The sequence below is a fragment of the Prunus avium genome, chromosome 7 (assembly GCF_965620075.1).
Source record: "Prunus avium chromosome 7, drPruAviu1.hap1.1, whole genome shotgun sequence".
In the NCBI taxonomy this organism is placed as follows: Eukaryota; Viridiplantae; Streptophyta; class Magnoliopsida; order Rosales; family Rosaceae; genus Prunus; species Prunus avium.
The window spans coordinates 3,931,696-4,003,784 of NC_142290.1; the positions used below are offsets into that span (position 1 = coordinate 3,931,696).

The 72,089-nt window shown below is 36.2% G+C and overlaps 4 protein-coding genes, 1 non-coding gene and 1 pseudogene across 5 annotated transcripts in view; 4 read left to right on the forward strand and 2 right to left on the reverse strand.

Annotated features, from left to right (window-relative positions):
- Positions 1-1,712: 1,712 nt before the first annotated feature.
- LOC148292852 (small nucleolar RNA R71) lies at positions 1,713-1,819 on the reverse strand. The gene has a single exon (XR_015825934.1). It is a non-coding gene; the product is annotated as a small nucleolar RNA R71 (small nucleolar RNA).
- A 17,489-nt stretch (positions 1,820-19,308) lies between these two features.
- LOC110757922 (guanosine-3',5'-bis (diphosphate) 3'-pyrophosphohydrolase, putative (DUF2215)) lies at positions 19,309-26,626 on the forward strand. Its single transcript, XM_021959672.2, has 10 exons — positions 19,309-19,528; positions 20,221-20,431; positions 20,615-20,772; positions 20,865-21,010; positions 22,182-22,244; positions 22,347-22,439; positions 23,909-24,070; positions 24,787-24,866; positions 25,273-25,430; positions 25,987-26,626. Exons 1-10 carry the CDS (start codon positions 19,432-19,434, stop codon positions 26,286-26,288), a joined length of 1,470 nt encoding a protein of 489 aa, XP_021815364.1. The 5' UTR covers positions 19,309-19,431; the 3' UTR covers positions 26,289-26,626.
- Positions 26,627-26,869: 243 nt separating this feature from the next.
- Positions 26,870-29,715, forward strand: LOC110757898 (disease resistance protein RPV1). Its single transcript, XM_021959645.2, has 2 exons — positions 26,870-27,495; positions 28,469-29,715. The coding sequence occupies exons 1-2, from the start codon at positions 27,038-27,040 to the stop codon at positions 29,250-29,252; spliced, it is 1,242 nt and encodes a 413-aa protein (XP_021815337.1). The 5' UTR covers positions 26,870-27,037; the 3' UTR covers positions 29,253-29,715.
- Positions 29,716-40,576: 10,861 nt separating this feature from the next.
- On the reverse strand, positions 40,577-42,005 carry LOC110757913 (uncharacterized; annotated as a pseudogene).
- Positions 42,006-56,774: 14,769 nt separating this feature from the next.
- BPM4 (BTB-POZ and MATH domain 4) lies at positions 56,775-67,380 on the forward strand. Its single transcript, XM_021959623.2, has 4 exons — positions 56,775-57,384; positions 61,955-62,300; positions 62,438-62,717; positions 66,934-67,380. The coding sequence occupies exons 1-4, from the start codon at positions 56,996-56,998 to the stop codon at positions 67,200-67,202; spliced, it is 1,284 nt and encodes a 427-aa protein (XP_021815315.1). The 5' UTR covers positions 56,775-56,995; the 3' UTR covers positions 67,203-67,380.
- Positions 67,381-68,724: 1,344 nt separating this feature from the next.
- LOC110757890 (cationic amino acid transporter 4, vacuolar-like) overlaps positions 68,725-72,089 on the forward strand; it is an 11,065-nt gene continuing 7,700 nt past the window's right edge. Inside the window, exons 1-3 of the mRNA XM_021959633.2 lie at positions 68,725-69,291; positions 70,984-71,185; positions 71,524-71,608. Coding sequence (XP_021815325.1) covers positions 69,138-69,291; positions 70,984-71,185; positions 71,524-71,608 — 441 coding nt within the window. The 5' untranslated portion in view covers positions 68,725-69,137. The remainder of the gene's footprint in view (positions 69,292-70,983; positions 71,186-71,523; positions 71,609-72,089) is intronic.

The following is a 72,089-nucleotide window of genomic DNA, read 5'->3' on the forward strand; positions in this document are numbered from 1 at the left end:
CTGTCCAAAAGCTGAGAGCCAGCCATCTCCAAGACTCCAGACCTTTTGCAGAAGCAAGTGGAATGGAAGAACAGGCAGGGCACTCCATCAAAAATACAGAAGTGGTCACCTCAGGAACTGATCGTTGAGTGCTTACTCGCCAGAAAATGGATAGAACCCCTGTTTATTTCATTTTAAAATTAAAAAGATCTTTTGATTACTTGCCGCCCATTCTCGGAGGAACACTTCCTATATATATAGGAGAGGGTGAACAGAGCAAAAAAATCAATCAACCAACCAACCAAAACTCAGTCAAAAGACAAACACTCAAATGATCACTTGATCACAAAAATCCCAAACAAGTTCCAACAGACTTCGAGCCTGAAATATTCAAAAGCTTGCCAACAAGCTTGCAGAATCATCTTGTCTTCTCCCAGCAAAGACAAGTCTAAATCGCTACCTCTGGTTTGAATCCCAGTTCACTAGTCAACAATAACGAGATTTCCCTCGTTACAAATTTGGTTCAGTAAAAGCCAAGCTAAGCAGAGTTTTGAGTTTTCTCAAAAATGAAAAACTCAACAAATTTGTGAAGAGCCCTGACTAAGCAGCACATGTATTACAGCTCATTTCTAGCTCGAGTCCAGCCACTTCTACCCCTTTCAGACTGGAGAAGTCCCAGTTCTGCCCATCCAAAAAACCTTCCAGGGTTCGAAACAGATTAAAGCTCTGCCAAACTCAAGCTTTGGTATCGATTTGCAGCTGAAGCCTAGCATTTGAAGTTGTTAAAAGTCCAGTCCAGCACAGGCGTACCCAGTCCAGCCCAGAACAGAGGCAACTATCCAGACATAAATGGAAGCGCAGCCCTCTTCTTGTCCTTGTATAGTCAGTTTTTTTCCCTTTTTGAGTCTTGTAAAAGGGAGTTCTGCCTGAAATCGGTTCAATCTGTCATCTTTCATTCTGGCCAGAACTACCGGTTTTCGCACTGAGATAAATTGTAAAAGTCCTTACCAGTCTAAGGCATAGAAAAGAACTTACTTGAGAGATATTCCTCACCCAAATTCACAATCGTTTGGTCAAAGTTAGTAGCTTGGGGCGCAAGTTATTTTTACCATAAGTCTGTTAGGGTTGAAAAATTGCTAACAGTGGCACGCTCAACACATAAAGAAAGTTAATTCGCTGACCAAAACATGGTCTTTGATTTAATGGGGAACTTTGCCCTGTCATCTCAGGAAGTAAATCAGAACGGGTGAACAATATCCAACAAATCTGAAAGCATGGCAGCAATTGTGAATGATGAACAAGAAATTGCGAATAATGAACGAGAGATTAATGCTCAGATTGTGAATCATGAAATGAGAGAAGAAGTAGTTGAACCTAGGACTTTAGAGACATTTTTGCATCCTATTCGTGCACCAAATCCTTCATGCATCATGTTTCCACCTAACATGCCAAATTATGATTTCAAACCTGGAATGATTCAATTACTACCTATTTTTCATGGCATGGAAAGTGAAAATCCTTATGTGCATGTTAGGGAATTTGAAGAAGCAATTGGCACCTTTTACAATGTTCAACTTGATAGGATTAATTTCATAAGGTTGAAATTTTTTCCTTTTTCCTTAAAAGAAAAGGCTAAAGGTTGGTTGTATTCATTAAGGGCTAGATCCATAGGTTCTTGGGGGGAAATGACTCAAGCATTTTTCAACAAGTATTTTCCTAATCACAAGACGATTGCTCTTAAAAAAAGAATCTCAAATTTCTCTCAAAAGGAAAATGAAACTTTGTATCAAACTTGGGAAAAATTTAAAGAGCTTTTGAATTTGTGTCCGCACCATGGCTTTGAAAACTGGCGTCTTGCTAGTTATATCTATGAGGGACTTCTCCCCCGTGATCGCCAATTTGTTGAGTCTATGTGTAATGGAAATTTTATGCAAAAAGACCCTGATGATGCCTTAGAATTTTTGGATGAAATTGCTGAAAAAGCTCATCAATGGACTGTCCCCAGTCTAGTTGAGACCACTGATCGTTCAAGAATTGCCACATCTTCTACTAATAAAGGAATTTATCAATTAAAAGAAGAAGATGATTGGAAATTAAAATTTGAGGTTTTGACTAAAGAGATAGCTGCTTTAAAAACGGAAAAATCAAATTTGCCTCAACCTGTTTTTCAAGCTGATGTTAATCAAGTATGTGATTCTTGTTATGAGATTGGTCATACTGTTAAAAATTGTCCAATTTTTCAGGAAATGAAAGGAGCTTATGAGGAGCGTTGTGCTGCTGTTGGAAACTTCAAACAACAATATTCTCCTTTTTCCAACACTTACAATCCAGCAACAAGGAATCATCCAAACTTTCGTTGGAGCAATGAGTCACATCCTCAGGTAAGTGACATGAATTCTTCCAATAATCAGTTTCAAGCACCTAATGCATTCAATGCTAGGCCATCTTTGAGCGATACTCTTCACACATTTATGCATGAACAACAGAAGCAAAATCAAAGGTATGATACCTTGTTTGGTCAAATGGTTGAAGAAAATAAAGAAATTAAGAGTCAAATTTCCAAGTTGACTAACTTTTTGGCTGTTAATGAAAAGGGGGTTTCACTAAAACACCCAATCCTAGGCATGTATTTATAAAAAAACCCACACACTATTTAAACATAGAAACACACCCAAAACCCATCATTACACACACTCAAAACCCATTTATAAACACACCCAAAAAATATACAATTGTTGATTTTGGGGTTGATTTTGGGTGTGTTTCTATGTTTAAATAGTGTGTGGGTTTTTTTATAAATACATGCCTAGGATTGGGTTTATTTATAATAATCTATAATGAAAAAGGAAAATTTCCTGCCAACACTCAACCAAATCCAAAAGGGGCCAATTCTTGTGAATCTTCACTTGAGCATGTAAAGTCTGTCATTACTCTTAGAAGTGGTAAAATAATTAACAACACACCTTCACATAAGGAAGTTGAAAAACCTAAGAATAATGATGAACTTAACATGTCCAACTTGAATGAATCAACTGAATATCATTTTCCTGCTCCTTTTCCTCAAGCTTTAAATCCTCCAAAGAAATTGAGTCAAAATTCTGAAATTTTAGATGTCTTTAAAGAGGTCAAAGTGAATATTCCTTTGTTAGCTGCTATTAAACAGATTCCATCATATGCTAAATTTTTGAAAGATTTGTGCACAATCAAAAGAAAGCATCAAGTGAAGAAAAAAGCCTTTTTAACTGAACATGTGAGTGCATTGTTACAATATAAAATTCCTCCAAAATATAAAGACCCTGGAAGTCCTACTCTTTCGTGTGTAATTGGAAATAATTTTATTGATCGTGCATTACTTGATTTGGGCTCCAGTGTAAATTTATTGCCTTATTCAGTGTACTTGCAGCTAGGTCTTGGTGAGCTTAAACCTACAAAGGTAAATTTGCAATTGGCTGATCAATCAGTAAGGACACCGCGGGGGATTATTGAAGATGTGTTGGTCCAAGTGGACAAATTTTATTATCCTGTTGATTTTATTGTTTTGGACACTGCACATGTTTCAAATTCTGATAATCAAATTCCTGTGATTTTAGGACGTCCTTTCTTGGATACTTGTGATGCTAACATTAATTGCAGAAGTGGAGTCATGAAACTTTGTTTTGGAAATATGACTATAGAAGTTAATGTTTTTAATGTTTATAAACAGTCATCTGGGGAGGAAGATGAACCTGAATCTGTGAATTCTATCTCAACTTTATCGCATGATCAATTTGCGAAAAGTAGTGTTGTTTCTTGTGAAGAAAAATTTCAAATTAATTCTAATGGTTCTGATTTAACAAGAAATTCACAAATTACTGAAATTGGTTCATTATTTGATGCTTTACAGGTACAGGAAGGGATTGGCTGGAAACCCAAAATTGACAAACTTCCACCTTTATATGATGAACCTATGGTGTCAAGTGTAAATGAGGCTCCTAAAGTGAAAGTGAAATTGTTCCCTAAGTCTTTGCCGAACACTAAAGTTGACACTTCTCCTGTGGTATCCATTTCTAAACCTAATTATTTTCAGGGAGAAAATTATTCAAAGACTTTTCAGCATTTAGGTGACTTCTATCCCACTCGTTATAATTTCGTTCCAACATGTCTCTCATATTTTTCTTTTATAACACATTGAGGACAATGTTTCATTCAAGTTGGGGGGAAGTGGAATTATTTCTGGCAATTTGTGTGTTTGTAAATTTATTTTCTACACAAAAAAAAAAAAAAAAAAAAAAAAAAAAAAAACCTTCATGCTTGTTGTCATCAAAATATATTTGCATTAAACTGAGATTTGATATTCATGCATGAATTTAAAATTGAGAACACTTGAGCGATACAATAACTAATCCAGTCTTTAGTCTTTTTCATTTATTTCTACTTAATGAATGATTTATGAGCTAGGCTTTGAAAAATTCACACTCACACTAATGCGCTTGAGAAGATAGAGTTTGAGATTGATTATATTTATCTTTGTTGTCTTAAAAAAATAATAATAAAAATAAAAAAAGAATAAAAAGAGAACTTTCACTTAGTAACCGGGCCTCTTGCCTAATCAGTAGTGAGTGTTCGCGTCAAACCGTGAAGTTCTTAAAAAAATTAAAAATTGCATGTGTGACTTGTTTAGCTTTGTAGCCTTTTTAACTCGAGTTATTAAGCTCATCGGGGTGTTTCAACACCTAATGCCTTAAAGCCTTTGTGTTTGAGAGTCATTGGCCTAACACTCGCTACATGGGTTAATTAGAAAGCTTAAGGGAGCTAAACATTGCACAGTCCACATAATAGCATGTATATATTTATTAAAAAAAAAAAAAAATCTAAGATAGCAAGGATGGTGTGATTATGATTGAATTTTTGTCTTCTCAACTGTGTTAGTTCACTTTACACCAAAGCAAGCAAATGAAAAGTTTATTAATGGTGATAAATGACTTTGACTTTAGACTGGGAGAACTTAAAGTTTTGGATTTGTGTTCGCTCTTTTAAATTTGTTCATGAATTGAGAATCTTGGTTTTTGAGCTTTGACATTCTTGATGATGATTTGGCAGGAGAGTTACTTAAAATTTCAGATGTTTGTGGGTATCATCCCTGTAAACCCTCACGAGACTACAACTCGTCCACTAGGGCAACCTAGGGGTTTAAAGGCTTATTGCATGCGCTAAATGCAATCGAGATCCCTACGAAAGTGGCTTAGTTAGTTTTCATTTATGCTTAGTTTTTAATTTTAGTTTGCTCGAGGACTAGCAAATTATAGGTTTGGGGGTATTTGATGAGTACATAATTATCACATTTATTATCCCTACATTATATTTGTTAGTAACTAATTTTATTTAATTTGATATTATTCTGTGTGTTTATCTCTTTGTAGCTAGACTTTGAGGTTCATTGGCTATGTTCATACCCACCACACATAAAAGAGTAAGAAAGAAAAACATGAAGTGGATGAAGCAACAAACAAGACTTAATGGAAGTAAACAATTGTTGTTTGGATGGTGGCTTGAGAAGATTTGGAATCATGGAATAATAAATTTATGAGTGCAGCAAATGAAATGAAGAATGAAGATAGAAGGTGCCGCACTTAGCCAAAATAAAAGAGATTGAATAACAAAAGCAAGAGGAAGTGGAGTCATCAACACAATGAATTAAGCAAAAGGAAGCATTTGATGGCAATTGACGGGTGAAAAACTTGGTAGTAGCAAGGTGGAATAATAGTTTAATCAAAGCAAGTTGCAACATGAGCAATTCCCATTCTCTATAAATAGAGTGTTGCCATAGAAGGAAAATACACCAAGCTCACAATCTTCTCTTGAGCTCTCTCTCCTTCCTCCAATTCTTCTAGTTCTAAATTTCTGTTTTAGTTTTATTTTATGGGGAACTAACTCCCTAGCTAAGGCTAGGGAGAAAGCTTTTAATATAAGTGTGTAATTTTTATTAGTTTGATCCAAACTTAAGCTTTAATGTGAATTTGTAGTTTTTGTTCAAATGGAATTTGTAGTTTTCTTTTTAATTAATTGATGAATGTTTGATAATCTATTTCATGGGTTCAATCATGTTTTTCCCATTGTGTAGTAAAAACTTTCATGCTTTTAAAAGAAAAGAGAATTACTAAAGATTAATAGAATTTCGATGAAGTTTATTTTTTGATAGTTTGTTGCCAATGGTACAAGTTATGCTTAGAATACTTCTAAAGGAAATTAAAAAGAGCTTTAATTATTTTGAACAACTACAATGGAAAATATTTTGTAGATCAAATTATTAAGAGTTGCATGCTTATGTTAAAAGTGGAACCCCAATGCCTTAGTGTTTTAATCAATTAAATTTTCTCTAAATCAAATCTTGCATAAATCAACCTCTCAATCACACTTGTTCTTTTTCATCTCTGTTATTTTCTTTACACTGCTCTCTGTGGATACGACACTCGGACTTCCGAGCTACACTGCTATACGACACCTCCCTTGGGTTTTGCAAAGTGGTGCGAACAAGTAGTAATATCCCAACAAGACAAAATAATTTAATTATCCAATTAATTTTAAATCTAGTTGAAAAAGTAGACCAATTGGAAGAACAAATAGTAGAAATCAATCAAGTAGTGCACAATACTACTTCCACATTACCCAAAGAATTAATTGATAAATTAGAAAATTTAACCTTAGGCAATAATCCTCATAAAAGAAAAAGTATAATAAATCCATTTGATAATAGTGAATGGAACTCTTTAGGGCACCTCCACCCAAAGGGTTTGGCAAGGCAAGGTTTGTCACCATTCACATGAATAGTGGCAGCTCTTGCCTTTTTTGTTTCCACCCCAAAGGGAAATTACTATTCACATGAGATATGAGGAAATGAATTTGTACAGAGTTTTTGGTGTGGGAAGTAAAGAATATGGCTAGGTATTTTAAATAAAAAAATTCTGAAATTTTTGGTATTTTTTTCAAATTTTTTTGGTTGCTGACGTCATTATGACGTTAGCATTACATCATTTTGCCTGGGCTCTTGGGACCCAACCCTTGCCCAGGCTGCATTTGCACACTGAAACCTCTGGCTGGGGCTTGGGCCCCCTCCTACCCAAGCCACAACCTTCCACTGGAAGTGCTCTTAAGAGAAAAGGAAAAGAAATAGGTAGAACATAATATATATACCTTAGTGAACAAGAAGCACAAGAATTTCTTAGAAAATATTTTGAAAAATCTCATAAAAATAAATATAATTTATATCGATTAGGAATATTTGAAAATAAACATAGTATTGTAAGTAACATTAGTCAACATGAAGTAAGCTATATAGATAAAGAAGTAATTCTTAATTTACATAGTGCCCGTTTGACATTGCTTATTTGGGGTGAAAAGTGATTTTTTAAAAAATTTTGGAAGCCCAGCCCATTTGGTAAACTATGAGAAAATCACTTATTATTAAAATTTGTTGTGAGAGAAAGCTATAAGGGAAAGCAGCTAATAAGGTGCTTTCATTTTCTGATTATGCGGGAATCAGTTTCGAAGAGGCGCTGGGTTTAATGATTATGCAGGAATAATGTTTTGATTACGCGGAAATCAGTACCAACAACACTTTTAACCAAAAGTTTACCAAACGCAAAACTGCTTTCTCTCACAGCAAATCTGACAATGATTATTTTCACAGCACAGCAATGCCAAACTAGCCCTTAGTGCCCGTTTGGCATTGCTTATTTGGGGTGATATGTGATTTTTTAAAAATTTTGGGAAGCCCAGCCTGTTTGGTAAACTATGAGAAAATCACTTATTGTTAAAAATTGTTGTGAGAAAAAGCTATAAGGGAAAGCAGCTAATGATGTGCTTTCATTTTCTGATTATGCAAGAATCAGTTTCGAAAAGGCACTAGGTTTAATGATTATGCGAGAATCATTTTTTGATTATGTGGGAATCAGTACCAACAACACTTTTAACAAAAAGTTTACCAAACGCCAAACTGCTTTCTCTCACAGCAAATCTGACTGCGATTATTTTCATAGCACAACAATGCCAAACTTGCCCATAGTAACACAGCAATAGAACATCTTAAAAAGTCACAGTATCAACAAATTCATTTCAGAACAATTATGATAGGAATAGCTGGACTCACAAGAGCACAAGTAGTGTCACGACCTAATTCGAAAATAAGGAATATTCCCGTATCATTGTATGAGTCTTACCATAGTTATAAGAATAAAATCATACAACCATGATATGATGAGAAATAGAGCCACCAATAATACAAATTTACTTAACATCACAAAATCAGAGTCATAGTAGCTCGTAATTAAATACACACTAAGATCTTTATTAAGCAGTTGACTACTTACAATAATTAATTACTCAAATCAAGAACAAAAGCCTAACAACTTAGTTGAAACCCGCTTCCTCAAACTTTGTCTTGAATCCTGCACAATCTATTAGGATATGAGCATTCTAATGCCAAGTAGAGTACTGTCAAGCCCCTCAAGGTCAGTTATCACAGTTAATCAAAGTGTCATGCATCAAACAACACAAGATATATAATTATGCAATCAGACTAGATAAATAAATTTGCATCAGCGGTGATGCCATGAACTCACTCCCTTCTAATCCCACTAATTCATACCTTAGGGCAACAAGCTTGCATGTCCCATACCATGCGTTTTACCACTGTGCATCCGAATACTCTAAAATATGAACTAGTGTCCATCCGTCCCTTAACCCTTTTTTCTTTTGTTTACGAATTTCTCAACTTTCACTTTTCATTAGAGGCCCTGCTCCCATCACCTCACTATATTCAAGCCCTGCTCCTGTCACCTGAATATATTCAACATTTTTTTTTACTCAGATATATCTAAGGCCTTCTCCCATCCCTTAGATATACCTCAAACGAAACACACACCCTAAACACCACTGTATTTATGATGCATATGTAATGCAACGCAAACATCAATTATCTTTGCTAAATAATAATGCAGATAATCACAATAATATTTCATATTTAATTATATGAATAATAATATTCACCCAACGTCAAATAATATCCACGAAGAAATATCAATAATAATTTTCACATAACATCAAATAATATTCACCGAGCAACACAACAAGAATATTCATATTTATAGTACTATATATAAGCACCAAGATTAAAAGTGACATAGCCCAATCATCGAGAAATCAGGAAACCCTACCTCATGTCCCAAAAAGCTAAAATGATGAAAATACCCTTAGGAGGTTGCCGGGTTCACTCCCGTTCCTAGATTTGAAAAATATAACATAAAAGAGGTTAGAAATTCTAATTTTTTTAAAAAAACTTTTTTTCTCTTAACATAGAGAGTGTGGTACCCTCTCTAAGCTACAACTCTCAAAACGATCCAAAACCTATATCATCGGACTCGGATTGAGAAATTGAGTGGAATGGACTAAAAATATGGCGTTGGAGGCTGCCGCAATAGCCGCCACACGCTGCCACTTGCCAGAGCCGCGAGTGGGCTTGTTTTCCGGTTACCTGTTCATCATCTTCCCCAAAAAATCTCCATATTTCCGCTGTTTTTCCATATTAAAATCCAGACTTTGTGAGACGTTTTGACCAACCTAAAGTTAACGAAATTGGGCAAACTTGCAGTGGTTTTGAAGCTTAATACCTCTAGTTTCTAATCCAACAAACCACACTCAAAACGGAGCTACAATGACGAAGAAAACTAGCTCCAAAGTTGGACTCATGGCTGGTTTTTCTGCAGAAAACAGAATATATTTTTTTCCAAACTTTGCACATGTGTTTGACGTATCAAAACTCAACCAAATTCGACAAAACCAATTCGTTTTTGTTCCTTGCCAAGTCTAGTTTAAAACCCAACAAATGGATTCCTCAAAAACGCAAAGGATTGGGAGGAAAAGAGAGCCAAAGTGAGGTTCGCGGACTGCAAATTTCCAGAAAATGCAAATTTCCAGATTTGGTTCTAAGTGAGGCCCCCAAGTTGTTCCTAAGGCTTCTAAAACTCTTCTAAACTTCATACTATCATTAGAACTCATCAAAAACTCAAAATGGAACCAAAATCTTAAACACCCACACTTGAAAAATTGCTCTATCCACCCAACCCGAAAATGGAAGTTCAAACTCTTCCAATTCAATTTCCCCATCACTCAAGTGACTCAAAATACTCTTTAAAGGACTAGAAACACACAAATACAAAGTAAAAAATCACAAATTCAAAATTTGACTCACCCTTGGAGATTTCTCATTTCTTCCTCCTATTCTTCCTTCTCTTCCTCACCCAACTTCCATCTCCTTCATCCTACAATCTTATCTTAGCTTAAGAAATCATTACACTTAGTCTAGACTAGGTGATTCATCTCTAATAAGTGAACAACTCACCCCTAATTGAGATCAAGATTAGATTTTGAAGGGAATGTATACGGGAAGGGGGAAATAATCAAGCGAAGAGCATGGGTTTTGCTTACACGATACATATTCCTCTTGCCTACAAGGGTATTTTGGTAATTTCCACACATAGGGGTATTTTGGTCATTTTGGCCCAAAATTCAGAAACGATTTCCTAGGTGTTGGTTGAGTCGACTAGTATCGTACTACCTAAGAATCATAATGGTCTCACCTTAATTTCTTAAATGTCCTTTGAAAAATTCACAAAATGTTACGTAAGGGCATTTTTGTCCAACTTGAAATTAAACACACTTAATTCAATAGTCTCAATCCAAAATCACTTGATAAAATACCCATAATCATTCTTCACCATAATATTATTTTTCACTGAAATATGAAAATCCACTTTGAATTTTTGGGGATATTACAACTAAAGCATTAGTATACATATATGATGATAGATGAGATAACCATCAACAAGCAGCTATATCTACAATAGAAGTAGATCTTAGCACAAACCTAGCAATCATAGGTTGTATTCATAATTATGTCATGAATATTAGAGAATTTAGTAAACATATTAAAATTAGTATAAGAACAAAAAATTATAATATGCAAGGTGAATACAAAAATTTAAGTATTAGTCTTATGTATGTAGGAAAAGTTTCAGACAACTATAATTATAAATTTAATGTAGAATTTCAAAATTTAGTACAAACTTTTGGTAGTAAACATGTTAATATGATAGAGGCAAAATCAGTAGATAATAGTTTTTTAGAAGGAACATAATGGATATTACCCAATTTACAAGTAGCAAAAAATAGATAACCTGATAAAGCACAAATTTTTTGAAAATCGTATAGGTGAAGCAATAGTAAGATTTACTAATTATAAACAAATAAATGATATAGAAGACTTAAAAAGTGAAGCAAAAGAAATACACCTAGCATTTGATAATTTAGAAATAAATATGATTGAGCATAATTTTGATAATGTAGTTGATAAACTCATAGATGACATATGCATAGACTTATGATTTAGGATTACATAGATTGTCAGATAAAGAAATGAAATATTTAATTTTAAATATAGGATTATAACATATTTTAGGAGAAAAAGAATATCAAAATATGTTAATTGAAGTAGAATGCATGCTAGCAGAAGATCAGTATAGTTCAACTGGACCATCTGTAGTCAATGCAAGTAAAACAAACCAGCAAAATCTTAGGCAAATTAATGAACCATATAGAAAATAATGAAGAAACCTATAGAAATCCTTTCAACAAGAAACAATTGGACTAAGAAAAATTAGAATCCCTTATAAAGGAATTGAACAAATTAGTTTAGCAGGAATATATTAAACTTAGATCATGTAGATCCACAAGATTGGGAAAAAACAACAGAAAGATGGGAAAAAGGATGTGTTAGATTACTTTGAACATACTTTGGATGGAATGGTGTTTGATTACTTTCAAGCATGGAAAACTAAAAATCCAAGAGAACATCAAGTAGCAAAAGAAATGTTTAATATAGATGCTTTTGTTAAATTAATTAAATATGAATTTTTAGATCATAATAGATTAGATGGTAGAAATGAACAAGAACAAATTAGAGCCATAAGAAGTTTAGAACAATTACAAATTTGTGATTTGCAATATATTATTGAATATACTTTAGACTTTTTCAAGTATTTAAGTAAAACTGGTAGAATTGATGATCTTAATTTATTAGATACTTATATGACAAAAATTAAAGGACCAATAGGAGAAAAATTTTGGAATGAATGGCAAAAACACCCTAGGAAACTAGATGTATCCATATGAGCAACAATACAACATGTATATGATATATTACGATTAGAATGTAGTCAAATAAAAGCAAAAAGACAAATTAGAAAATAGTTTTACATGAGCTGTAAAAATATAGATTTACCTAAACAATATGGATGTCATAGAAAGTTTAGGCATAAAAAGCTATATAAAAAGAGTTATAGAAAATATAGAAGGTATAAACAACAACATAAAATTTTTAAAACTCAACCTTCAAAAACTTTTAGAAGAAGAAAATATATCCCTAAACAATTTAGGAAAATAACAAATAAACCATGAATTAGAAAATATAAAGTACCCAATAAAAGTACATGTAAATGTTATCTTTGTGGTGAAATAGGACATATTAGACCTAAGTGTTCCAAATTAGGAAAGCAACCTAGAGAAAAAATACAATTAATTGAGCAATTTCAGTTAAAAGATGATGAAGACTTAGAATCAATTTATAGTCTTGATGATAATTTAAGTGATAATGAAAGTATTGATAGTGTTAATGCCTTAGACTCAGAATCAGAATCATATTATTCTTGTAATTATGATAGTGAATTAGATGAATATATGTATATGTTTGAAGAACAAAAACAGCATGAGGAATTTAAATATGTTAATTTAGGATGGCCTCAAGAATGTAATCAATGTAAGAAAATAGTGGTAGAAAAATATTACACTAAGACAATAGTTTATTGTAAACCTTGTTAATAGACCAATGGAAATAAATACAGTTGAAATAATAGATTAACAATAATCAAAAGAATAATTGCCATAGTATAGAGAAACAATAGACAAGTTCATTAATAACAATTAATTGTGAGTTAGAATTGTCAAAATAAAATAAAATTCAAACAACAGCTATGATAGATACAAGTAGCACAAAAAATGTAATAAAAGAAGAGTTAGTGCCAGGACAATTTAGGCAAAAACTAGCTAGACCAGTAAGAATAATACAGTTTGATACAAGACCTGTATATTTAACACATTGTATTAATAATATACCAATTAGGATAGAAAGACAACAGTTTAATTTACCCTTAAATTTTATTTCCCTAGTAGGATCATATCCTTTTATCTTAGGCTTAAATTTTTTTAAAAAGTTTACAAGGAGGATTTTTATATACACATCCAGATATTACATATTTTAAGAAAGGTATAACCACAACTAATCAAAGTAACATATTAGAGTCTTATGATCGGTGCATAATTACATATCATTTTGTATCCTTCTAACTTATGATTTGGTTATGTTTTTAAGTTAAACTTGTGCTTTTAATAAGTTTTGTGTTTGTTTCAGTGTAATAAGCTTGAGACTCATTAAATGCATTTTGGAGACAAGTTAGCTCAAAACGGTGTTTGCAGATCAGTCAACTTTACAGATTGGACTATACTTGCTCAAGAAGAACCAGATAACGAGCCATACATCATTGGAAATATGCGGAAGTCTAGTTTCTGGAGAATTTTACGGTTCATGATTCCGAGTCTTCTAGAGAAAGTTATACAAGTTTTGGCAACTTAAGGTCAAATTCGGCAGCATCTGCGTTACTGGGCCAAAAATGACATTTGAAGGGCTTTTCGATTTTTCCTTGAGCTAGGCTGCATATGCTTGGAAAGATAATTCAAAGGGTTTGAAGATCCAGATTTTTCCAAATTTTTTAGGAGGGAAGATCAGGCCCAAAACAAGCCCACAAGCTGACTGCAATGAAGTCAATTCCAGTCTATTTTCGGCAGTCAACTTGCAAGGCCCAAAACATACACTTGTATTGCTCAGATGGGAATACATTCTTCATACAAGTTGTTCCAATGGGTGTCTATTATGACATATCCAAATTTGAGCCCCATTGGATACGTTTTGAAACCTCTGGCCTTCCTACACCAAGCTTGGTTCAGAAAAATCATTTCTTTTCAGCAACCAAAATAAAACCACATGGGTTGGCAGCAAAAGGCAGCCACAATTGAACACCTTTGAAATCCCATGTGAAAAAAGCTTGAGGTGCAGCAAAAGAAGTATGGGATGGGATTGATTCCAACCACACTAATATAGACAAGATGATGTGGGAGTTATGAATTGTATTAAAAGAGGAATGATGGTGTTGGAATTCATCATGATGTTCCTCCCTCTTAGCCCTATAAATAGAGAAGTCTTCAAGCTTCAAAACACACCCCAAAGGGGGGAGCTCTCAAACACTTCTCTAGAGCTCCCTTCCCTTCTCTCCCTCAAATTCTCTTAGTTTCCTTTCAAGTTGTCAATTGTTGTAACAAAATGATTTTACTAAATTTTCCTTCAAGTTTTCAAGTTCTACTTTAATTTTATTTGTAATGTACATTCTTTCTTAAGTATTCAAGTTTAATTAGTTTCCAAGTTTCAATTATGGTTTTTGTTCTTATTCATTATGCTTATAAGTTAATATGCTAGTTTGAATGATTGATCACCATTTAGGCTTGCATGTTAGCTATCTTGGTTTGAATTAAGAGTAGACACCATGCTTTAATTCGAATTGAACTATGAATAAGAAGAGTATGTATGGACATTCGACAACAGGGATTAGATACATGCTTGGTTGTTTAAATTGTTCTTCTATGCTTAATGGGTTCCTAATGCTTAATTTTAGGTTAGACAACAAATGATCAAATTAGGGAATTAGGAACACAAGGTTAGGATCAAACACCATGGCTTAATCATACTTTAGCTAGAATCAATCCGTTAATCTAATTGGACTTGGGAACTTATTTGCTTGAGTTATTTTTTTTTTTCTTGTTTTATTTATTTTCTTTTTCATTTCTGTTTTGTGTAGGGGAAATGAATTGGATCATTCAATCACCAATCCTCGTGGGATCGACCTCGCACTTACATATGCTACACTACCAAACGGCTCGTGCACTTGCGAGTATCACAAGTTGAGGATGCAACTAAATCCATGTTGGTGCAACTGAATCCATGTTGGTGCAGCTGAATCGACGCAACATCTTACAATAGTATTAACATAGAAGAATAAAATTTTAAATATTATAATATAGAAGAATTAGAAGAAATAAATGAAGAAAAGATAGATGAACAAAATAATCTAGAATATGATGATATAATATTTTACCATGAGTATCCAATTGTAGGAGAAATAGAGAAGATCCCCAATTATATTGGAATAAGAATAAGATATTAACAAAATTAGATATTATCAATCCAGACTTAACAATTAAAACAACATATATGCCCTGAAACTTGTTAGACAAGCAAGAATTTGAACACCAAATAAAAAGAGCTTTTAAATTTAAAAGTAATTAGACTTTCAAAATCTAGGCATAGCTCAGAAGCCTTTGTAGTTAGAAAACACTCAGAGCTTAAAAGAGGTAAAGCTAGAATAGTGTATAATTATATGAGATTAAATGATAATACTTATGAAGATAGTTAAAAATTACCAAATAAAGATGAACTCATGAATAAAATTCAAGAAAGTGAATATTTTAGTAAATTTGATTGTAAATCAGGATTTTGGCAAATTAGATTAGCAGAAGAATCAATTCAATGGATATCATTTACTTGTCCAGAAGGACATTTTAAATGGCTTGTGATGCCATTTGGATGAAAGAATGCACCATCAATCTTTCAAAGAAAGATGGATCGAATTTTTAAGAAGTATGGTAATTTTTGTAGTGTATATGTAGATGATATACTTGTTCGTAGTAAAAATAAAAATGAACATGGAAAACACTTTGAAATTATTTTGAAAGAATTTATCGATAATGGTATAGTCATAAGTAGGAATAAAGTAGAGCTTGAAAAACAAGATATAGAAATTTTAGGTATGTATATTAAGTCAGGAACTATACAATTACAAGAACACATAGCTAAAAAAGTGTTAGAATTTCCAGATAAATTAGAGGATAAAAAACAATTATAGGCATTTTTAGGATTATTGAATTATGCTATAAGTTTTATCCCTGATTTAGGAAGAAAGATTGCAGCATTGCAGAGTAAAACTAGTAAAATAGGCCAAAAATATTTTAATAGTGAAGATATTAAATTAGTTCAATATATCAAACAAGATATAACTCAACTTAAACCTTCAGCATTACCATTATATAATAATTACAAAATAATTGAGACAAAAACATCATCAAAAGGATGGGCTTGAATTTTATATCATAAGAAATATAAAGAAGAACCTAAATCTGAAGAAAAGGTTTGTAGATATGCATCAGGTAAATTTAGTGATATACAGGCTAGACTTCCAGCCACTGACTTAGAAATTTTATGTGTCATTAACTCCCTTGAAGCATTTTCATTGTTTTTACATAATGAGATATTTAGGGTTAGTTTGAGATTGCTGGCACTTTTTAAAAAAATTGCTTATGCTCTGCTTTGAAAATAATTAGCTGTAAAGTAAAGGAACTCCATGTTTGATAAACAATATTTTTAAAGTCCTGTTAATACAAAAAGTAGTGTCAAAACCGTTTGACAAATTTTAATATAAAACTGTTGTAATTGTGAATAATGACTAAAATAGACATGATGTTGAAAGTGTTATGCACTAATCATGTGGTGGTAGTGGTAGTGGTAGTGGTGAAAGAGATGAAGGTGAAGGTGGTGGTGGTGGTGGTGATGAAGGTGGAGGTGGTGGTGGTGGTAGTGGTGGTGGGGATGGTTAAGGAGGAGTTGGCGGAGGTTGAGGAGGAGGCGGTGGTGGCATGGAGGAGGCGGTGGTGGTGATGAAGGTGGAGGTGGTGGTAGTGGTAGTGGTGAAAGAGATGAAGGTGAAGGTGGTGGTGGTGGTGGTGATGAAGGTGGAGGTGGTGGTGGTGGTAGTGGTGGTGGGGATGGTTAAGGAGGAGTTGGCGGAGGTTGAGGAGAAGGCGGTGGTGGCATGGTGGCGGCGATGTTGGAGGTGGTGGTGGTGGCAGAGGAGGATGTGGTGGTGGTGGCAGTGGTGGTGAAGGTGGTGGTGGAGGTGGAGGTGGAAGTGGAGTGATGTCATTTTTAAAAATTAATGATGGTATTTTGGGAATTAAAAAAATTCATTAAAGGCTCATCTTTGCTTTTTTTTTTTAAAGCAGCTTTGAAAAGCAACCCAGAGCCTACTTTTAAAAGTTGCTGTCAAAAGGCCACTACTTTTAAAATAATCGAGACATTTTACTTTTACCAAACACCTTAAACTGCTTAATTTTAAAGTGAAGTAGGTTTTTGGCGAAAAAAAAGTAATCCCAAACGGAGCCTTACTATTAGAACAGATTGTCAGAATATTGTTTCTCATTATAATAAAATTACTACTAAAAAACAAGCAGCCCGAAGATTGGTCAATTTTGTTGCTTCTATTACTGGAAATGAATTTAAACCAATATTTGAGCATATTAAAGGTATGGATAATACTTTAACAGACATCTTAAACCGTATTATTCATTAACAGGTATGCAATATTTGGAGCATCATACTCTGGCAGCAAAAATAATGGTACACCATCACAAGGTGGTAATCCATTAAGCATGATTAGTCAAGCAAGATTAGTAGTAAATACTTATTATTATAATGGAATTTCAGTACAAGAAGTTAGAAATCCTGCTTTAAAATATCGTACTCAAGCATCATTAGCAGATAACCAAAAAGTTCTTTTAGGCAACTTTTGGAACATTAGAACTAATAATGAAAGCATGAGAAGAGGGCATGAAAAACTTATTAAAGCCCTTGAGCAAGAGTTTTTGGCATATAATTATGATTATAAAAGAGTAAAACAACAACTTTCTTTTTTTCAGGAAAAACATGAAGAGCAAAAGAAAGAGTATGATACAATAGTAAGAAATTTTAGAATCATTAATTTAATATATCAAAATTTAAGTATGATTTTACAAGAAAAAGAGGCTAATGAGCCCAACTTACTTGAGCATAATAGAGAATTTTCCTTTGAACAAAAAACTAAAAACCCATATTTTCTTCAAACCCTAGCCAGAGAAAGGTATAGACTTTTACCAGAAGATATTAAGAGTCATATAATTAGATTAGAATATGAGCAAAATATGTCTCTTCAGTTATACATTCAAGGTTTTTTTTTAAAAAAAATTTAAAAAAATAATCCACATCATGGTATAAAAATCATTACTGAAAGCTGTTCTCATTATACTATTTATTTAGCTAGTATCAACATGGTTGAATATAGAAAACTGCATTTAGAGCATAACCAAAACACTATCACAATTTCCCCATCATTTTTAACAGAGTATGGTTATTTAGGTAAACTTTATATTGAAAATAGTAATCATTTAGATTCATTTTCCTCAAAATTAAAAGAAGTTATAAGTTTTTATATCCCTATCTAGAAGAGCGTAAAATTAGTTTTCACTAGCATGCCCCCAGAGTGGTTTAAGGATAGTATTTACCCAGATAGAGCACAACATAGTATTATTATTTCTCATAACTGTTTAGTCTGGCAGAATCAGTAAAGACATAGATCTTTACCAAGCAAGACATTCAAAAATACAGAGGAGCAATAATAGTTAAGCAACAATTGTTCAATGATGATCGTCTGAACCTCCTTCACCAATCCAACTTTATCAAGATTTATCCAGAGACTACATCTAGGAGACTAGATGACACATATGAATTCAGGATAAACACAATAGGTGCAATTTTTTTGATGAAATCTATAACCAGATAGCAGAACAAACTGAAGCAGAAGACAGTGACAACTCATACTAGAATAGCTTAGGAGAAGAAGAGATACACAATATAGATAAGATGTTGGAAGCATAAACTCCATGTGAAGCCAAAGGTATCATCATCTCGCATGAAGAAATCATCTCAACAAAAAGATGCAGCATCAGTCCAAAGCAAGAAAATATAACTTTTTGGTTCCATACGGCTAGCAGGAAACAAAGACTCCTTATGCAATTTAAAAATGAATAAGGGCATTATTGTCCAAACACTAGAATTTTGGGTCTCTTTATAAATAGTTCTCTCATTTTGAGTTTAATTATAAGTTGCCTAAATCTAATTACTCCCGAACTTTTATATATACCTGTAGTCCAAGATATCGGTACTGATATATATATACTCCTGTATTTTTTAAAGAAACTTTTATATACCCCATGTATGATACGTAAACATGCCCTAAACTCCTTTTAAGTAGCGCATAAGTTGAGGCAGCATCGCTCGAAAATTAGCCTACAGCCCATAAGGCGCATATTACAAAAAGAAAAGAAGAAAAGGGGACTTGGAGCGAAAGTTCTTTCGAAGAGCAGAGAGTAGCGCGAGCGTGCGATGCAATGGGCTCTCCTTCCTCCGCCACTCTTGTCCTTCTCATCACTTTCTGTCTCTCTCTTTCGACCCTCTCACTCGCCACTGACGACGGCGCTATCAAAGGTATCTGTCGTCCTCCTTTTCTTTCCCTCTGTATTCGGTTTTCTTAGTGTAGATGGTTGGTCGCTTGATTGGTTTCGGGGAAAATACAGGAAAATCAGTTACTTTTTTTATGTGGGTTTGTTCTTTTAATGTCTTTCCATTTAAGAAAGTGAAAGCTTCTACTTGACTTGTTCTGCATATGTTTGGTATAGTTTGCAGCTTGTTCATTTGCTATGGAAATTATTAGTGCCACTACGCTTTAGTCTCCACGTTTTTCTTTCTATCTTTGGCTTTCAAGGTAACCAGAGGGAGAGTTAGGTTTCCGCTATGCTGCTTTGGTTTTTTGGTTTTCTCTATTGCATGAGTGAAGTGTCAAATTGTTGGCTGAGTTAGGGTTTCAAACATGTTGATTTTGGCCTAGAAATAGAGTGGTACTTATTGTTTAGCATTATTTCGTTCTAGATTTGGTCTATCAACATATATATTTTACCATACCACTCAAGTTTCTATTAGTGTCAGATCAATAACATACACTAATCTGTGCACTTTATTTAGCTATGATTTTGAATTTGAATTTTTTGTACCTATTAATATATTTTTATGCATATTGAACTTTGAAGATTTTGATTGATGCCTTTATGTCTCTTCTCTTTTATACTTTCCCGTGTTTGTTTCTATATTTCAAAATAACTTTCAGCAATTTTAAATCACAGGTGTTGATCTTGAAAACCCAGTACTAGATGTCAGCCCAGCACCGCTTTCTACTCCTGGTTCTAAAGATGTTTTATTGTGTGAACGGGTACGAGTTTCTGGTATATCCAGGCTAAAACTTGGGAGTTATGCAAGTTCACTTCGAATTACTTTGTCTCCATCTCTTGGAATCCCAGAGAAATTGTATGGCAAAATTGAGGTCTGCTTTCACAGGTGAATAAAATGTCACATCTTTTTACTGTTAAGTGCATGCTTGTTTAACCCTCCCTCTTCCTGTTGCTGTCACTTACTCATTTTCTCTAGCATATATTTATATTTACACACACACACACACAAATACAACTTATTTTCTTTTTTCTGTGGATTGCTTTGTCTGACTCATTAGTTTGTTTGCAGGAATAATTCTCTTGTACTATGTCAGTGTGAAAAGGATAATTGGAAAAATCTTCAGAAAGAGTTATGGAGCACTGTCATGTCCCCTTATGATGAAAAATATATTGATGTCAAGTTCAATGATGAAATACCTGGTTCGGTCACCATTACTGTTGATGAAGGTCTGCCAAAAGTAAAATAATTTATAGCTGACTACAATTTCTTATGCTACAATTTGCAAGCTTTGATAATTATTTCAATTTTGTCTTTGCAGATTCTCAGAAATGGCGCCTTGTGTGCCTGGCACTGGGATTCTTTTTACTATTGCTGGCACCAATTGTCAGTAGTTGGGTTCCTTTTTATTATAGCAGTTCAATGGCTATAGGAGTTTTTCTGGTCATTATAATCCTTCTTTTCCAGGTACTTATTTGTGTTTCCCAGATGTATATCTGTGCCCAATTGAATGATTTTTTATTTTTTTCTTTCAATTCTTCATTTAATTTATGTTTGGCTTTGACTTTTTCTTTTACTGCGTGAGAAGCATATGGATTGAAACACAAACCTGGAGTCTCTGACCATATCCAGTATATAACAAATACTGCTCAAGTAAATAATTAAAGGAGGCCTCTGTCCATTGCTTTTATGATTATGATCTCCAGTGTGCACTCTGCTTAACTTATAAACTTGGAGATTGTGGCTACAGTTTTTTTTATTTATCCCAAAATTGAATTTAATATTTTTTAGGCTAAAGTTTATTTTTGGTCCCTATAGTTTGCTGGCTTTACCACTTTGGTCCTTGTTGTTTCAATTTTGTCAAATTTATCCTTATAGTTTCCATTTGGAGCAATTTAAGGACAAATTTCAATTTTTTGTCAAATTACTCCAAATTACGTTAAGCTTTGACCACGTGAGGGGCACGTGGATGGGTATTTTAGTTCACTTGAGCCATCTAGTGGTGAAATACAAGCGAGAGCTCTTCCCATTCACTTTAAGCGCGATTTTGGGATTTAGGGTGTTGAAAAAGAATTTGCATCTCTGTATTAAAATTTTGGTCAATTGGGAGGAATTTGACTCGAGTGGACCAAAATACCCCTTTATGAGGGTCACGCGGTCAAAACTTAACGGAGTTGGGAGGAATTTAGGCAAAAATTGAAATGTGTTCTTGAATTGCTTTGAAAACTACAATGATAAAATTGAAAAAATTGAAAACTACATGGATAAATTGAAAAAATTGAAACTATGGGGACTAAAGTGGTACAACCGGCAAACTACAGGGACAACGATGACTTTTTACCTATTTCTTAAATACCTTATTTTCTATGCACTTTGCTCGAGTAAATACTTAAAAGGGGACATCTGTGCATTTCACTTTGCTCAACTTCTGCCCTTAGAGGTTATGGTTTCCTCTTAAACTAGGTGTGCAACATAAAATCAAGAGTAGTTTTCTTTTGGCTTTCTGTTACACATGTATCTGTTAGTGCACACAATAATGAATTTGTAGGAATTAGGTGATGTTTTTGGCTTTCATCTGCAGTTTTTAGATCGCAAATTTGTAGGCAATGTTTTTCATAACCCTTTTTCTTTAATCAAGGGAATGAAGTTGTTGCCAACTGGAAGAAAAAATGTCTTCTATCTTACTATCTATGGATCACTGGTAAGGCTTGGTATCTCGAATCTTCGCTTGCTTCAGAGTAACTCATTAACTTCGTATAATATATAGTGCAAGTAAATCTCAGAATTTATACGCCTTTCACAGCTTGGAGCAGGATCTTTTCTTTTTCATCAATTTTCTATGCTGGTAAATTCAATTCTTCTAAATTTTGGGCTAAGTGAAGAGATGCACAACCCGGTAAGTATTTGTTCCCTTAATCTTATCCTAATTGTATTGAACTGTTTATATTTTGGATGCTTGTAATTCCAATTCTAATATTAGGTATATCATCCATATTTTCAAAATGACATGAAAATATGGACCAGCGGATTTATTTCGCATTATTGGGATAAATTCTGATGAGCATGACAATATATCTGCAGTTTGGCATTGAAATTAAGAGATATCAAGGAAACAGTCTTTTGTGCCTTTTTCATACATTCATACTCTCTCTCTCTCCCACACACACACCCGCCCCCTCAAGTGTATACTGAAATCCTTGATTATTGATAAAAGGAAAAAATGCAACCTTGTAATCCTTAATTTTGAAGGCACTCCATGTGGACCAAATTGCTTATATTAATCTCGTAATTATAACATGCTGAATTCAGACACTCAGAAGAAAAAAAGGTTCTGCATAAACATTTCATGATATGCCTATTTTCATATTAATTATTTTTTAATAGGATTTTACTATGTGGACTACCTTATTTCCCGTTTCATAACATTTTTGTCTCTATTTCTTCTTATTTAAAGAGAGGGCGGAGAGATACATAAACAAATGAGAGTGGTTGATGAGAGATGATGAAGGAAAATACATTGGTAACTAAAAACACATCAGAATAAAAATTTGGTTAAGTTGGATGGTGCATATAGAGCCCTAAACTTATGAGTAGTGTTTGTTGTTCTCATTTACTTATGTGATGTAAGTTAGAACTAAATTCAGTCTTATGCCTTCACCAAGAAGGAATTCAAATCTTATTTGTAATATGAATGAATGAGCTCACTTTTGAGTTCCTGTAAAAAAACAAAAACAAAAACCTCTAATTTGAATATTTCTGAAATGTATTTTAGCTATTTGTAGGTTCATCCAGATTTAAATAGTGGCACTGATAAGTGACAGCAGTGAGGATAAAGGGCATACCGTCGTTACGGATTTTTCTTTATTATAACATTGTCTAATATTTTTTACAAAAAAGTAAAAAGCTATTTGATAAAATTATTTTCAAAGGGCTGGTTTCCTGTGCAACTGGTTTCCTATAGTTGCTGGGATCACAATTATGCAAAAACCACTTAACATTAGTATGTCATCTGTAGAGTATAATTGCAATTTTGGATCCAATATGTCGTGCTTCATTAGTTTACCTGAACTTCTATTGTTTTTTGTTTTGTTTGATGTGGTGTTTAGTATTAGTGGAAAGAAACCCTGCATTGGTAAACACTGTAAGGTTGTCTTGTGCACGCATGTATGCAAATTAACAACTAGCAAGAGAGATAATCAAACTAATTTTGTAATCCTTATAATATAAGGCCTTTACATTTACTTGTGCGAAGATAAATGGTGGGAAGACAAAGTTTAGACTAATTATCTGCTTCTGATATTTTTCCTTGGTTTACATCATGATATTATTGTCTTGCCTAATTACCCAGTCATGTTTTGCTGGCAGGTCTCTGTATTTTTACTAGTGGGAATTATCCTCGTGGGAGCTGCTTTAGGGTACTGGATTGTGAGGAGGTTTGTCGTCTCAAAAGATGGAACAGTAGATGTTGGTATAGCCCAATTTGTTAAGTGGGCGATGCGCATAATTGGAACCACCTCCATCTTGCAGGTGTTTTCTCACTTTCCTTTTGGCTGTATATTCGATATTCAAGTAAAAACATTTCCCGCTTAATTAAACCTAATGTGGGATAGCAATTTGTAACCGTATTGTTACTTGGAACCTTAGAAGAGAAGTACCATTTGAAGACACAGCATGGCGAACAATCTTCTAATCAAACATCCAAATCACTGCATGTGTAACAAATGAATCTGACCTAGCTAAAATTATTTTTGAATGAACGTTCAGTGCAAACAAAGTCAGCAATTTTTATTATCCGAAATGTGAAAATGGAGCCTAATTAGAATTATTGGATTATAAGGCCATGTCTTTATGTCCTAAGATTTAGTTAGTAAATGAATGTACACTGAATACTCAATAGACAGATACAACATCTCACTTTGTATAGCCAAGTTTAGTAAACATAGATTTGTGTTTCCTGTACTATTACTTGTTGTCCCTTTGAGGATCAATTTTCAACCAGAGAAACACCATTTACCTCTTCATTGCCTGGTACTATTAGGACAATGTCACTTCAAACTTTTTTTATTTACATTTATCGTGTTGACCCACTGGCACTTATGATTGAATTGGTTGATTCTGGAGTAGTCTGCTGTTAAATTTAGTTTTATAAATTGTAGTAATTGCCAACATTTCATGTTATTGCTCTTTGCTGTTCTCATTTCTTCTTAATATGTGTGCTTTTTCCTTTTTGCATTATTTCTCAGAGCACTCTCGATACTCCTTTAGCAGTGGGGGCTTTGGTTTCTTGCTGGATTATCTGCAAGCTCATCACTTCTCTGAAACGGCAAGATTTACATTCTCTCTACATACTTTCTTGTTATTCAAGAAGTGAATGCATCGTAGTATTGAAGAAATCTTAGTAGGGATGGTTTTATTTCATTACTGTACTGTCTCATCATTCAATTAATTGCAATTGTCAATAACAGTATATTTTTCTTGAAACAAGTTTAGCGATTCTGACTTGATTTTGTATTTCAAAGGTAAAAATTAGAGGTCTAAGAAAGTGCAGTTAGATGAATGGGTGCAGTCGTGACCATTGATAAGGAGAATTTTTGAATATTCATGAGAATATGGTCATTATGTTCTTAGCATTTGATGACATAACATTTTGTATCCCAGAACTATTTGCAGCTGGTCATTTTTGTTGTACCGTTTTTCACATTAAAATATATTACTATGATTATATGCAGGCATCAGTTGGGTGCTGGGAGCGGGAGTCCTTGGCTGCAGCAGGGTAGACAGGTCAAGGGCAGACACGGTCGTCCAGAATTTCTTAGCAGGTCTAGCCCACAAAAGAACTGGAAGAGTCCAAGGACTCTATCTGCTTGGTCTGACTCTCCAGTCAAAGGTATTTTTTGTTTTATTTTATCTGTTATGTTTCTGCATGTTTTGATTGATTCTTTGTTCCAGCTGCTCATTAGTACATGGATTGCTTTCTTATATACTTTAACAAAGAGTTTGGGTTATGTTCTGGTTATTTAGAGGAAAAAAAAAACCAAGTCTTAAAATGCAGAATATCCATTTCCTTTTCAGCTTTAACTATCATGCAAAAGGAATCCCTAAAAATGTATGTTTTTATACACGCTGAAGTGTATCATGACCAATATGTTATTTTTTCATTGCGGAAACTCTCTCTCTCCCTCCCCCCCCAATGATTTTTAAAGTGAGAAATATTCTTCAAGATTTTCCTCACTTCTGTTTTGGTTTTTATGCCCCTCGCATTACTTTCTTTGTACTTTTGCCTTTGGTGTGAAGGAAAGTAAGATCCCCTCTTCGATTCAGTTCCTTTACTTTTTTTGTTGTTGTTTCATTGATCACTTTTATCTAAGTATTACATGTTGGGCATGGTTCTGGGACGGCTCTTTGACACATTCAGTTATGCTATTTGTGTCTGTTTCTTGCAGGTGTCATGTCACCATCCTTTAGGGCACGTGATCAACATGAGTACTATTCAACCTTCCACAAGATGCAAAGCCGAAAGAAGTTCACAAAGAAAGAGTGGGATGATTTCACACAGGAATCAACCCGCCAAGCTATAGCAGAATGGGCGTCATCTCCTGAAGTCACTGATTGGATCATCGAGCATGCTGACCGTATACAACTCCTTCCAAGCGAGAGTTCAGACGAAACCGTGGGAAGTGCATCAGATTCTACCGATGAGAATGTTGTGGGTAGCACGGATCGAGTAGGTTTTCTCAAGTGGTAGTGCCATCTGCAGTTGGCTTAGGTTGTATTTTGTGTAACTTCTAAGGTAGATGACACTAATTTGGACTGCCTCCTTGAAGTAACATGTAGTGGCTGTATAGAACGGGTAGGAATGACTTAGTTAATTTTATGCACCAGTCAGCATTCTGGGAATTTTGGTAAAACTAGTTAACCATGTCATAGGCGCAGCTTTTGTCATACTGCTTGTTTAGGCGTCCAAAGTAAATTTCTGCTTCCAGCTAGCTGGAGGCAAGACACCATAGAAAGTGCTGTAAGTTCTGAGTTCTGACTCTAGTCGTGTACTGAATGTGAATTTGGAAAGGATTTCATGTTTCTGTATATCTTCTCAAAAGGATTTCATGTTCCCCTACTTCATACCCATCTTCCGTTTATTTATTTTTTACCCTTTTATCATGGAAGACATGGATTTAGAACCATTTAAAAAGCCAACGGGATCTAACTTAATGAAAAATAACATTGATTTTATTTATTTATTTTTTTGTCATAAACATTGACTTAGAAGTCTTCCCCTGACACTTGGCATTGTGTGCGAAAACCCTCTGCCCCTTCCCTTCCTAACTTTGGCAGAAAGTTATTGAAAACGGGCCTTACGCGGGGTTACACTTTGTTCTTTTTCCTCGAGAATTCCTTGTAGTTTTCAACCGACGCAAACAAAGAGTCAATATATATATAAGCCCAATTCTCGTTCATCATCTTCCTCAAGCAATTAAGTAGCCTTCATTCAAAGACATGCGAGAAACTCAAACTGGATGGATGTTCGATGTGTTCGTTAGTTTCAGAACTGAAGACACTGGCAAAAACTTCACTGATCATCTATGCACTGCTCTGGATCACAAGGGAATTGTCACCTTCAGATACGACCAAGCACTTGAGAGAGGAAAACCCATTTCCACAGAAATTCAGAAATCGATCAGAGAATCGAGGTTTTCGATCGTTGTCTTCTCAAGAAGCTATGCTTGTTCAAATCGGTGCTTGGATGAGCTTGTGCAGATCCTTGAGTGCATGTCAAAGGGTCAGATCGTTTACCCAGTTTTCTATGACGTGGATCCATCTGATGTGCGCAAACAGAAGGGTTGTTTTGAGAAAGCTTTTTGTGAACATGAGCAATATTTCAAGGACAAGGTGGAGAGCTGGAGGGCTGCAATGAAAGAGGCAGCTAATCTCTCTGGATGGGATTTGAAGAACAAGTAAGTTGTCAGTTGCAACTATTAATTTAATTATTATTTTATTTGTCTTTTAATATCTTTTTTAATTAATTAACAAACTTTATACATAAATAGGTTGAAAAAGAAAAAAGTACATCAACTTATCAAACTTTATACATCTGGAACAGGGATTTCTTTTGAATTGTCGATATGAGTCCTTCAATGATCGGATCAAATTTTCCTATGCAGACATAACTTCTTCCTGTGTTATTAGACTGAATATCTGAAACAGCATTTGGTGGTTTGAAGTTAGTTGTGTTCATGTGATGTCATGTAATTACAAGAGCCAAAATATCATATCTTAAGAGAGAAAACAGGCAAAATTGTTATTAAAAACAGACAGTATCTTGTGAAGCTCTGGTGAAAGCGGTATACATGGTTTTCAGAAGGCTGTTATGAACACACTATTCCCAACGGATACCATGGCTACGTTGAATCAATCAATGGGATGGTTTCAGATAGTTTTCAGATGGATTTTGAGAAATTTATTCAAACAGAGTTTTTGCGCTTTGGACTCAAATTCTGTTTTCAGTTTAAAAATTTGGATTAGAATAGAACAATTCCCAACTGTTGCTATGGTTATGATGAATGAAGCAATGAGACTTCCATCTTTTTGACATCATCAATATGCCCATTCTTGTTTTGTCTCTTGTTATTAAAACCATATGAATTGACAAGACCAGAAGCTCTTGGGTAGAAACTGAGGCCATTATTGCCTCCCAAGTGCAATTTGAATCCAGCTTTGCTTTGTATACTTTCCTTGAAAAATTACCAATCAGCTCTCTACAAATCAAAGGGCATACATTATATTTGAAATTGCAGCTCCCTTCTTCCCTTCAAATTTTCAGTCTCAGTGAACAGAACTAAAGAATACTACATATTGCATAATGTTTCTTTGACAAGTTATGGCTCATTTTTTTCTCCTCACACAAACTCCTTGTTCTCCTTTTTTCAGGTACCAGTCAATAGTTATCCAAGAGATTGCTGAAAGGATATTCAATCAATTGAGCCAAGAGGTTTCAAGTGCGCCCAAGGATTTAGTTGGAATAGATTCCCTCGTCAAGGAAATGAATCTGTACTTAGATACGGGGGTGGATGATGTTCGCATTACAGGAATCTGTGGGGAGAAAGGAATAGGCAAGACAACTATTGCTCAAGTTGTTTTTGACAGTCTGTCTGTCCAATTTGATGATCGCAGCTTTCTTGCCAACATAAAAGAAGTTTCTGAAAAACAGGGCCTAGTTCCATTACAGGAACAACTTATTTCAGAAATCCTCATGGAAAGGAGTATGAAGATAAGGAATGTTCATAAAGGTGTCAATACAATCAGAAACAGCCTATGCCGTAAAAAGATTCTTCTTGTTCTCGATGGCGTGGATCAATTAGAACAACTAGAAAACTTAGCTGGAAACCGTGATTGGTTTGGTGCAGGAAGTAGAATCATAATAACAACCAGGGACGAAAACTTGCTGATCAGATATGGAGTGGACAGAATATACAGAGCAGTGGAGTTGAATCATGATGACGCTCTTGAGCTCTTTTGCTGGAAAGCCTTTAAGCAAGGCTGTCCCCCAGAGGATTATGCAGGACTATGCAACCTTGTTTTAGATCATGCTAAGGGCATCCCGTTAGCACTTGAAGCTTTGGGATCGTTCTTGTTTGGTAGGAGAATACCTGAATGGAAAAGTGCCGTGGATAGACTAGCTCAAGTTCCTTGCACGTGGAATTACTTAAAATGAATTTTACCTTTCCGTTTCTTATGGCTCGTTAGGGAGTGCTTTTGGAGCAGCGAAAAGCGCTTCTAAATGAGTGAAAGCGCTTCTGTCTTTTAAAAATGGTCTTTGGCAAAAATTGCAAAAGTGCTTTAGGTGAGATCCAAAAGCACTTGGAGTGGTTTTGGAAGAAGCACTTGAGATGTGCTTCTTCTTAAAAGCGCTGTAGGACAAAACATGGGAAGCACTTGGCTCCTTTCAATGAAACTTTTAAAATGCCAAAAATACCCATATTTAATTTTTTTAAATGCCCAAATACCCTTTCTTTTTTTTACAAAGAGCTGTTGGTGTGCATCGCTTGGCAGCCATGGATGATCGTTTTGTAAATTCCCTCGTTTGGCTCCCTACTTCAAGTCTCTGTTGTGACCAGAGTTGCTATGTAATCTGGAACCAGTTTTTGACTGAATATAAAGTACTATTACATATACAACTTCTTGTCTTTTCCTTCATCTTTAACATTTTGATTGATTTTGTAAATTTTTTTTTTAGAGTTTGGATGAAGATGAAAAACTATTGAGCATAGGTTGCAAATTATGATATGAATTCACCAATAATCTTTACAAGAGCAATTTCCATCTACAAACCGATGGAATCTTGAATTATCCCTGATAACAATTTCTCTGTAGTATTGGATGAACAAAGTTTGTATAACACAAATACTAGTCAGTAGTGGATCATAAGACTTCCAATTGATGAGTCTCTCATATGTGCTAAAATATGAAACCTAATATGAGAATATTTGTTTGTGGGAATTTTCTGGGTATTCTTCTCCTTATAGGAGGTCATATTTATAATACAACGGAACTTTAAAGGGCAAGTAAATAATAAATTATTATTTCTATTTACAGTAGGAAATTATGAATTAAAGTAAATCAAATATAATTATAATGGGAATTCTTGGTGTGTGAGGTAAGAAAGTCAATGGTCCACAAGTCACGCCAACACTCTGTAGGAATTTCAAAACATTTTTCCAAAGTTCATTTGAATATTAAACATGCATTTAATCAAATTAATCGCAGCGGAAGTCTAAGGTGGTTGTTTAAATTCAAAAACAAAACTTCTTCCAAGTATCTTAAGCCATGAACATTGATATGTTTTTCATAAATGAAAATTCAAGAGAAAGGATAAGATCTAATTACCCTTGAAGCAATTATATGAACCAATTTGTGTTTGGTCTTCTCTTGATGATTTCCTCTTTGTTGATCTCCTCTTTGATCTTTGATCTTTGCTCCTTGATCTTTCTCCTCCATGTGAGCCACAAAAGTATATGGCCTCTAAGTCTCCACACCAATGGAACCTTGAGATGAGAATAAGTATCTTGAGAATACTTGGATGCTAGTGCAAGATTCTCAAGATTGGTTTCAATCTAAACCACTTTGAAAGATGAAAGTGTTTCACTCTTGAAAACTATCATTTTTCTCTCTTTGATCTCCCAAACCTCTTTGGTTGATGTTGGATTGTGTTTGTGTGTTAATGAGCTTATGGAAACAATTCCCATACACATTCACTTAAGCATTTTCGGCCAAAACCCATTGGGCTTCCAAAATTGGGCCTTATGACACTTAAACCATAATATTTAGTTGTCTTAAGCCCTTGGGCTTAATACCCAACCATTTGGGCTTCCCGTTAACTATTACCGAGGCCCAAATATGTTTTTACACGTAGTAAATCATCCACATCAAATCAATCAAATTGATTTCCTCATTCTCATTTGTATTACTCAAAGTTAACCATTTAAGGTGTGCGATCCATTAGGTTCTAATTAGCAAGGCAGTGGGAAAATATTAGAACTCTTTCTAACCAACTGGAATTAAAACCCCTTTTTAATTCTTCCTTTATTTGGATCGATCACAATCAATCCTAGGACTTCCACAAGCCAAGAGTGACATCTAGCAATATATCAAGGCTACCCAAGCTAACCAGAATAGATGAAGAACCTATTCAGTTGGAATTGCAATGCAATACGGTCCTTCTCTTATACAATGTTTCAAATCATATTATTAGGGTACGGATTGATTATGTCAAACCCCTAATATGATTTATAACCTCATGTGATTCAAAAGAACATGATTAAGAACAACTTTCTAAATCAAGCTCAAAATACTTTGGCCAAAGATTTACTGAATCACATCTTGAAACATTCTCCTTCTTTATCGAAAGTAGAGATTCCTTATTGTACATTCACATACCCCTATGATGAATTAAGAGATCCCAACAACACTTAAGACAAATCTTTTACGGCTTGCCTTTAAGAGCTATCAAAGATCAATAACGCATCACAGGACAACCATGATGCCTCAGGTCTAAGGACTAATTTGCATTATTGCAACTATGAGTTCTCATTTGACATGTAGATAAATACTCCATATGAGAACTACGGTTGATCGCGTTCAGTGTACTCATTCACTAATGAGCACCCACATACTTGTATTAGTGTCAACTACACAAATGGTTTGAGACTAACCATCCTCCCAATTGAGCATACATAATATGTGCTAATCTTGATGGTTTATCAATGCCCATTTGATAACCTATGATTAGGAACATTTGGGATGCTATAATTAGAGATTAAAGGTCTCCTAAATCTAATCCTCTTTAGATTACTTTATCTCTTATTTAGCATACCCTGGACATTTGTTTCTTTACACGATGTAAAAGATAACAAATAAGTTTGCCCTTTATATATCATATACGAAATGTATTCTAAGGAGATTACATCAAATGTATTGGCTCTTAGGGCACATTTCTAACACACTCCCCCTTACGTTGGTGCATAGATGTTGCCAATGCCCAACTAGTCCAGTGAATTGTGGAATGCTTTACTGGAAATTGCCTTTGTCAAAATATCCACCAATTGATCCTCGGACTTTACAAAAGGAAACTGAATTACTTTAGCTTCGAGCTTCTGTTTGATATAATGTCGATCTACCTCAACATGTTTGGTGCGATCATGTCAAACTAGATTCTGTGCAATAGCTGTTGCAGCCTTATTGTCACAAAAGAGATTCATTACAGATGTAGATCTATACCCAAGTTCAGTAAGCAACCTCTTTAACCAAATGAGTTCGCAAATTCCTTTGGTCATACCTCTGAACTCGAATTTTGCACTGGATAAGGCTACCACCTTCTGTTTCTTGCTTCTCCATGTAACCAAATTACCTCCCACAAATGTGAAGTAACCAGATGTGGATTTCCTATATGTTATACTTCCTGCCCAATCTGCATATGTGTAACCATTAATATTCAGATGACTATGTTTTGAGAACATAAGTCATTTTCCGAGTGTAGACTTCAAATATCTAAGTATCCGAATAACTACATTCATGTGGTCTTCACTAGGAGAATGCATAAATTGACTGACGACGCTCACCGCATAAGCAATGTCTGGCTGAGTATGAGACAAGTAAAACTTTGGTATCTTTCTTTGTTAGTTGGAACTTGATCCGGGTATTCTCCAAGATGTTCTGAACAGACATCATTCGTGCAATTTACCATACAATCATGAGATTGAAAAGACGTTTCGACACCTACTCAAGGCAAAAGTGAAGCAAGAAATGGACGTCATTCTGTGCTTTCTTTCTTTTCAGGTACTCTTGCTAGTTCATGAACAGATGTCCTTCATGAAATTTTGAGCTTATACCATACAATCCTGAGATTGAAGAGACGTTTCGACACTTACTCAAGGCAAAATCGAAGCAAGAAACACCAACTAAGAGATGGCACTTGTTAGTGATGATGCCACCAGGACACTCAAGGATTTTTCGGTCCCTACAATAGATACAGTCCCATCCTGCATAGTCCAATCCACCATGACAACCAATCATTTTGAGCTGAGGCTGGCCTTCATCCAGATGTTACCCTCTTTCTACGGCCTATCTACTGAAGACCCCAACATACACATCCACAATTTCTTGAGAAATTGTGACACATTCAAGATCAATGAGGTTAGTGACGAGGCTATAAGATTGAGGTTATTTCCATTCTTACTGAAGGATAAGGCAAAGGCGTGGCTAATCTCTTTATAACTGGCCTCCATCCCTACTTGGAATGATTTGGTGAATAAATTCCTTCAAAAATTCTTTCCTCTTGCTAAGACAGAGAAGCTCATAATGAAATCATGACTTTATGTCAATTAGATAATGAGGCATTTTATGAATCATAGGAGAGATTCAATACTACTCAAATGTCTTCGTCATGGTAATGGATGCAATTGCAAACTTTCTATCAAGGGTTAAATCCGACAAGCAAGGTGATGATGATTGATGCTGCCAGTGGAGGAGCTTTGATGGAGAAAACTGTTGCTGCAACATTTGCTTTATTCAACTCTATGATTGACAACTATCACCAATGGGGAACCGACACAGGGCAACCAAAACATGTTGGAGTGCATGAAATTGAGGCTTTCACTGCTATGGCTGCACAGATTTCAAACTTAAATAGAAAGTTTGATAATTTAATGTCAATTAATTTTGTGCAATCTACTAATGCTGTTTGAGGAATTTGTGCAGATTTACATTCTACTGCCAATTGCCCATTGAGTGAATCATTCCCAGCATACATGCAAGAACAAGTCAATCATGTAAATGCTTTCAACTATTAGAGGAACAACCCATATTCTAATACATACAATATGGGGGTGGCGACAACACCCCAATTGCCAATGGAGTAACACTTAGAATGTTTAGAACCTGCCTAGGCGGCCACTTGCCCAATCCCAACCAACAGAGAAAAAACTTGCAGTAGTGGATTTAATTGCTCAGCTTGCCCAAGAAACTAACAATTTTATGCAGGCTACCCAAACAACTTTGCAGAATCACAGGCTTCTATTCAGAAGTTGGAAGTTCAACTGGAGCAAAAGACCAATGCTTTCAACACGAGGGAAAAAGGTGTACTCTTGAGTCAAACTGAGGTGAATCAAAAAAATCAAGAACAAATCAAAGCCATCACACTCAGGAATGTGAGAGAAGTGGAATCGGCACCTGAGGCAAAAATTCCCAAAATTGCACAGAATTCCAAAACTGGTCATAGTGTCAAGACCACCAAAATTTCAGAATCTCCACATGCAGCTCCATCTAATATTTTTCTTGAGCCAGTGAAAGCTTTTGTGCTACCAATTCCATTCCCTTAACGTCTCAAAAAGGATAAGAAGGATAATCAATTTTATGAAATTATTGATTTGTTTAAGAAAGTTCATATTAATATTCATTTGCTTGATGCAGTGAAACAATAAGAGACGATTTGTTGAGCATGAGAAGGTGATGCTATCTGAAGAATGCAGTGCAGTGCTACAAAAGAAGTTTCCACCCAAATTTATGTTGGTGAGTAGAATATATCCTATTCTATTTGGGTTTTATTTATTTTTCCTTTTGTATAGATATTATGTAATTAGGATTCCACTTATTTCCTAATTAAACTCTATTAGGGTTTGTAACCTGTATTATAAATACCTCCTTTCGGAGAATGAAATATATCTGAAAATATTCTACCATATTGTTTGACTTGGCATCAGAGCCTAGTTTCTGGTGACCTGTGTGTGTTGTGTCCACCCGTGTTCTTCTGTGTGCCCTAATTTCTTTTAGGGTTCTTGTGTCTGTGCCTTTGCCGTGTTCCGCTGTGTGCTCTGTCGTGTTTGTGCCTCTACTGTGTTCGTGCATCTGCCTCTACTGTGTTTGTGCCTTGTGCTCTGTCGTGTTCGTGCCTTTACTGCGTGCCTCTACTGTGTTCGTGCATCTGCCTCTACTGTGTTCGTGCATCTACCTCTACTGTGTTTGTGCCTCTGTTGTCTTCGTGCATCTGCCATATTTGTGTCTGTACTGTGATCTGTTGTATACCCTGCGTGATTTGTTGAGTTTCTGCTACAATCATGGGTGATAATTCTATTGTTGGTGGTGCTGCTGCTTCTGCAAATTTGCGTGTTTCTGACTCTATTCCAGGTACTGGCACTAATACTTGGATAATTGACACTGGTGCTTCTGATCATATGACTTATAATGCTAAATTTTTTGATGAGTTGTCTAGTAACACCCGTGACCCATACATAACTAGTGCTAATGGTTTGCCATCTCCAATTATTGGCGAGGGCACCATTTCTCTCACCCCAACTCTGTCCTTGTCTCGTGCGTTATTAGTTCCCAATATCCATTGTAACTTGTTATCTGTTGGTCGCTTACTTGATACACTTAATGCTTCTACTACTTTCTATCCTACCCATTGCTCTTTTCAGGATCTCAAGACTCATGAGGTGATTGGGCATGGTAAACGGATAGGGGGGGTTGTATTATTTGACATTACCTTCTGCACCAGTTCGTGATCGTGTCGTTAATACTGTTCAATGTTGCAGTGTCAAAGACAAACAGCAAATTTAGTTATGGCATCGTCGCTTGGGACACCCGTCATTTGGCTACCTTAAGCGTCTGTTTCCATCTTTATTCCGCTCCTGTGATGAGTCTAGCTTCAAATGTGAGACTTGTGTAATGGCCAAGAGTCACCGTATTGTTTTTCCCTTAAGTAATAATAAAGCTGCCTTGCCTTTTGAGTTAGTCCATTCTGATGTATGGGGTCCTGCTCGTGTGACTTCAAATGGTTTCCGTTGGTTTGTTACGTTTATTGATGACTACACTCGCTTAACATGAGTGTATTTGATGAAGAATAAACATGATGTTGCCTCTATTCTCCCTGTTTTTTGTGCCATGGTGTCTACTCAGTTTCATGCTCATGTTAAAGTTTTTCGGACCGATAATGGCGGTGAATATGTGAATCATACATTGAATCAGTTCTTTCGTGATCACGGTATCATTCACCAAACTACCACTCCATTCACTCCTCAACAGAATGGCGTGTCTGAAAGGAAGAATCGTCAGTTACTTGAAGTTGCCCGCTCTCTTATGTTGGATATGTCTGTTCCCCATCATCTTTGGGGACATGGTGTCTTGGCCGCGACCTACTTGATTAACCGTACTCCTAGTCGGGTTCTTGATTTCAAGACTCCACTTGATGTGTTATGTGCTCTTACTCCTCCAGTTTCGGTCTCTAAGTTACCTCCGAAGGTGTTTGGGTGTGTTGCGTATGTTCATGTCTACTCTCATCAAAGGAGTAAACTTGATCCTTGTGCTCTCCGTTGTGTCTTCATTGGTTATTCTACGACTCAGAAAGGTTATAAGTGTTATCACCCGCCTACTCAGAAGGTACATGTCACTTTGAATGTCACATTTCATGAAGAAGTACCCTATTATGTTTCTCCCTCCTCTTCAATTCAGGGGGAGAGGGGGAGTGAATTGAAGAGTTTCGGAGTGGAAAATATGGAATTTTTTGGCGAACAGGATGAAAACGACCGGTCGCTCGCGTCGAGCTGGGACTACAGTACCGATACGAGCAAAGCGACCGGTCGCAAACGAATCTGTCTGGATACGACCGGTCGTATAGAAGTGGGCGACCGGTTGCGACTGAATCTGCTTGGAAACGACCGGTCGCACATAGGAAGCGACCGGTCGCCCGCGTCGACGAGCGATAACAGTACCGATACGAGTAACGCGACCGGTCGCGAGGAAAGCCACGACCGGTCGCCAGACGAAAATGATGGTGTTTTCGAGCCTCTCTCATAAGGACATAACAGTGATATTGGCGACTCTCGTACAGATGAAATTGATAATATATCCCCCTCTGCCCTGCCATTGCCTCAATCAAATTGTGATAATGAGGTACTTTCTAGTGATATGCCTACCTATTCTTTGCCCCCACGTACTACCCGTGGGAAACCTAAAGTACAATATTCTCCTGATATACATGCCAAGTCTAAATATCTCATTAACCATTATATGTCAACTCATCGTTTATCTAAGTCATATGCATCATATTTGTGTCAATTATCTAGTGTATGTGTGCCAACTAAGTTGCAGGATGCTCTATCTGATCAAAACTGGGTAGATGCAATGCATGTTGAGATGGAAGCCTTGAACAAGAATGCTACTTGGGAGTTAGTTCCTTTACCAAAAGGAAAAAAGGCAGTTGGGTGCAGATAGGTGTTTACTTTGAAGCACAAGGCTGATGGTTCCATTGACCGTTACAAGGCAAGATTGGTAGCAAAAGGGTATACTCAGACATATGGAGTGGATTACACAGAGACTTTTGCTCCAGTAGCTAAGCTCAACACTGTACGCGTACTCTTATCCTTAGCTGCTAACCGTGACTGGCCGCTGCTACAATTTGATGTCAAAAATGCATTCCTCCATGGTGATTTCAAGGAAGAAATATATATGGATCCTCCGCCAGGTATCCCTGTGACTTCTAAGGAGGGTGTGGTGTGCAAGCTACGGAAATCCTTGTATTGATTAAAGTAGTCTCCAAGAGCGTGGTTTGGAAGATTTGCTGCATCTATGAAGAAGTTTGGGTATGTGCAAAGTAACTCTGATCATACTTTGTTTCTGAAGCGTCATAAAGGTAAATTGACAGCTTTAATTATTTATGTTGATGATATGATTGTGACTGGAGATGATCATGTAGAGATACAGAGTCTTCAGAAGTATCTGGCTTCTGAGTTCGAGATGAAATCATTGGGTGATTTAAAGTATTTTCTTGGAATTGAAGTTGCCAGATCTAAACATGGTATTTTTCTATCCCAAAGAAAGTATATTTTGGATTTACTTGCAGAAACTGGAATGTTGAATTGTAAACCGATTGATACCCCTAGTGAGCAGAATCATAAGTTGGGGATATATCCCGATCAAGTTCCAATTGATAAAGAATGTTATCAACGACTTGTGGGGAAGTTGATTTATTTGGCTCATACTCGTCCAGATATTGCGTATGCTGTAAATATAGTGACTCAGTTTATGCACTCTCCTAGTGTAGATTATATGGGGGCTGTGACTCGTATTTTAAGGTATCTGAAAGTAACTCCTGGCAAGGGGTTAATTTTCTCCAAGTATGGCCATACAAATGTAGAAGGGTATACAGATGCTGATTGGGCAGGTTCAGCCACAGATAGGCGTTCGACATCTAGGTATTTTATGTTTGTGGGTGGCAATCTTGTTACGTGGAGAAGCAAGAAACAAAAGGTGGTGTCTAGATCTAGTGCTGAGGCCGAGTATCGGGGAATGGCCCATGGTGTATCTGAGTTACTATGGTTGAGGAGATTGTTGAAAGACCTTGGTTTTGGGCCTAATAAACCCATGGATTTATATTGTGACAATACGGCTGCGATTGCAATTGCTCATAATCCTGTACAACATGACCATTCAAAACATGTGGAGGTTGATCGAAATTTCATTAAAGAAAAGTTGGATGCGGAGATTGTGTCCTTCCCCTTCATCCGTTCAGAGTATCAGTTAGCTGATGTTCTTACGAAAGCTGTTTCTACAAGTATCTTTCTCAACTCGCTTGACAAGTTGGGCATGTGTGACGTCTTTGCTCCAACTTGAGGGGGAGTGTTGGCGAGTAGAATATATCCTATTCTATTTGGGTTTTATTTATTTTTCCTTTTGTATAGATATTATGTAATTAGGATTCCACTTATTTCCTAATTAAACCCTATTAGGGTTTGTAACCTGTATTATAAATACCTCCTTTCGGAGAATGAAATATATCTGAAAATATTCTACCATATTGTTTGACTATTTAAAGATGCAGGGAGTTTCACTACTCCTTGCACTGTTGGAAAATTTTATTTTGATAACTTGTGGTCAACGAAAGAATAAATATCGGTCGTAGGTTCTCCTACCTTGGGAACGAGGCCTTCTCAGTGTTAATCACAACAAAACAAATTTGGCAAATAAAATAGGAGGCCCTCGCCGAGTTATGGCCTCGACTATATCCCAAGTCACCTATATATTTAACCTTCTAACATCACCTTCTAAACTTCTTCAAAGCGACTGTGGCCGAGGAAAGAACAAATCTTGGTCGTAAGTTCTCTTACCTCGGGACGAGGCTTTGTCGGTGTTAATCACAGCAAAACAAATTCGGCAATAAGCTAAGAGGTTCTCCTTGAGTTATGGTGGTCAAGATGGTGCTTGATACGATTATATTTAATTGCTTATGATTGATTGCATGCATACTTTGAATTGTTAATCATTGTTTTAAACTATCTAATTGTCTTAATGCCTGATCACCATTAGGATCTTTAGAAAAGTAATTGGATGTAATTTTGGTTGGAAGGTTTGGCTTCTTGTGATTAATAATTGTAATTTCACTTAAGATGAACATCACGTCTTAAGGGTTGCATGGTTTTTCAAAGGGTTTTCACAAAACGTAATGAGTCTTTCATGTTCAGATTTGATCCAAACGTCCGGATGGGTTGCATGTTGGATATACGTTCTATGTTGGAGGTTCCAAGTAGAATATAAATTAGTAAAACCTAACTTTCAAAGTGGCATGTGCAAATCATAAGTAATTGGTAAAATTTCATAGGATTGCTAGGTGATGGTGAAACCCTAGTGCTTTTATCAATTGGTATTTAAAACTCTTTTCTTCAATCGTAATTGTTTTTGTTTAAAATTTATTTTTTTAGTATCAAACAATTTCATAATCATTTTTCTCAACTTTTAATTCTAGGCTAAATAGTCCTTGAGGAGAACGATCTTGCATGAGCATCTATACTACAATAGTCTTGTATTCTTGCAAGTATTTTATGTGAGCTGAGACTTGCAAAGAGGTGTTGACCGACTCGAACAAGTCCACACTTGTGTCATATCTGAGCAACAGCTACGATATAATGGTGTAGCAGCTGCATTTGTCATTTAAAAAAAATCTAAACGCTCTGTCGGTTTCGAGAAAGTCATAAAACGCAGCTTGTTTTGGCTCTCATTGCAGACCCCTTCATCTCCCCCCTCTCCCTTCTTCATTTCTCTCAAGAACTCAAGAGCCTTGTCTCTCTTTCAGCACATTCATGTGGGTTCATCTGTGTGAGGGCGCTAGATCCAGAAGACCTTCAACAACATCAAAATCACCATCCTCTGTGGCTTCGTCTAGGAGACCAATTGGATCCTCGCCGAGATCCGTTCCGACTCCGAACCCAACGACCCGGATTAGCTGACCCAGACCGAGAGCAACCCCAACGCCACATACACTCTAAGTTCCCGAGCTTGGTTAACGGTAAGCCTCGCATTTTGCTCATAAATGGGTCTCAATTGGGGGACCATTTTTTTGTTGAAAGTAATTAAGAACAAGATTGATTATTGTAGACTTCATGGCCTCATCTGTAGAGACTAACTAAAACAACATCGTTTGGGAAGTGGCAATTTTTGCTTCAATTCAGTCAGAACTGAAGAACCTCGTTGCCTTGTCTTGAGATACTCATCCACATCTGTTTTCATGTGCTTCAATTTTAGAGTTGCATCAACCTTGGAAATACTACGTGGAGACTGGCGGATTTTAGCGAGCAATAAGTCAATCTTCAAGTTGGGAGTAGGTATAATATCGAATCCATCCATCTCGTAGGTATAATATCGAATCCCGACCCCCAAACTTGCATCTTTGAGTAAGCTCATGTTAAGTGCTTTAACTTCTAGCATAGTGTAAATGTGATGATGTTAATGTAGACTTGCTGCTGGGTGCATGATTCCAGTTGTTATTGGGTGCATGATTCCAGTGTAGGATTTTATGCTTTTGATGCTTGTTGCTGATTGTTGTGTCCTGCATTGAATCAATATGTGTCAGAAGTAGAAATAGGAGAAAAATAAAATCAACTAGGTAAAGACAAACAACAAAAAGAAGTAAAGAGGTTAGAAAAATTGGGTTGCCTCCCAATAAGCGCTTTATTTTAAGTCTGTAGCTAGACATTGCAGAAGCTTGGTGGTCAAATCACTGGTTCCTTCAGAATCAAAGACTCGTTTGCAGTGTCAAAGGGTGTCTCCACATAGGGTTTCAACCTGTGACCATTCACCTTGAATGTGTTTCCTTTAGCCTCATTAGTTATTTCAACTGCCCCAAGAGAAAAAATTTGAGTCACCAGGTAGGGTCCAGTCCAGCGAGATTTTAATTTTCCTGGAAATAACTTGAGCCTTGAACTGAATAACAGAACCTTTTGCCCTGGCTGTTCCTTCCGTAAAATTTGACTGTCATGAAATGTCGTAGTTCTTTCCTTGTAGATGCGAGAACTGTCATAAGCACCCTGATGAATTTCCTCTAGCTCATTTAACTGCAATTTCCGCTTTTCCCCTGCTGAATCATATGCGAATCTTAACTCTTTAATAGCCCAGTAAGCTTTATGCTCCAGCTCCATAGGTAGATGACAAGCTTTCCCATAAACAAGTCCAAATGGTGACATCCCAATAGGAGTCTTATAAGCTGTCCTGTATGCCCACAAAGCATCAATTAATTTCAAACTGCAATCCTTGCGTGTAGAGCACACTGTTTTCTCCAAAATACGCTTGATTTCTCTGTTTGAAACTTCAACTTGACCAGATGTCTGTGGGTGGTAAGGTGTAGCCACGCGATGATTGATCCCATACTTTGCCAGTAGGTTAGCAAACGGTTTATTAATAAAATGTTTCCCCCCATCGCTAAGAATAACGTGCAGAATCCCAAAATGTGGAAATATAACCCTTGGAGGAACTTCAGGACCACTGATCCTTGATTAGTTGGTGCTGCAATGGCCTCGACCCACTTTGAAACATATTCCACAGCCACTAAAATGTATTGATTCCTGTTAGAAGATGAGAATGGTCCCATGAAATCAATACCCCAAACATCAAATAGTTCAACAATCAAGATACTTTGCTGGGGCATCTCATTCCTTCTGGACTAGTTGCCGACCCTTTGACACCTATCATAAGCCTTGCACCAATTCTGTGAATCTTTAAAACGTGTTGGCCAAAACAACCCACTCTGTAGGATTTTCTCTGCTGTCCTTTTTTGCCCAAAATGTCCCCCACAGGCATATTGATGAGCAAACTTTAAATCACTTTATTGTTCAGCCTCAGGAATACACCTACGAATAATCTAGTCTGGACAATACTTGTATAAGTAGGGTTCATCCCAGGAATAGTGCTTCACATCAGATAAAAACTTCTTTTTCTGCTGGTAGGAAAAATCTGGATGCACCACACCCTTAGCCAAATACTTAACAATATCTGCAAACCAAGGTGCATCAATTTGGACAGCAAATACTTATTCATCTAGGAAACTTTCACTCAATGTTAGAGAATCTGCCTCCATAGCTACTGGAATAATCAATCTGGATAAATGGTCAGCCATAACATTCTCACTGCCCTTCTTATCTTTAATCTTTAGGTCAAATTCTTGAGGTAAAAGAACCCAATGAATCAACCTAGGCTTTGCATCCTTCTTAGACAACAAGTATTTTAATGCAGCATGATCAGTATAAACAATCACTTTAACCCCAACCAAATAAGACTGAAACTTCTCTAATGCGAACACAACTGCCAACAATTCCTTCTCTGTAGTTGCATAGTTAAGCTGTGCATCATTGGGAGTACGACTTGCATAATAAATGGCATGGGGAAGCTTATCTTTCTGCTGTCCTAAAACTGCCCCGACAGCATAATCTGATGCATCACACATTAGTTCAAATGGTAAATCCCAATCTAGTGCAGCAATGATGTGTGCCGAAGTTAGGAGTGCTTTCAATTTGTTGAACGCTTCTAAACAGGCCTCATTGAAATTAAATGGTGTGTCCTTAGAAAAATAAATTGCACAAAGGTCGGCTAATCTTGGAGAAATCCTTGATGAACCGATGATAAAAACATGCATGTCCTAAGAAGGACCTCACACCTTTTGCTATTGTAGGGGGCGGCAGCTTTGCAATAACTTCAATCTTTGCTTTGTCAACCTCAATGCCTTTGCTAGAAATCGAATGTCCCAAGACAATTCCCTGTTTCACCATGAAATGACACTTTTCCCAGTTTAGCACTAAATTTGTCTCTTGACATCTCTCAAGAACTAATGATATATTCTGTAAGCACTGATCATATGAATTCCCAAATACAGAAAAATTATCCATAAAAACTTCCACAATATTTTCGACCAAGCCAGAAAAAATACTCATCATACAACATTGAAACGTAGTCGGTGCATTGCGTAATCCAAACGGCATCCTTCAATACGCAAAAGTCCCAAATGGGCATGTAAATGTTGTCTTCTCTTGGTCCTATAGGGCAATCGGGATCTGGTTGTACCCAGTCCAAGAAACAATAGAAAGCCCTACCTGCCAATCTTTCCAACATTTGGTCAGTGAATAGAAGGGGAAAGTGGTCTTTTCTAGTTCCTACATTTGTCTTCCTATAATCCACACACATCCGCCACCCTGTAGTTAAACGTGTAGGGACCAGCTCATTGTTGTCATTTTTAATCACTGTAATGCCTGCACGTTTTGGAACAACATGTGTAGGACTCACCCATTGGCTATCTGAGATAGGATAAATCATACCTGCATCAAGTAATTTCATAACTTCTGTTCTTACCACCTCTTTCATAATTGGGTTAAGGCGGCGTTGAGCATCAACTGTTGGCTTCACGCCGTCTTCCATTAAAATTATGTGCATACAAACTGCTGGGCTAATACCCTTGATGTCAGCAATTGTCCATCCCAATGCATCTTAATATTTTCTCAAAACCCGAAGCAATTAATCCTCCTCTGTAGGAGTTAAATCTGCTGCAACAATAACTGGCAGTGTCTCTGCAGCTCCTAAATATGTATATTTCAGATGTTCTGGTAAAGGCATCAGCTCCAATTTTGGTGGTTGCTGCCTGGACGGTTTAAGTGGCTGTTTAGGCTCCCTTAAACTCTCGTAAACATTTCGGAACCTTGGCGGCAGTTTGGGTAGACTGTCCAATGCGTGAATGTACTCAAGAACTCCTTCATCTTCAGAATTTGTCCCAAGTTCCCCTTGCAAAACATGCAGCAATTGATCTGTATTTGAACTGGCATAAAAACTGTCTTGAACCATACTGTCTACCACATCAATGCGCATACACTCCTGCTGTTCAGCAGGACGTTTTGCTGCCTCAAACAAATTAAACACCACAGATTGGTCCTAAACCCGTAAAGTCAATGTTCCAGCTTCCACATCAATTAAAGTCCTAACTGTTGCCATAAACAACCTCCCCAAAATAATAGGTGTTTGAAGGTCTTCATCCATGTCTAAAACCACAAAATCTGCTGGTAGATAAAGATTATCAACCTTAATAATTCGATCTTCAATAACAACTCTTGGATAAGTGATTGAACGGTCAGCCAATTGAAGTATAATTGATGTAGGCTTCAAGTCTCCTTGCCCCAATCGCTGGAAAACAGAAAAAGGCATCAAATTAATACTTGCACCCAAATCAATTAAAGCACTTTTAAAATTAGAATTTCCAATAGTACAAAAAATATTAAAACTCCCTGGATCTTTTTTCTTAGGTGGCAGTTTGTGTAGCAAAACGGCGCTGCACTGTTCTGTCAAAATGACTTTGTCCAAATATGCAAGCTTCTTTTTGCTACTGCAAACTTTTTTCAAAAATTTGGTATAGGATGAAATTTTCTTGATCGCATCCAGCAATGGAATGTTGATTTGAACCTTGGATAATGTCTGCATAAAGTCCTTGAGTTGTTGATCCCTCGCTCTAGGAATTACACGTTCAAGATAGGGCAATGGAGGGTCATAACCAGGCTGTAAAACTTGTTTTGGGACAGTTTCGGGACCTGCCAAATTATGTTTATCTGCAGTTTTGGTAGGTTCTGCTGATGCAAAATTTTCTGCATTATCCTCCACTGCTGGCTGCTCCTTTTCAATGCTATTTTCACGATTTTCTTAGCTCTTTCCACATCGTAAAGTCTAAACAACGTTGCAATCTTCACGTCCTCTTGGATTAGGAACTGTTTGACTAGGAAATTTGCCCTTTTCTCTGTCTGAAATCTGTGCAACTAGCTGTCCAAATTGTTGCTCTAAAGTTTTAATGGATGCTTCAATATTTTGGAATCTTTGGTTGTTGTCCTTTATGAATGACTGAGTTGACGCTGCCAATTTAGCAAGTTGATCATCTTGAGATGGTTTGGATGATACAAAAGGTTTTTGTACATGCTGAAATGGTTTTGCATTATTTTGATTGTCACCCCATTTGAAATTAGGGTGATCCCTCCATCCTGGATCGTAATGAGTGGCATATGCATCATTCCTAGGCCTTTGATAGCTGTTCATCATATTAACATGTTGCTCAACAAGCTCTGGGTAGGATTCTTTATGCGGGCAGCCCATTATGTCGTGGGTAGCCATGCTGCAAATACTGCAGACTGTCAATGTATGTGGTTGTTGTTGTGTAGAATTTGCAATTTTTTGTAGAAGAATATCAAACTTTGCATCAATTTTCTTCTCCATTTTTTCCATTTGTGCAAACATGTTGGGAGAACCCACTGATAACTCAAAAATTCCCTTTCTTGTGAATGTTCTGCTGCCCATTGCTGAGATTCTGTAGCCATCATATCAAATAATTCAAAGGCCTCTCTTGCAGATTTGTTTGACAACGATCCTCCAGCTGAGGCATTAACGTGGCTTTTAGATGTAGGATTACGTCCATAAAATAAAATATTCATTTGTGTATCTGCATCAATATTAGCATGTGGACACTTTATGTACATCTCTGTATATCACTCCCATGCTTCATGAAACTCTTCATTCAGCTCCTGTGTGAATGTCAAAATCTCTCTCTTGTAATTCAATGTCTTGGATGCTGGATAATATTTGTTCAGGAATTTTGTGTGTAACTGCTGCCAAGTAGTAATGCTATTAGCTGGTAGAGTGAACAACCAAGTTTCCGCCTTGTCCTTCAAAGTGAAAGGGAAAATACGTAACTTAATAGCTTCAGCAGAAAAACCCCTAATCAAAATATTTTTGCAACCCACAATAAATTTCGCAATATGTATGTTCGCATCTTCATTATGTAGCCCATGAAAAGTTGGTGGAATTTCAAGCATATGGTGCTTGATCACGAACGAATCACCCTCTTCTTGTGCAAGATACACAATGCAATTAGGGACATCATCGGCACGAGCAGCCAACAACTCTCTGAGTGGTCTGCTTGCTGTAGGTAGTGCTAATGCCATGTTACCCTCGTCCACAAAATCTGCAAACAAATTATGCAGAAAAGTGTCTTGCAGTGAATAGTCCCAAGCCCAGTTAACTTCTAGCCGTTGTCTGCGTTGGGTGCGCTCTGCTTCTAGATCAAACTGTGCAATCTGTGCAATTCCTGATCTGGTCTGGACCATGTAGTTTGCAGAATCTGAAATAGAAACAAAATTGTTCAATAAATTTTTTATTTTTTATTTACGAAAAATTAAAAAAAAAAATTAGAAAAAGCTTAAACAAAAATTATCTAAAATAGTCCCCGGCAGTGGCGCCAATTTATTGATACGATTTTTACCATCCATGCAAATGAGGTTAAAATCACATAGCATACTTGCAAGAATACAAGGCTATTGCAGTATAGATGCTCATGCATGGTCGTTCTCCTCAAGGACTATTTAGCAATTTATGTAAAAATAATTTCCAGTTGACTACCTAAAATTGAAAGTTGAGAAAGATGAATATGAAATTGTTTGATACTAAAAAAAAAAATTTAAACGAAAACAATTACGATTGAAGAAAAGAGTTTTAAACACCAATCATAGTATGAAATATCGATAATATCCATGTACATATCGTATAAATATTTCGGAATATATCCATGTACATATCGTATAAATATTTCGGAACATATCCATGTACATATCGTATAAATATCGACAATATCGACCATAATATCGGAAAATATCGATGTCAATAATTTCGCTCACACTTCAGCAATATTTTGTCAAAATATCGGTGTAATATCGCTAAAATATTGAAAATATCGAAAATATCGATGTAAAGGAAAAAAAAAATGGAAAAAGAAGAAAAAAAATGGAAAAAAAGGGAGAAAAAAAACACAAAGGGGATTTGAACCACTCCAATTTTACTCCTCCAACACCTTAACCACCACATCACTTATGTTTTTGTGATAATATGCTAAAATATTTATATTTATATGGGTGGCATGTTAACAATTACATGCAAAACTATTTTGGGGATTTATCATTTGATAACTACTCTTCACAATACACTTACTCTACACATAGAGATGATGAAGATAGTGAAAAGTTTGAAGCTCATAGGAACTTTAGTACTAAGTCACTCATGTATCTTAGCATGCAATGTATAAAGTGTAAATATTTCAGTAAATCATTATATATAAATGATTATGGTGTGTTTAATCTTTTTTCATTAATTACTACATATTTTCTACACTCACAGTGTTTGCCAGCTTGCTGTATAATCAACTTAAATAAGTTAAATCCATCATGTGCAATGCATTTCCTTCTAATTTTTTGTGATAAACTAATAGATAATTGACTAAATAAACATTCTCCAAAGTTTCAATAAAAATTTCCAAGTTTTTCTTACAATTTCCGTGGTTTTTATTCAATTTTTATCGATATCGATAATATCTCGATATTTCCGTATTTTTGGACTCTCAATATATCCGATATCATCGATATTTTAGACCTTGATACCAATTTATAAAAGGAATAGGGTTTCACCATCACCTAGCAATCCTATGAAATTTTACCAATTACTTATGATTTGCACATGCCACTTTGAAGGTTAGGTTTTCCTAATTTATATTATACTTGGAACCTCCAACATAGAATGTATATCGAACATGCAACCCGTCCGGACGTTCGAATCAAATCTGAACATGAAAAACTCATTATGTTTTGTGAAAACCCTTTGAAAAACCATGCAACCCTTAAGACGTGGTGTTCATCTTAAGTGAAATTACAATTATTCATCACAAGAAGCCAGAGTCAATTTCAGGGAACCTTCCGACCAAAATTGCATCCAATTACTTTTCTAAAGATCCTAATGGTGATCAGGCATTAAGACAATTAGATAGTTTAAAACAGTGATTAACAATTCAAAGTATGCATGCAATCAATCATAAGCAACTAAATAAAAATTACATATTCATGCTAAGGTTCAAGGCTTCACCCTAGCAAAAGAAAATTAGTTACGTATATTCATAATTGAAATCATGGAAAATATTATTAAGAAGAAAAAGAACGAAAACACCTTAAAGTCGCAAAACTCCAAAACCCTCCACAATGTCACGTTCAAAAGCCAAAAAGAAAGTCCCAAAAATTACTGTGAAAAAGAACTTAAATACCTCCTAAAACCCAGCTGCCCAATCCCCACAAAGAAACTAGGTTAAAATACAATAATACTAGGATATAAAGTAGGGGTGGGCATTATTACCAAAAACCCGACTGAACCGCCCGAATCGGACCGCTTTAAGTGGTTTGGTTCGGTTTTTATAGTTAAAAATGCAAGAATCGATAAAAAAACTGGCCGAACCGGCCAGGAATCGAGCTGAACCGGTTTAATTTTCTCCAAATCGGCGAAAATCGGATCGGACCGAACTATTTTAATTATATATATATTTTTTAAAATAATACACATGGCAGCGGCTGATTCGTCCATTTTATCCCAAGCGTAAGCCTTCCCACAACCGATTGCTCGCAAAACCCTAACATTTCAGCCGCTCAAAAAAAAATTTCACTTCGCTCTCTGCTCTGCCTCTCTTCTTCTTCGAGTCTCTGTTCTTCTTCGAGTCCCCAAACCCTAACACTAGATCTACCTCTCACTCAACCTTCTCTCCCCAAACCAAATCGTCGACTTCTTCTTCCACGCTCGCCTCTCTTCTTCTTCGTGTCTCTCTTCTTCTTCGTGGCTCTCTCTCTCTGTCACGCTCGCTCTCTCTCTCAGTCAATCTCGCTCTCTCTCTCTGTCACTCTTACTCTCTCTCAGTTTTGAGTTTTCCTCACTTGAATTTTTCTGTCAAATTGAGCCGCGAATTCTCATGAACGAGTTAGGGTTTTGAGGTACTAATATCTCGAATACATGATTCAAAAATTTAGGGCTTTGAGAATTTATATTGATTTTGTCTGACTATGTTGTGATTTTATTTTCTGGACAGATTGATTTTGAAGGCAGAGGAAAGGATTGGCTTGCTGCTGGTTGTGCTTTGATTTCTGGTAAATTTCTGAGTTTTTTTTTGTTCTTGGTTTAGTTGTTATTTTTGGCTGCTGGTTGTGCTTCGATTTCTGGTAAATCTCTGAGTTTTTTTGGTTCTTGTTAGTTGTTATTTTTGGCTGCTGCTTTATTTGTAATTTACAGAAATAGAATTGTAGTTTACTAATATCATGAACTAGCAATTTCAGTAGTTGACAAAAATGTGTTCTTGGTTTAGTTGTTATTTTTGGCTGCTGCTTTATTTGATTTCTGGTAAATCTCTGAGTTTTTTTGGTTCTTGGTTTAGTTGTTATTTTTGGTTGTTGCTTTATTTGTAGTTTACAGAAATGGAATTGTAGTTTACTAATATCATGAACTAGCAAATTCAATAGTTGACAAAAATGTGTATTTGCGTAGGGTATTATTTTCATGGAAGGACAATCTGAAACCCTTGTTTCAAGTAACCCACCACCACCACCACCACCACCAGACCTTCCACAATCTGTCCCTCCACAATCAGCTCCTAGCACTTTAGGAAAAAGAAGGGCTTCTGAGAATGCTTCGGGGGTTTGGGATCATTTCACAAAGATGAAGTGTGAGGATGGTAGTAGTGACCCTAGATGCATATGCAAGTACTGTAAAAAGGACTATGCATGTGATGGTAAAAACAATGGCACATCCACTTTGTGGCACCATTTGAGAAGTCAATGTAAGAGTTCTCTATTGAGACATGAGAAAAAACAAAAAGTCCTTTCATTTGAGGGTCAAGAGAAAGGGGGTAACTTAGTAGCACATGCATTTAGTAAAGAGAGATGTAGAATTGCATGTGTCAAGATGATTATTCGGGATGAGCTTCCATTTAGTCATGTGGAGGGGATTGGGTTTCGTGAATTTATGAATGAGGCACAACCTAGATTTGATTTGCCATCTCGTACGACAATTGCTAGAGATGTGTGGAACCTCTATCAAGAGGAGAAAGCTAAAATCAAGAGTGTCTTAACACATAATTCACAAAGGGTGTCCCTTACCACCGACACTTGGACTTCCATTCAAAACATCAATTACATGGTTCTCACGGCCCACTTCATTGATGATGATTGGGTGTTGCATAAGAGAATCCTTAACTTTTGTGTCATTCCTAATCATAAGGGGGATACAATTGGTAGGCTAGTAGAGTCATGTTTGAATGGATGGGGGATAGACAAAGTCTTCACCATATCGGTTGATAATGCCTCCTCCAATGATGGATGTATATAGATACATGAAGAAGAGATTAGAAAAGTGGAATTCACTCATATGTGATGGTAGTTTGTTGCATGTGAGGTGTTGTGCACATATTACTAACTTGATTGTAACCGATGGAATGAAAGAAATTCATCAATCTATTGAGAGTATTCGTAATTGTGCTAAATACATTAGGGGGTCATGTAACAACCCAAACCTTAATTAATATTTAATTAATAATTTAATAGAGTAAAAGACAATTTTACCCTTAGAATAATTTATTAGGTTTAAAGTTGACATTTTTACCAGGAAGGAATTTGGGAATCCGTTTGTACCGTTGCGTAGTGCGTGAAGAAACGAGTCCGTAGACACGTAGTGGGCTCAAATCCAAGTCGTATTGAAGATAATACAATCAAAATACAAAAAAGGGCAAAATTGAAATTTTGGAAAAAAAATCAGATTTTAAAATCAGATTCTCCCTTTCTCTCTCCTCACTCTCTCTTCTTCCTCGCGCCCCCGCTCCCCTGTTTTTCTTTTTGCTCCAACCAACACCCCAACCCCCATAACCACTGACGCCGACCACCCCAGCCCACCGGACCAGACCCAACACGTCAGCCGGACCTTGCCGTCGCACCCCCGACCTGCGCCCCCTCCGTCGACAGCTCCAGCCACCGGAAACAGCTCGGATTTGGCTGGTTTTTCTTCGAATTTCAAACCTCTCGTTCTCTCTCCTCCGGACGCCAAATCGGACGAATTAGTTACCCGGGCACAAGGTGACTCGCAGGAGAGACCTTCAAAAGGGTCCAGCTAGCTCAGAGCATCTGTGAGTGGACTTTTTGTTTTATAAATGGTTTTATGCAATTTAAACTTATTATTTGATCTTGAGTAAATTATTCATTTATCAGAGTTTTAATAGTTTCATGTATGCTTTTAAATGTTTTAATTTTTATGCTGCCGAGTGGTATTTCCTTAAGGATATAAAAACAAGAAATTCTAGTTAAGAATCAAGTTAAATGGAAGTAGAGTTTTAAGTAAACAGGAATTCAGTTATTCATTAAATCTTTTCAGAATTATATATATATATATTTATTCTAAACCGCCATAGGTACCCAAGGTTGCCTTCGGTTATAATGATGTCTACGGACATCCAGTTGCCTTCGGTTATAACGATGTCTATGGACATCCAGTTGCCTTCGGTTATAATGATGTCGACGGACATCTAGTTGCCTTCAGATATGTTAGCATGCTTGACTTACGCTCTGCGAGTCCTAAGAGGTACCAGGGACCGTGGGAGCGAGGTATGCGGATCAGGGCAACCAAGTATCCCCTGAATTCTGCTAGGATTGCAGCTCGGGTGACTTTGTGTTTCCCGAGGTCTGCTAGGACGTGTCACTTCGGTGGCACGAGGATGGAATTGACGGATTAAAGGAATTGACGGATTATAAAGGATTTGACGGATTATAAGGAATTGACGGAAAAATAAATGGGTACACCCAAGTGGTAGATTAAAGTTGATTTCAACGCTTTCAAGGATTTAATGTTTTAATCAAGTGTGTGATTGTTTATATATATAGGGGGCGGATCCGTGGCACTATATTTTATACACAAATTTTGATACAATTTTTGGGCCATTAGATTACTCCATTTTTAATGGATGAGATTAAACCTTTTGACATAAAAAAAATTATTTAAAATATTTTTCTCTCTCATCTATCAATTTTCTTAAAAAGGTAAATTTCTCTCACCGAAGTAATTTTTTTCTCTCTCCTCTTTCTTGTTATCTGTCAACTTTCTCTTTCATCAGACCCAAAAACCTTCTTGCTCCTCTGTTTCTTTCTCTCTATCTCTCAATTTTTTTTGCTTTAACCACTCGAAGTCTTGTCTCTTGATCTTCTAATGAGAGTCGAAGAATTGTACAATAATTGTGGAGATTTTTGTTTGCCGTAGTACTATTTTCTTTTTTGTCAACGACAATTCCATTCCAAACGCTGGAGAGCAAAAAGGAAACAAAGCCAGACTGAAAACAAAGAAAGCTGAAGGCAAAACATGCCCAGCAAGCAAGAAACAAACAAACTAAGAAAATCCTACATATTAGGTGAAAAGTCCCAATTTTTCATTGGTTTTTTGTCTTTTTTTTTTCGCACAAACTTCCTTACCGCTACTATCTGTAAGACGTGAGAAATGGTGGTAAAATTGATTCTCATAACTCCAATTTACAAGTTTTTCTTTTTACAAGAGCAGGGCGATACATTCTTATGTGTTAAGGCTTTTAATGGCTTGGTTCAAAGTTTGGAGTTTCAGAAATGAAGCTACACAAAATAAATATAAAATTGCCAACAGCTAGTCCTCACTCATGTTGGTTGAAAGAGAAGATTAAAATCCCTAAATCCAAAACCCAAAAATTCAGAAACATGAACAACAATTTGAAAGAAAGAGAAAGAATTATATCGAAAGATCAACAAGTGTTTTTTTTGTCTGATGAAAGAAAGTGTTAGCAGAAAACGTGATGGGGAAGAGAAAGAGAAGAGAGAGAAAAAAAAATGCTTTTGTGAAAGAAATTTAACTTTCCGAGAAAATAGGGAGAAGAGAGAGAAAAATACTTTAATTATTTTTTATGTAAAAAAATTATGTCAGATTTAATCTCAATCATCAAAAGTGGAGTAATCTAATGGTCCAAAAATTGTGTCAAAACTTGTGTCAAAAATATGGTGCCACATATCCGCCCCCATATATATATATATACGCTTGCATTGATTTCTGTACGTATATTTATATAAGACTTAAAGTTTGATTAAGCGTATGATTGGCTCTTAGATATAAATAGAAATGCATTGATTTTAGTACGAGTATAAATAAGAAAATGATATAGTTTCATTACTGTTTTTACAGAAGGGTTAGTATGTTCTAATACTATTTTCTAAAGCTTTGTTTTTGGGTCCACTCACCCTTTCTATGTTTTGCGCCCCCATGCAGTAAGCGTGCATAGAGAGCCACCACCGGGCCGAGTCCAGCTTCCACCACTTCTCTTGTCGACGTAGGGTCTTGTATAATTATTTTATACCTGTAATCTTCTGTATAGAGCTCTGATATTGCCCTAAAACGTATGTTTAACTGTTAGAATGTAAATTTTTGCATACTGGCAGTTGGTGTCTTTACTGGTTTGCTTGTTGACAGGTGTAACTTTGGGATTGGTCTAATTACAGGGGAGACTCTGCTGAAAGTTCAGCAGAAGTCCAACCCCAGTTTCAATTAAATTTTTAACTAGAAGGGCAATAAGGTCAATTGTGTCTGGCACCTGCTAGGTGTCGGATACGCACAGGGTTCGGCTCAGATTTCAAAGTGGAATTTGGGCCGGGTCCTGTCAGGTCATCTCAACGGTTAGAGAAGTTTAGGGCTTGTTTGGAGATGGAGAAGGTTGACACAAAAACCATGGTTCCTTTAGATGTGTGCACAAGATGGAATTCAACTTACATGATGTTGGAGAGTGCTTTGAAGCTCCAAAAGGGTTTTGAGAGGATGGAGGAGGATGACACAAACTTTTTGGGGTACTTTGAGGAGTACAAAGTTCATGGTAAGGAAAAGAAGAAAAGAGTGGGGCCTCCAACATTGTTAGATTGGGAAAATGTGAAGGTATTTGTCAAATTTTTGAAGAAGTTTTATAATGCTACTTTGAGATTTAGTGCCTCTAAAACCGTGTCTTCTAATGCCCCAATCCATGAGATATGTTCTTTTTTGGAGGAGATAGATGCTATGATGAATGTTGATGATGTTGTTATGTGCAAAATAGCAACAATGATGAAGAGAAAGTTTGATAAATATTGGGGGAATGTTAATAACATCAACAAGTTATTCTTTGTGGCGGTTATTCTAGATCCTCGATATAAGATGGAATATGTGACATTTTGCTTGGGTGACTTGGTTTCCGATGAAAGTGGGGTTAATGACATGTCATTGGAGATCAAGACACTATTACATTCTTTGTATGATTATTATAGAAAGCAAAATCCAGCTGCTGCCCAAGTATTTCATGGTAATGTAGAAGGTGAAGGATCATCGGTTTTGAACAATGATGTTACTAAGTCATCAAGGTTACAAAAGTTTTTAAAGTCAAGGAAAGATAAGGATGTTGTTGAGATAAGAAATGAGATTGATAAATACTTATTGGAACCTCCCGTGAATCTTACCAATGATGAGTTCAAATTACTTGATTGGTGGAAGGAGAATGCTCCAAAATATCCAATACTTTCCAATGTTGCAAAAGATGTATTTGCTGTCCAATCATCAACTGTGGCTTCAGAATGTTCTTTTAGCATGTGAAAGAGAGTTTTCGATCCCTTTAGGAGTTCGTTAACTCCGAAAACCGTGGAGGCATTGATTTGTTGTAGTGATTGATTAAGGGCGGAGGAGTTTAGCTACTACAAAGAACCCGCAATGGATGAGTTAGATTTCTACCAAGCTTTGGAAAAAGTGGAAAAAGGATTTCTTTCTTTTCTACATTAATCAAAATTTATAGTTTCTTTATGTCTTATTAATTCATATATTTATTAACTGTTTTTTTTTCTTTATGCAGAGGTGCTGATTTGATATGATATGAGCAGTATGAAACTCATGGAATTTTATTTCTATATGTAATGGAAATTTACTTGTTTTGATTTGATTTTCTATTATGGTTTGTAATAATTTCTATGAATTTGGACATGTGTGATGGATGATGATTTTCTTAGGTTTTTAACTTTGCAAGTATGCAAATTGTGATTGAGATTACTCTCACAATTTGCTTGGTCTGTAATATATATTTCTGTGAATTTGGACATGTGATGGATGATGATTTTCAGGTTTTTATTTGTATTAGAATGATATGTGCTAAAATTATGCAGAAGTACAGAATCTGGAAAATATATAGGAGTCCTAAACTTGAATGGGCCTGGAAATCTGACCCAAAAAAAATGGGCATGGAAATTTTTAAAAAAAAAACCACCTTCAGCTGTTGGTCTTTTTGGGCCTCGGTAGAAACCTCCACCGACCCGGCCCGACTCGACTTATTCGGGTTTTGAATTCATTCGAAATTGGGCCTAAAAATGAGGCGTACAGTTTGCCCAATGGGCCTATCGACATGACCTGGTTCGGTGATCGATTTGGGCCTATACCCGACCCGACCCGACCCGACCCGTGTTCACCCCTAATATAAAGCCCAAATTGGATTAGGAGAATCTGCCCACAATCTTCCCAGCCACGTTTTGGACTCAAATCTCCTCCAAATCCAGCCCAAGATAGCTTGTTTTAAAGATAAAAACGTTCTGAACACTTCTCCAGGAGGCTACGAACCCATTTGAAGTCATCTTGGGCTCCAAAAACGCAATAAAGGCCCAAAACATCACCATTACAGCACCGCGCACTGCTCCTTTATATAAAAGTTGTTTGTAGGTGCAACTTAATGAGAAGACAATGTCTCAAACTGAATCGAAAAAGTTATCCTCATCTTTAAAAGCAAGATAATAAACAAGAAAAAGTTTGTAAACTTTATGCAAATTTGGGTACTTAGAGTAGTGAAATGAGAGGAGGCTTTCTCAAATGATTTACACTTAGCAAGCATACAAGTGGAACTGAAATGGGAAATATGAGAACAAGAATAATGGAAAAAGAACGAAAGCGTTATGAAACTAGAGGGAAAATGTAGAGAGAAATAAGGGGAAGGGAAAAACGAGAATTTGTTCTTTGACCTTATATCAACATATCCTCTTCATCTTTGACAAGCATCTATTTATAGGCTTACAATAGAGGTATTTAACACACAATTTATAGCTACTAATTACAGTAATAAGAGCATAGGTTACAAAGCAAATAAAGGGTAGAGGTAATGGATGTTATGGTGATCATCCACATTCCATAAATTTATAATAGAAATACACAATATTATAATAGGGCAACAAGCAATTGAAAAGAAAAAGCAAATCCCTCAAACTTTCTCGCTTTTCACTAAAGTTCTACTAACACCCCCCCATCCCCCCAACCACCCCCCCCCGCCCAAAAAAAAAGATATTTTTTCTGACCAATGAAGAGGGGAGAGGGAATGTCTTAATTGACCTTAAACTAGTTTTCCTAGAATTTCGCTTGTATTAAAAATAAAAAACAAAAAAGAATTTTCGAAAAATTGGACAAAAGAAAGTAGATGACAAGGCCCAGATAGCAATAAATTTAGATTCCAGGGGCATTCAAGACAATATCTTTCATTTTCAGGTCCCTGGGCAATAGGCGAATTCATATCCCTTTCTCTCACCTGAAACTTGGCTCACTCGAGAAAATAGACCTGCAAATGCAAAGAAAATCATATACCAGCAAACAACAAAAACCATCAAATTTCTTCTCTGCAAAAGTCGATCGGACAAATTGATGTCTTCCATCTCCAAGCTGACCTAACTTGACCTTCAAATTGCAAACCCTTTTCTTCTTCTTCTTCCCTAACCCCAAATGTTCTCACACAGACACAAGAGCCCTCTGGTCTCTCCCTCCAGCTCGCGCTTCGTCACGGAGACCGTCAACGGCTCCCATAACTTCGTCATCAAAGGCTATTCGTTGGCCAAAGGAATTGGCGTCGGCAAACACATTGCCAGTGAGACTTTCACCGTCGGAGGCTTCCAATGGGCCATCTATTTCTACCCAGATGGGAAGAACCCGGAGGACAACTCCGCCTATGTCTCCGTCTTCATTGCTCTAGCTAGCGAAGGTACCGACGTGCGAGCTCTCTTCGAGCTCACTCTGGTTGATCAAGGTACTCATGGCAAGCACAAGGTCCATAGCCATTTCGATCGCTCTCTGGAAAGCGGGCCCTACACGCTCAAGTATAGAGGTAGCATGTGGTGAGTATCAAATGTTTTTTTTTGGGTAGTTTTTTATGTTTTGGTTTTGAATTTTTGCTTTTCCTTTTGTTCATAATTCGATTGGTTCTGGGTTTTGTTTGGAATTTTTTGGAGATTGAATATTTTCTTTCTTGGAATTTTTTTAAATATGAAGCTTGTTTCTGATAGTAGTGATTATTGGATGTTATTACTTACAAGAAATAGAGGAATCTAAGCATTTTGTTACATAAATGTAGCAATTGCTAATTTAAACTCAGCTCAGCTCTAGAACCCTCATCCTATCTTTGGAAGTCCAACTTTCATCGATTTGGAGATCTCCATAAGAGAAAAGTTCTGAAGCTTGTGCAAACTGCACCAGGGGGAGGACCACCTCTTACGGAATGATAGAACCATGCCATATATTGTTTTATTTTCTTTAGCGGTCTTGTTCATCCCCTCTACTATAAGATCCAAAGACTGGACCCTCTAGTTCCCTTCATGTCAAAAGCTCCAAAGGAACAGCATTACTAGTAGGCTCATTATTACACTGGTTTACCCAGCCCACACCATTGAGACCTTTTTTTTTTTATTCTACTAGACCACTTCCTGAAAGTATCAACTGTTGAGAAGGAGAGTTCAAAGACATCCAAACTTTGCATCTTGAAGTAGGTTAGGACTTAGAAGTAATGTGCTCACATACGCTTCAAAATAATTGAATTGGTATTGCAACTTACAAATCATATGAATTTAGCCTTCGAACCCTGTGTTCCCTATAGTATATGCAGGGTGAGATGGATTTGGTGACAATGAGCTGAAAAGGTGAATTTGTGATTGTATTTTTGAGTATGTAGTAGTTGGATGGGTGGAATGCGTGTCTAGGTAAAATAATGCATGTGGAGCACACTTAATATCTGATGTTTTGAGTTTTTTTGTTTTTTTGTTTTGTTTCTGTTTTCTGTGTGTGTGTGTGGATATGGGCCAGAACAAGTTTGTTGTAGCTTTTAATGATGCTGTTCATACTTATTTGGTATGTAGAAGTTGAAGAAGATTATTTAAAAATTGAAATCAGTAGAAGGATTGTGAATCATTTAAGACTTGGGCAAAATGTGCTGCACTTCAGCCTTTAAATAATACAAGTGTCCATAACCTCAACTTTAATAGCTTCACAAAATAATCTTGTTGAAAACAAATCCAACACAACCAATTCCTAATTAATACAACCAACTGCCAGCTCACCACATATGGGTACAATCACCTAGTGCTACACAGTACATCTCCTCTGACACATTGGAGTGAGACTTCAATTTCTTTTCCTCTTTAGGTAACAAAGGGGGCAAGGTACTTAATTGGTTCTTATTTAATGATTTATAAGAAAAGGGGGGAGGTTAGTAAAAGAGTTTTGAATAGGCGGCGGTGGGCATGGTGCTTTAAGTGATATAAGTGAAATGTAAAATAGTTGAGCAATTTTTTCATAAATTGAAGGAATAGGAGGATTGATTGGCTGTTTCTCAATTTTCTTCGCTGCCATTGTTCCGTTGCAAATGAAAGAGTCAAAGGGTTTAGGGAGTGAGAGAGGGGCTTGATCTTCTAAACAAGGAAATTGGAGAGAAGATAAGTTGTGTAATCAATCGAGAACCTAATATCAAAATACAAAATTTTAATGTAATTAACAAATCTGGTGTATGCAATGGGGAAGATTGAGGGTAGCAGTCTTGTATTATTCAATTAAGGTGAAGTCACACATCAGGCCTTGATAGTTTTTAGGCTAATGAGGTTCACCTATCTTACATGCTTCACTAAAGGAAGAAGGTAATGATTATGGAATGACTGAAAGGCAATTCTATTTCATTCAATATTCTTATTATCATTAGAAATACAAATAAATTTTCACTAATTTTTCATTAATTGGATTCAGGATTTTACATTTAATTTAAAGGTTTTTCTAGCTACTATGATAATTAAAATCAAGAATCAAAACGTCACTACCAGCAGTTCATAATCATATTGATAAAAATATTAGTGGAAGTGTCTATTTTGATTGACATATTGGTAAAATTTAGGGTAACAATGGAAATTAATTTGACAACATGAAGGTTTTGTATACACTTTTAGAGGGAAGATGTTTTGCTTGAAACTTAAGGCAATGCTAAACAAATCAATAATGCATAAATTAAACTAGTAAATTTCATATAATACTACATCCATGATAATATATATATATATATATATATATATATATATATATACAGAGTTCTCCTATGCGGATGTCCGGATGCTATTACCGTGGGGACGCCATGTATTTTCTACTACCCCTCCTTGCTTTCCCCCCTGTTTACAATGGTGTCCGCACGGTAATAACATCCAGACACATATATGTTCTCCAAACTTGAATCAAAGTGCAAAAACTTATTAGTTTCATTATGCATTCTGTTGTGTACAATTGCTATTTTTTATTTACGCCACACAAACCTTGACACTTTATTTACAAGTTAAGTCAAGATTAGAGTACTCGGCTAGCATTCCTACTACCAAATTTGCTTATTAAGGGTGGCTCTTTTGAAAGGCTATTCACTAGGCCGTAGCTGGAATAGTATCAAGAACAGAAACTATTGAGAATATCTTAAAAGTTCACACAATGCGCTTAAATCCATCGACATCTCAGTGACATATATCAAGATTTGGGTGATCTCATTCCACCACTTATTGATATCAGTGGCATCAAAACATGGAATTTCGATGGAAGCTCCATGTATCGATGGATATTTTACACATTGATTGTAACGATTAATTTTGTTTATACCAATTAATTTTATACAAGTTTAATTTCGTTTAATAAGTATCTATAATTCTATAAGATAATCATAAGGTAGAACTTCAAGTTTGGTGAAATTTTAAAAATAATCCTTTGTTTAAGAAAACCATTGAAGGAAAATCACATTAAAGAGGATAAAATAGTACAGAATCAAACATTTAAAATATTTCTGTTTTAGAAAAAACAGCTGAAGTATCTCACCCTATATTATCTCTCACATCTCTCTTTCTCTCTTTGTATTATAACTTTCACCACACTACAACAACTTCCATTATGTTCCATTATATTGCACATACATTACATTCTTGCTGCCTTTAGTATGGATAAATTAGTAAATATTATAATTATGTCATATTTGATTAGTCCACCAATTAGCTAACTTAGGTAATTATGATCTGTTTGAAGTCCACAACACGGATTGTTTTCACTTTACATGCCATATATTTGTTGTAGATAATGGGTGCTTTTCTTAAAAAAATGAAAAGATGAAATTTTATTTCATAAGAGATTCTGTACAGTAAAGTAGACAAGTATTCCACCAGGAATAGAAGAGGAAAGAACACTAATTTGACAAATTACATCTAAGAAACCAAAAACATCCAAGACACTACAGCTTTCCAATCTAGAATGATATCAGATAGAGATGTATTCCGAAAAACAGGTGAAACGGATGCCCAAATCGCTGCCCAATACTTGACCTTCTCCCACACCTCCTCCATTTCCATCTCCTTAACATCTTCAAAGATCCCACTGATTCCTTTCTGACCAGATAACCTAAATGATAGCCATCACCATGCACCCCCCATATAATTTAGCCTTTTTTTTCCACCACCCAATATTTTAAATTTCGCACCCAACAAAGAGAAAGTCTTTTGGCACAACGCAACAAATATTAATCTCATTAAATAAAAAGAACCATATCCTCCAGCGGAAAGGGCAAGCTAAGAAACCATGATCCACACTCTCCCCCGAATTCTTGCATAAAATACACCAATGTGGTAATGAAGATGATCCTGGCCTATGTCTTTGGAGTAATCACAGGTGTTAACCTTCCCTTGTACCACCAACTAAGCCAAAACCTTAACCTTGGGAGGAACCTTAGATTTCCAAATCAGACTTTAAGGAGACAAGGTGGACTACCTGGTATGTTTCTTTCAATCGATTTAAGTAGGATTTACAAGAAAATTGCCCTGAAGGCTCTAAGGACCATCTTCTTGCATCTTCTTTGTATGTAAATAATCTCACCTCCTCCAGCAGCCTCAACAAGTTTGATATCTCCTCCATCAATAATGCACCTATTAAATATACTACATACCATATTTAATAGGTGCATTATTGAATAGTTTCACGTTTCCTGAAAGTTTTACTTCAAAATTTCCATGATTCTCATGATTTATATAGATATTTCCACCAATATTTCGTAGATTTTGACTATCATTATTTCCAGTGTCATAGACAATTTTTTAACCTTGCATGCATCATAGGTTTTCTAGTTCCACATTGTGGCTTAACATGGAATTTTCTGGCATCTATATATTTAAGTATTGTAATATTTTAAACATCTGAATGCATATTTGCAATGTTTCTTCACTCTACTGTGCACTTTTGGAGAATGCATGTAACATCTGCTTTGTCATTTATTTGTTCATCATCACTGTTATCTAAAACATGCAAGACTTCCAGAAATGATCTAAAGGATTTTTCATAAGATTCCTTAAACTCGTTTCTTGTATATTTTTTTTCCCCTTCAAAAAGCTTATTTGCATATGTTTCATTTAGGGGCTACAAACGTTTTTTCAGACGCACTATGCTTGAGTCATCGACTTTCCTTAAGGACGATTGCTTGAAGCTTAATTGCACTGTTGGTGTTGTGGTTTCTGCAATAGACAGTTCAAGATTGCACTCCATAGATGTCCCTGAGTCCGATATTGGAGCTCATTTTGGTATGTTATTGGAGAATGAGGAAGGTTCAGATGTAACTTTCAATGTGCGTGGCGTAAAGTTTCATGCTCACAAGCTAGTATTGGCTGCTCGGTCTCCTGAGTTCGAAAGTGAATTTCTGAATGGAATGGAAGAGGATAATCACGAAATAGTTGTTGTGGATATGGATCCCAAGGTCTTTAAGGTAGCACTTCTCAGAAATTAGTTCTTTTTCTTTAAAATAAATCCTTTTGAGAATAAATAACTAGGTTTATTTAAGTTGATGTAATTTACCAATTTATCCTGGTTTTCTTCATAATTTCTTTCATGTTTGCCGAGCAGGCTTTGCTGCACTTCATTTATACAGATAATCTTATTGAAGATGAAGAGTTCTCAGTAACAAGTTCATCTTGCATGCCATCTTTATCGGACAAATTAGCTGCAAAGTTGTTAGCTGCAGCAGACAAATATGGCTTAGCTAGGCTTGCCCTGATGTGTGAATCTGTTCTCTGCAAGGATATATCTGTCAATTCTGTTGCCAATATTCTGGCCTTGGCTGATCGTTTTTCTGCTATGGATCTAAAATCCGTTTGCCTGAAATTTGCTGCCGAAAATCTAGTGGGTACGTGTGTCCCTTTTGTTATTGCATGTTTTCTATTAATGTATTAGAATAAGCAGTTCTGTTTAGCAATATACACTTTAAAATGCCATTGGTTTGCTATTTTTTCCTTTTAAGTCCCCTTCAGGGGTTCAGCTTTACCACTTGCAGTTGTATTAGGGGTAAGTAGACTTTTAAGCGAGATGGTTTTCTGCTCCGTCTACAGATCAGTCTAAGCAAATATTTATACTTAAATAGAATAGGTGGCTTATATCTCCATCTCGAAAGAGAATATCTGAATGGAATGGAAGAGGATAATCATGAAATAGTTGTTGTGGATATGGAACCCAAGGTCTTTAAGGTAGCACTTCTCATAAATTAGTTCTTTTTCTTTAGAAGCTTGTTCTCACAACTTATTTATGTGGTGCTTCTTACTCATGACTTGGGAGGTTGACTGTTAAGATGTCTATTTGAGTGGTCCTTGAGGATATTGTTTCTTTTTATTTTCTGCATTTGTTTCTTCTCTTAATTAGGTCTTGTATACTTCGTGTTCTTGGGTTGTGTCCCCATGGTCCTACAAAAGGTTCCGAAAAAACTGTTCACGAATAGTAATACTGCTAGGTACTGTAATTGGACTCTGGCAGTTGCAAAAAGTTCGGACTTTTGCCTCTTTATAGGTTATATACTCTTACAAGTCACAACTAGGATTATATTGATTTTGAGGACTGTGATTTAACTCTTTTGTTAGTACTTTAGGGTTCCCATCCTCTTACAAGTATTAGCCAAAACTAAACTTGCACTTGGCTCCTGCCTTATCAAAAAGTAGTACTAGACTCTTGATTTCACTTATTTTTTTCTGGAAAAGACAGTGAGGATTTTTTACTTACCATTAATGTAACCTTTGGATTTCCAAGTTCCTTTGAGTAAAATCAAAGAGTTTCAAAATGAGATTTTCTACATTAGCACCCAAAGGAGGTTTCCTTTTGTTTCCCACCAGAGGTGTATTGGAATTACTCCAATACAGAAATTAAAAAAGTTCCGTGTCACACCAGCCTGTGGAATCACACTAAAGGTGTCTGGGAATCACTCCTAGTCAACTCATGCTTCACAAATTTTTTTTGAATAGAAACTTTATAAATTCAAAGAGATAAACAAAGAAACAAGCAAGTGGATTAGGAATCCACAAGAGCAAAACAAAAGTAAACAGCAACCTCAAGACCAAAACAAACAAAGGATAAGAGGACAAAAGCAAACAAAAAGGCCACCCATGAAAAAAGAAAAGAGCAACACATCACTTCACAACCGCTAACAAATCTTGTATAATAGAAGAGACAGCCAAATCCTTAAAGACAGGAGTAACCGAAGCCCATAAAGCTGCCCAAAACTTCACTCTATCCCAAATCTCAGCCACCCCCACGCCCTTGGTAGTCCTTAAAAATTCTTCTGTTACGCTCCAACCATAAGTTCCAAAACACTGCATGCACCAAGCAACCCCACAGAACTTTAGCTTTCTTCCCCCTACCCAGCGCATCAATCTTGTAGGATAACAGCTGTAAGCAGCCTTTAGGAATAACCCAAGCAGCATTAACTTCCCGCAGAAGTAACCACCACACCTTTAAGGAGTAGGGACAGTGAATGAACAGATGATCCGCGCTTTCCCCGTCCATATTGCAAAGAGTGCACCAGTGAGGGTATAAGCACATAAAGGGGTGATGCCTCTGCAAAGTGTCACAAGTATTTACTTTTCCAATGGCAATCTGCCATAGAAGAATTTTAACCTTTGGGGGGTTCTTAGCCTTCCAAATTTGAGGCTAAGGAGGGAACTCCTCCGCAGAACCATTATCCTGAATGAAGGAACAAAAAGAATGGCACGAGTATAACCCAGAGTGATCCGACTTACACCTTCTGTTGTCCCTCCTAGAGGGAATCAATCTAACGCCATCCAGGATAACCAGTAACCTAGTCACCTCATCAATCTCCCCCACAGTAAGGTGCCTTCTAAATCCGAAATCCCAATTGTCGGGATACACCTTGGAACTCACAACAGAAGAAATACTGGAATGCTGCTTGCTGGACAGAATGAAGAGTCTGGGGAAAACCTCTTTGAGCACACCTTCCCTACACCAATCATCCTCCCAAAATCTCACCCTATCTCCTCCGCCCACCACAAACTCGCAGCCTTAAAGAAACGCAGGATAACCACTAGAGATGCCCTTCCACGGTTTGTGACGAGCCACTAGATAAAACATTAGCATCCCAGCCATTAGCACTCACCCCATAAATACTCTTCACATATGAGTGAGAACTTTAATTTCTTTCACTGTTAACTTACTTTCAAACCCTACAAAGTAGTTCCTTTTGTAGTCATTAATACAGAATCATTTAAAAGACCCAAATTAATACACTTAAAAATGTGGAAAGATAGAATCATGCAACCTAAAACATTAATAATTTTACATAGAAAGACTCAAAGATAATGAACCTAAAATACATAGTAAATTATTTGTTAGGGTTAACTGCATAAACCCTACAAACTTTGACAGTCATTTCAAATTGGAACCCAAACTTGTAGGACTCTACAAATTCATACACAAACTCACGAAAAACGTACATATAGGTACATCTGCTACTCTTACTGTTAATAAGTCCGTTAAATGTTGACGTGGCAACATAGGTCCCATTTTTTCAGCTGATGTGGCCTCCAGTTTAAATTAATTAAAAAATTTAAAATCTTATATATAAAAGAATAAAATAACATAAAAATTAAAAGTTGGAACAAAAAATTAACCCAGCCCCACCATACCTCCCAACCTCCCCCACCCCCAACGCTCCACTTCCCTCAGCTGGTATTTCTCAAGCAAAGACAAATCTTGGACTAGTTTCTGAAGATAAGGATTTGGGGTTTCCTCTATTTTTTGGCATTGAGGTTGCACGTCCCCATCATGAATTATCTTTGTCACAATGAAAGTAGGCCTAGAATATGTTACAGGATAGCAGGATGCTTGATGTAGGCCACCCTCTCTTCCCATGAATTTAAATACCTAGTCATCTGCTAAGTTGGTGCTCTAGTACTTGATAAATATACCAGCGTCTTCATTTGGATGTTGTCCTTGTGTCTTACGGGACTTAAAGTCATGTCCAGGACTTTAAGTGAACGAATGCATGCTTGTCTCCAAGCTGGTGTGTTATATCTGGGGAAAAGGGAAAAAGTACCAATCATGTCTTTCTTCATTGTTTTGTGCATGCAAAACCGTGGTCCAATCTGTTCAGGGAAGCAGGTTTTTTCCTGGGTATTGCCAAAGTGGAGTTGAGTGATAATCCTTGACCTACTGTCTGAGACCAACTGGAAAAAGAGTTTACTTTGTAGTTGAATTCTTTATTGCTCAGTTAGCTTCTCAATGAATTCAAATGTGTGGAACAAAATATCAATTTGCAGAGTAATGACAGAATAGAGAAATAATTTGCAGAATCTGGGGGCATCGAACAAGTTTTCTTTTAGGGGGGAGAGAGAGAGAGAGCGAGAGAGAGAGAGATCGAGAGTTATACTGCATGATTGATCCAATATTTATGTCTGTGGCCAACAGGGATGAGAGGCTTATAAGGAATTTCCTGATTCTAAATTTTGAGCTTATGAGTTTCTTCACGTGTCTCTTGGCTGCCTCATTGACTTATTCATAAAAAAAATTATCTGATGCTCACAAAATTTTGTGATTTTTGACTTGAGTAGGTTCATGTGTCCCTTATTATTCGGGAGAACTTTTGTTTACTTGTATATGCATCATGCTTCTTCTAATCTTTAAGGCTGCACTCCACAAGGATGAGAGGGTTGGGGGTAACTGCCTGATATTCAATTTTTAGCATTTTGACTCTATGACTAGTGTCTGTCTACTTTTTTTGGGGGTAAACTCATGTGTAAGTTGATATCGCATGCCAAAACAGGTGATTTAGTTCTATGCAATGAATCCTTATTTATAGCCATCGGCACTCCCTTCCTTTCTGCCCATTCAATACAATAAATCAATAATTTCATTGTTTTTTTTGGCTAACTGTAATCTATGAATTTAGTAATTCAAATCTCAACTGCATAAATTAATGTCAAAATTATTCTTCTGTTCAGGAGGTTCAGAAGTTCCAAATCTGGAATCAGCAAAGGAATCTAAAGTTTCTATTACTTTTACATGCTATAGTCCTCTGTTTACACTTACTATAACCACATTCTAAATTATTATTTTTTATGCAGCCGTCATGGAAACAGATGGTTTTGAGTTGCTCAAGGAGAACTGCCCACTGTTGCAGTCAGAGCTTTTGAAGACAGTTGCAGGAACTGAGGAGGAACTAAGCGGAGGCGGAAAGAGTCGAAGCGTTTGGGCCCAGTTTTCTGATGGTGGGGATACAACTGATAGGCGTAGACATAACTGGGAAGATGTAGGAGAGAGGGGTCAAAGCCTCTGGGTCCAGTCTTCTGATGGTGGTGATGCAAGAGGTATGAGTCCTGGGCAAGAAGGTTGATATGGTAAATGTCTTGAATTGGTGTTTTCATTACACATATGGAATGAAAGGGAATAGAAAACCGTGATAGGAATGTACAAAGAGGGAAAAAGAACCCAAAACAAAGACTCGTACTTTGAAATCTGTATTCTATTGTATGTTGAATCAGTGATGAAATGTGATGCAGTGGACTGAGGTATATATGTCTCAAGTGCAAACATTGGCACGGACAATTTTTAGTTCTCGGGTTGTTATGGAAGAAAAAGAGAACTCTAGGTTTGATTTTGATGCAATCAACCAAATGCACACACCAACACACCAACACAAACAAATTGAACCTCAATGATACGAGAGAAACTTATTAATGAATTATCAGAGTGCTCGGATGGGGACAAGATGCTAAAACCAGCAATGTAACAACAGAATAGGTTCAAGCAAAACCTGTCAGCTGGCAATGAGGTCAAATCTTGAACGTAGTATGTTTGGTGTTACAAAACAAGGGACATTGGGCGGCAAACAGATTAGCGGATCATAGGCATTGGCCACGATATTTACTTTCAAGGGAGAGGAAAGATAATGAACTAAGGCTGAGTTGGTTTCAGTCTTAGGTAGGATGCCATTCTTGCAACCCAAGCACCTCGAATGGTCTCAATTGTTGCCCAACCTCCCAAGTTTTTGCGCTCCTAAACTTATGTATTCAATTTGGACTTTTTAAGGGATTCTAAACTACTTTAAAAATCTAGGGGTATTTTCAGGATTTTAAAGGAGTATAAAAGTTCCGGCGTATTCAATTTAGACTTTAATGGAATTTTATAAAGTCCATACAAATCTGGGTGCGTTCAATCCAAATTTTTAAAGACGCAATGTATTCAAATGTCACATACTTTGAAGGTCATACGTAAAGTAATAGAGTTTGGTGGATTTTGATGGAATTTAAAGGGGATTTCAAGCCAAAACAATCCTAGCCTCCCCACATGGGATTTGGGTGGATTTCAAATATATCCTTTTATTTTAAAATGCAAAAAATTAATAAACAAAAAAAGATGAGTCCTATTTTCATGAAATACAAGCATCATTTTCTCCCTTTTAATACTAAAAAAACAAAAATAGAAAATAACAAATTGACACAAGCCTGAGCCAAGGGATTTTGGTTCTAATAATAAAAGGAAAAACTAAAAATTGCTTTAAATGGTGTTTAGATTTTAGTTTCAATCTTATCGATTCTCAATCGTTTGTCATGTTCCTTCTACGATTCTATCTCTCCCATTTATCTCATCTTCCTCTTGTCTTTTTTTTCTTTTTGCCAATATCTTTCTCTACTCTTTCATTAAAAATATAAAAAATCAATAGATTTTTACAGGGCTTTTGATATTTTGACGCCAACTTTTCCCTCGGTGGACGAATAAAAAGCGGGTAAATTTTGTACTGGATTGGGTTTCTTTTCTTTTTTCTTTCAGTGAGTAAACTGGATTTGCCCTTTTTCATTTCTGTAAATAAATAATTAGAGCATAAGATTTTGTATATATATATATAATATTTTTTTTTTGACTGGTTCCCTGGGAGATTGCTTTTGTCCCAGGTCCGTTGAAGATTGGAACTCTGGCTACCCTTCCAAAAATGCAAATAACTTTCTTTCTCTTTCTCTGTTTCTTTCAATTGTTTTGGACTTCCTATTCCTACCAAAAGCTAATAGAAGCATTCACCAAAGAAATCACTTTACAACTCTGCGTTGCAGTAATATATTCTTACTTTTCAATCACTATTATCAACTATCACAAAAAGTCGTTGTCTTGGACCCAACAATCCAAACCCAGAGCCATCATTCTCTCTTATCTCAAAATTATTCAAAAGACCCAGATTGATTTCCTTTTTCTTTCTCTGTTTCAATGATATAGTAATTCTGACATAGAAGAAACAGACTATTTGTGTGTTTGGTTTGTGGGTGTGCTTGTTGATATGCAAAGCTCTGGTAATGTTGGTGGTGGAAGGAAGTGTTTTTGGGGGTTTAGAAGCTTGATTCAGAGGAAGCAAGTTGATTCAGTTCATGTGAGGAGCGAGGGGCATCATCAGTTGGCTAGGAAATTATCTGTCACTGACCTCATTGCCATTGGTAAATGCATTAACTTGTTTCTCACGTGTTGTTTTGAAATGGGTTTTGCTTTGTTTTTCTTATTAGCTTGTTCTAAGTTCATTTAAGTTTATGGTATGGGCTAATGTGGCTAATTCAGTTATGTTTTCTTGTGCTGTTCTCTGTAAAATGAAAGTATTTTGTTCCTGAAGTCACTGTTTGATTAGCACTTTCTCTTTCTTTTTCAAATGTATAATGGGTTTGCTGCATTTGGTCTTTTGCAATTGCTTGGAAAAAAATTTCTCTTAGGCTATTCCTCCCTGTATTAAATGAATTTTCTTGTGTTAAATATAAAACAAAACCATGCGAAAGCGTTCTGCCTCATGATAGGTTCATTGTTTGTTTCATTGGTTGTTTAGAACTATTTATCATCAAGAAATACTAGGATCATTTTTGCAGTGTCTTTGTCTACTTTTTTTTACAAGGTATAGTGTCCTAAAGAAAAACCCGCGCCTTACTCAACACTTTAATTAACCATGTAATATGCGTGCAACATTCATCAAGCCATACATTTATAGTATTTAATTCCAGGTTTGTTGTTTTTTTACTTGGTTATAGGATATCGAAGGGAGGTCTATATAAAAGCCTTCATGTAAACCTCTCTATCATCGAGAATAGTTTCCTCCTATTTTATATTAATCTGATCAATTCTTTATATGCTGTAGTTTTTTTGGCAGGGCTGACAGAAATTTGCTTTTTGTGAGTTCTTGATAATTTTGGTGCTGGAAATCCACTATGGATAATCTTATTTTTGTGAACGTGGTTGGATGTGTACCATTGATCATCTTATTTTGTGAACTTGGTGTTGTATATGCACCATTGATCATCTTATTTTGTGAACTTTGTGTTGGATATTTACCATGAATTAAGTAAAACTTTATGTTATATATGTTGTGAAATTGGCTTGCTATGATGTTGGGATGGTTTGGAGCTTGTCTCACCATCTTTGAAGGAAGAAAGGAAGCATAAATCCAAGGGTAGAGGTCATGCAGCTAGTGGTTTGGCAATTGACAAACAGATAGTTGGTTTTTGTAAACTGTGATGGCAATTGCATGTTGTGTTTGCAATTACCTAGTGACGATTTGGCAATTTGTGTTAGGGAAGTTGGGCTTTCACATTTGGGAAATGTTCTCAAAATATAGGCATGTTCCCAAAGTTTTGGAAAATTTAATACTAATTTTTGGCCTTGGAATTATAGTAAAAATAGTTCATAATTAAAATATTATACACTTCAAAGAAAATTTTAAAAATTTAGTCCCAGTCCAAGCATACACCAAACACAGGATAGTACTATTTTCGTTATCCAGCTTCTTAGTCCGACATTACACCAAACACAGGACAAATCTTATCCAGCTTAGACCAAGCCAAGCCAATCCAATCCAGGACAGTCCCTAAGCATAGTCCATACCAAACAGGGCCTTAGGCCTTTAGATAAAACCTATCTTAGTACGTTAACATATTTTTCACTAGAAACCAGAATACGATGCTCTTTGATGTTTAAGTGAGATATATATATTATTTCTCTGATTTTCATTATTTCATTGATCTGAAATTTTTTCCAACTTATGCCTAAAACCTATGCCCTTCTATTTTTCTGTGTGGTTTTCATTTCCCTACAATCATAGAGATCATTCAAACATAGAGATCATTCTTTTAAAACTTCCTTTCAATCAGGAGTTGGAGCTACTATAGGTGCCGGAGTATATGTTCTTGTTGGCACAGTTGCTAGAGAGCATGCAGGACCTGCACTTACTATTTCATTTTTAATTGCTGGGATAGCTGCTGCACTCTCAGCATTTTGTTATGCGGAGCTTGCATGTCGTTGCCCATCTGCTGGAAGTGCCTATCATTATTCCTACATATGCGTTGGAGAAGGGTATTATAGAATCTTTTTAATCATTTGAATGTCAACAGAAGTCTCAACCTCAGTGCACATTAATTTGTTCGATGAATCCACTTTTTGATGTAGGCAAATCGTAAAATAACTTGTTAGTAGATCTGTTCAAGGCATACTGGTTCGAAATTTTCTGACTTAAGTAAAAAGGAAATTTCTTTATTAGAATAAATTTTTGTAATTTTTGAGAAAATGATTAAACTATCCAGCATATTGCTAAGTTCTTAATTTTTGTAATTCATGACAATTTTTCTTTTTATTTATGTTTATGAAACCTTCTCTTAGTGACTAATACAATAACATCTTGGTGGTTGCCTTAGTGTTGCTTGGTTGGTAGGTTGGGCTCTGATTCTAGAATATACTATTGGTGGTGCAGCTGTTGCTCGTGGCATAACCCCAAATATGGTAGTGTATTTTTGTGTCTTCGCTTGTCATCATCATATGCAATTGTGCTTATTTTGCATATCTGGTATATATATACATATCTATGTGTGCGTGTGTGTGTGTGTGTGTGTGTGTATTGTTGTGTTAGAATGTTAGAATGTTATAATACATTAAAAAATATGTACGTGTAGAATGCATTGAAAAGAATAATAATAAATAATGTGTACCTGTGAGGATCAGTTGTGAGTATCATTTGACCAGTTTTGCTTTTCGCTTTGCAATACTTGTAAAACAAGCCTTCTTTCTGACAATATATCTTGGCACATAACTGTGGAACGCCTAAAATACTTAAGTTATTGTATGAGCCCTGTGCTGCTCAAACCTTCCTCCTTTTTGTTATAATCAGTTCTTGTTGTGTTGAAAAAGATGTCATCCCTCAGCCTTCCAAGGTCTATAAGACTTCTCCAGATGCTTTCCATCAAGAAAACACTTCTCACTCAAA

Bases quoted from the DNA above. Each gene is read 5' to 3' on its own strand.
- LOC110757922 (XM_021959672.2), top strand. From the start codon at position 19,432: ATGGGCTCTCCTTCCTCCGCCACTCTTGTCCTTCTCATCACTTTCTGT. The intron at 20,773-20,864 runs GTCTGCCAAAAG...TTGTCTTTGCAG, and splicing joins CACCATTACTGTTGATGAAG to ATTCTCAGAAATGGCGCCTT. The intron at 21,011-22,181 runs GTACTTATTTGT...TCTTTAATCAAG, and splicing joins TTATAATCCTTCTTTTCCAG to GGAATGAAGTTGTTGCCAAC.
- LOC110757898 (XM_021959645.2), top strand. From the start codon at position 27,038: ATGCGAGAAACTCAAACTGGATGGATGTTCGATGTGTTCGTTAGTTTC. The intron at 27,496-28,468 runs GTAAGTTGTCAG...TCCTTTTTTCAG, and splicing joins GGATGGGATTTGAAGAACAA to GTACCAGTCAATAGTTATCC.
- BPM4 (XM_021959623.2), top strand. From the start codon at position 56,996: ATGTTCTCACACAGACACAAGAGCCCTCTGGTCTCTCCCTCCAGCTCG. The intron at 57,385-61,954 runs GTGAGTATCAAA...TGTTTCATTTAG, and splicing joins AAGTATAGAGGTAGCATGTG to GGGCTACAAACGTTTTTTCA. The intron at 62,718-66,933 runs GTACGTGTGTCC...TTTTTTATGCAG, and splicing joins TGCTGCCGAAAATCTAGTGG to CCGTCATGGAAACAGATGGT.